Genomic DNA, 60,130 nt, shown 5'->3' with positions numbered 1-60,130 from the left:
GTGTGCAGAAATATGCTTTAAAAAAAGAGAGGCACATGAATGAAGAATGCATATGAAATGAAGAAGCATGCACATTTACAGCAGTCTGTTAACCATTATGGCACAGTAAGCATGAAATCTTTTACAGTTTTTTACAGACTCACGCTTTCACTCACTTATAAACTCTACCTCTCTTTTAACACTTTTGGATTGATAGTATTCTATGATAAACTTCATATAAACTTTTTTTTAGATTTAATTATTTATTCATTTTTTAGAAAAATTAATAAATTTTTGCTTGTTCCACGCAGCATGGAATATTTTCCATAGGATATTTGGTTAAATTGAACAATTCAAACAAACATTTTAATAAATAATTCATTTTTTTTTTATTTGACTTGCAACTGCTTGTTAAATCCATGTTTAAAATGTAGTTAAACATCACAATAAAATAAATTAATAAATTACTTTCTAAATTGACAAATGGACATATTTGCACATTTAATTAATGTTCCAAAATGCTGTAAAATATAACAATAAATAATAAATTAATAAATAGGCTAATTTAAATGTATTTTTGAAATTGCATTTCAAAAAAGCATTTCCCAATTGCTTTTCATAATCTTAACTTATTATTGTTTCATATTTAAAATAAGAGCACATTAGCAACATGTTCTCATGAAAGCAACTATAAACCACTTTCCTTGATGACACCAAGATAAAGGGTAATTGTCAAGAACAACAGATGACAGAGCAGTTTCATGGCTCATGGAAGGACGCTTATGGATCTGAAACATGCGTTCAACAGGTGACTTTTGAAGTTTCAATCCGGCAGAGCTCTGACTCAGACTCTCACCCAGAATGCACTCAGATGTATAAAAAGTTTGTTTCTCCAAATGAAAACTTTCCAGAATGAGTACAAGGGAACGGGGACTGTGTTTAAAATTTAATCATCATCTCCCAAAGATTTGAATCTTCTTGAGGATATCGTGAGAGTTCTTTTTTGTTTCATCAAGAAAGCACAGAAATAATGAACACTGCACACAAGATATAAAGAAAAAAACAACCTCCACATAAAGATCTACACTATCAACCTGATATGTAAAAAAATAAATAAAATTAAATTAATTGTAATAGAAAGCATAAGAGATCATACTTATAAATGTCAAGATAAAAGACAAAGCACAAATCTTGATCAAAGCCGATTCTGTCTGATCGCTCTCCTCTTTAAATAACTCACAGTAGTCTCAGTATTGTGTATAAGCCCCAGAGTGCTCATTAGAAGTGTGTGTGTGTGTGTAGAATGGAGTGGCCCCATCATTGGGAAGTCATTACTGTATGTTATGGCTCAGAGCAGATAGAGTTACTTTAACAGAGCAGTCATCCTGACAGAATCACCCTTTTCATTCCTTTGCCATTTCTTTTAATTGGTGTAAAAATTCTTACCAGAGTCTCTCCTCTCCTATGTTCTCTCTTTCCATGCTATTTAATCACTTTGTCTTCTTCTTCCACACACACACACACACACACACACACACACACACACACACACACACACACACACACACACACACACACACACACACACACACACACCTCCACTTACACATGGACTGTGAACAACATCTAAAAACAATGCAAACCTAAACTCTCTCTTTTCTCTCCTCCTAATTTGTACTGTGTTCCTCCATCTGTTTTTTTTTGGCCTGTAAATCTTTTTGTCTGTAAAGTAATGCCAACATGAGAACCAGAGCACTTCCACTCTCTCTTTCTCTTTCTCTTTCTCTTTCTCTTTCTCTTTCTCTTTCTCTCTCACACACACACAAACACACACACACACACACACACACACACACACACACACACACACACACACATACACACACACACATAAACAGATGAGATCTAGGGCACTGGGCCGGATGGCATAAGTCTAAAACTATGCTTTGAAATTCCAAAACAAAACATTTTTTCAAACTGTTGAGTATGTGATGTCATAATAATCCACAAATCTTCACACTCAAGCAAACTGAGTGACAGAAAACTTCATTTGCATGAGTGTGTTTGTGTTGTTTTTTTGTGAGTAAAGCTTTCGCAGGTGCCGATGTGTCTATTTTAAAGACTTTTGATTATAGTCACAGGCAAATACATAAATTTGTGTCCTCGTTGGTGTCCTGCAGCCTTAAGTATCTGACCTCTGTGCCCTTTGACCTCAACATGAATCATTTTGTCAGGACAGTTTGTTTGCCATTCTTCACTTATGCTTTTGTTTTTGTCACATTGGTGGGAGATCTCTCCCACATGTTGGTTCATATGTTATTAATTTAGCATAAAAAGGAGACAAATGCTCCCATTATGCATAAACAGAAACACACGCAAATGTGGAGTGATGGAGCCCTCAGCAGTGCTGCATTGGAGCCCCAGCACTAGAAACAGTTGTTTGCTGGCGCCATCTGGTGGTCACTGGATAAAGTCAGTGCATTTATACAATATGGATTTCAGATTCTGACTGTTTTAAATTAACTTCACAGCAATAAACATGAAAATAACAGTGTTGCAAAGTTCATCAATTATGAAACAACTTCAGTTTCAGTTGTAAAAAAGCTCTACAGAAGCAGAGGATAATAATGTCATTATTCAGCTCAAGTCAGTTCAATGTTAATTAAGTTTAGTTTTATCAGTGTTGATGTTGCCAAGTTCATCCATTATGAAACAATGTAATGTTCAGTTGTAAAGCAGACAATATTATTCACCTCAGTTCGAAAGTGAAGTGAAAGTGAAGTGACGTGGCCAAGTATGATGACCCATACTCGGAAATTGTGCTCTGCCTTTAACCCATCCAACTGCAGACGTACAGTAGTGAACACACACACACCCTGTGAACACACACACGGAGCAGTGGTCAGCCTCGGGGAGCAATTGGAGGTTTGGTGCCTTGCTCAAGGGTCTAACCTCAGTCGTGGTATTGAGGTTGGAAGAGAGCACTGGTCATTCACTCCCCCCACCTACATACAATCCCTGCCGGACCTGGGAAAACAATTTTTGAATGATTTTCTTTCCCTCAGAGAGATGAGTTTAATTTTATATTCTGGTAATATTTTTGTAAATATTGTTTTGAATCAGTTTATGCTGTGAATAGCAAGCTCCAGAAATTTCAAAAAGTCTATATAAAATGGAAAGGGACTGAAAGGGTTCATGACATATGTATTTACTCCAGCTAAAGGGGAGGTCTAATGCTATTTCATGCATTATGACTTATTTACTCTGTTAAAGAGTTGGATTCTCATGCTGAACATGGCTTAGTTTAAAAAAACGAATTGGATGTATGATGGAGTATTTCTTTGCCAAATACACTCCTTCAGGGATTGTATTAGTTTTGGAATGTTTTTTTCGAGTATGGGCCTGTTTGGCATCATAAAGGACGGAATTCCTTGTATGGGCACTTCTCCCGGTTATTATTACTATTTATTTATTTTAAGTTATTTGTCTTTTATTTAATTTCGTATGTTAAGCTTTACAAGGTGTGATGTTTGTTTTCTCCTTTGTTTTTCCTGTAGAGGTTCTATCTGTTCTGTCCTTTATGTATCTGTTTATTGTTTGATGCATAATAATAATAATAATATTTTTAAAAAAGGGCACACGTCAACCAGAGCGAGAACAAGAGCATACCATCAACGTGCTTCATTCGGGTTAGCAGCGCTGCACAGGACTTGCTCGAGAAGAATGTCTGCAAAGAAGTGTATTTTTGGTTGTGAGGGAAAGATAACCTTTTTCAGCTTCCCAAAGAACCCAGTGTTAAAGGGATAGTTCACCCAAAATTGAAAATTACACCATGATTTACTCACCCTCAAGCCATAAGTGTATATTACTTTCTTCTTTCAGACGAATACAATTGAAGTTATATTTAAATCCAAACACTCTTCCAAGTTTTATAATGGCAGTGAATAGGTTCAATAGTTGACTAGAAGTACAATAAACTGCGCCAATCCATCATAAAAAAAGTGCTCAACACGATTGGCCTTTTGGAAAGAAGAGCTGTATCTGTCTTTTATAAATCTGATAAAACCCACTGAATCTCCAGTAAATATTTTTGACAACATAGTGCTACATTTTTTTGCTAAACAAGTTGGCAGCATCTCTCTTTTATACTTTCACAATCGCAGTCTGTTTGAAATGTTGAAATCTCTAAGGTTTCTGAGCAGATTAAATTTTAACATCTGGAGCAGAGAGTTCTTCCCAGTCTATCAAGGAAGAAAAAACATGTACTGAACTGTGTGTGCAGTGGAGAGCAGGGTACATTATTGCAATATGCACAAATACAATGGAATTCTTAAACATGCTGATCCTTAGTGCCATTCACAAATCACAAGACACCACAGCCATACAACGTACAACTAGCCTATATGGCAGACAACACGAAGCAGCAGACAGCAGGTATAAATTATTAAAGTGGTGAGGTAACAGACCAACAGATCTTTTCTTTCAAATAGTGACGTGCATCCAAGTTAAACGGATTATCAAAAAAGAATAAAGTGTGAAGGACTTGGAGGCAGATTTGAATGTGAGTTTGCAATTGATTGTACTAAAGGGGCTCATTTTATACATCACCATTATAAAATAATTGTTAACTGAAATCAAATAAAGTATTAAAAATGTTAACTAATTTAACTAGTTGCCAAAGCAACATTACATTTATTTTAACTTGTTGCACTAAAACATGAAATAAATAGTAATAAAATCATATAGACATTTAAAAAAAAACATTTAAAAAATAAATTAAAAAATAAAAAAAAAAACAAAAAAAAAAAAACAAATCAAAAAAATCAAAAAAAAAACCAACAACAACATTATATAAAAAAACAGTACTAAAACAACAAAACCCTCAGTGAGTTAAAGAAACAGGATTCAGGCTGGGAAATTTCCACAATAACACAATAAAGGGACAGGGGACCCACCCTTATACATGTTGTCTCAGGCATTGAGAATTTTATCTATCTACTCTCTCCACAATAACACAATATAGGATCATTAAAATAACACAATATACAGTAGTGTTAGTTTTAGTCTTTTTTTGTAATTTGGGTTATTTGTCCTAATAAACTCAACAAAACATCATACAAAAAAAAATAAAATATTGCACATAAAACTGTACATATGGGCACACATATGGCAGTAAGTGCAAAATGTGTATTTTATAAACAAAAAGAGCCAACAGACTAAAGAAGACATACAACTTGACCACCGCATGTGTTCAATCCATTTTTTGGCCCACACAAGACATTTCTGTCAGATTGTCAGGGGAGCTTAATCTGAGAAAAGAAATATGACAAATAACAAATAAAAAATTAAACTTTAAATATCAGCATAATTTTTTAGAGTGTGTGTTGTGAACGCGTTGTGCAGCTGATGCAGATTCGACGTGTGTCGCATGGGTGAGAGACTGAACAAACGGTAAGATGAGGGCTTTACTTTAGGGTCAAGCAATAATTTTCTATACAGAATTCACACGCACCTATACATCGAATTCCACAGCTGTACATTTTCCACTGTACCAAACCCTATACTAATTACACTATACCATAGCCTACTCATCTGGTGAAGGAAGCAAACATCATGTAAGAGTAAAAAAAATGACATAACCATATCTATTTATACTACGGGGCCGTTGAATGCTTGAATCTGATTGGGGCTGACGAACGTATGAAACATTGTGGTGGCGAACCCGCATTAGGAGTTCAGATCATATCACTTCGCATAGAAAACTGTAATCAAAAACAACAACATGACGTTTTTAGAGACGCTGCTGCACCACACAGCTCTCTCTCTCTCTCTCTCCTCTCTCTGCTGTCTCTCTCGCTCTCTTTCTAATAACTTCATTAATAACTGCACTATCAACGCTCAATTACCAGCTTTAAAATGACATTGTGAAACCAGCAAAAGAACGCGTTGGATGACATATCATACCCACATAGCGATAAGTACAAAAAAACCGAACGAATCCCTTTAAATATATCATCTGATAGATGTCTTGATGTGTGGTAACCGTGGTATAGCGACAGTCCGTGACCGAATCAACCTCAGGTGTGCATAATAATTCAAACGGCCGCGTCGTCAATACTTGAATCACAGCTTAAATAGGTTTTGACATCGACAACCCAAGTGCATTTTACCTCAAACTTTGCGTCTAGTTAACTTTCTAAAGTAGCAATCGCTTCTCGGGTCGACATTAACACACTGACAAAATTTATTCCTAAAAGAATTAAAAATATTTTTTATACCACTTTTTAATATGTGATTGTAATGGTTTTCATTCACGAGATACCAAACTTGCTTCCAACCCTCGTTCTCATGGAGACGCGGTGTGCACAAAGACGAAAACGTGCGCGCGCGAGTAACGTTATGTGAGAGAGACGCGTGAGTGAGAGACGCAGGGAAATGAAATGCAGCTGAACGTTTGCTCTATGAAAGACATTGACAAAGACGAAAACTAAGGACATAATCTATAATTTTATTTTATTTTAGTTTAGTTTTGCCAGTACACAGAAACAGTTTTGGTTAGTTTATCGTTTTTTTTGTAATGCCTCGTTTTTATTTTTATTTCATTTACACAATTTTTTTTCCCAACTAGTTTTTCGTTTTTTTCGTTCGTTTTCGTTAACGATTATTACCTTACTATTACTTTTCCGACAACGTTGAGTCGTCTCACCCGACCAACCGCGACAATCCATTCTAGGGCCGCTCATGCAATACTCAGGTGCTCGCGTGCAGCGCTGCAGCCACGTAAAGAGAGTTTGCCCTTCCCCTACCGACTTTCACTTTCGGAGGGGTGCCCGAATATGGAAGTGAGTGAGGCTTTGCGATGTTTTTTTATATATTTATTTATTTTTTTTTTTTATCTAAGCCTACGTGAAAATCTGCATCCATTGTACGACGCTCCCGTCAACAGAGCCTGCCCGGAGCTCGTGCACTGTGAATAACATCCCACATAACAAGTAAACATAAACATGCCAATACCAAATCTCACCACCGCCAACAGAGCCCACACCAAACTCCAGCACCGCCAATCAACGAGAGCACGGTAGCAGCTCGCCTCGAGCTCGGTGGGGCTGAGAGGTGGTTTGTAGGCGCGGGCCAAACACTGAGCTCACGCGGTGGGGCTGAGAGGTGGTTTGTAGGCGCGGGCCAAACACTGAGCTCACGCTTTTCGAACACATCAGCTGAAGGCAGAGGAAGACAACCCGCCTGCTCTAGCGTTATGAGCTAACAAACTACCTGTTTTAGCGCTTTGATATCGTAGGCGTTTATGTAGAAGCTCAAGTGACTCGCTGTGAGCAAGGTGCGGATGAGGAGGATGCTGGAAAGTGACGAAACATCACAAACATCATGATGGAGTCTCACTTTAGTAACGTTATAGCATCACTGCTGTTTCGCAGCTTTAGCGCTGTAATACTCGCGAAAGGATATTTATAATGCTGGATATCGATTCGAAAATAGGAATATATGAGTATCTGTTTTCACACTGTTTACCAACATGTTCATTTCTGTTTTAGTCTATGCTCTGGAAAATTCGCGCTGATTAGGTGGAAGCTTTTTCTCATTTCTCTGGATTATTTTAGCAACATAGTTGCTTTCTAGCAGTTTAACTTCGCTGTTTCAGTGTGTAATATATGATGTAGTTCATAGAATGAGTCGGCTTAGTACTCAAGGCGTGAGCTGTTTTAAATAAGAGTTTAAAGTTGACCGTGAACTCTTGAGCTTTGAGTTTAACATTGACATCGACATCATGAATAGACGAGGCTGATTTTCATCGAACAGGTGAGTCAAATATATAACGCTTATCTAATATTTTTGTGTCCACGTACAGAGATGGTATTACCGTAAGAGAATCGTTTCTGATTCAGATTCATATTCTTTAACGGTTGATTCAACGATTCATTTAGGACTTTTGAGGAAGAAATATCTGGAAAAAAAATGCAGTTCTTGTAGTTCAGTTACAGTTCAACATATTAAGTAAGTATTAATTAAACATTGAACAAACAAAAGTTGTGGTGTTTGATTCATAATTTTAAAATGCCATTGATCAGTGAGTGAGTAAGTGATTCCTCTGAGCTCTGACTGATTCACAATTGTGAATAAAAAGTCGCTAAATGAACTTTATGAGGTATTTGATTCGCTTATGGTGTTTGTTCAGAAATCAGAGTATATTTATCACGTTTTGCTAAAAGAACTGGTTCATAAGCGTAATTACCCAAATTATAATACAAACCATACTATCAGTACACTTCATTATACTACAACAACAACAACAAAAAAAAAAAAAAACATAAAATGATCATTTAAATAAAAATATCGGCACAAAGTATTGCCAAAATGATTATCGGTCTGTTTTTATAGAAACATCAGCATAGTTTAGGATGGTGTTCTGTCTACATCTGCGAAAGAAAGAATGCTAATGGAACTGAAAGACATACTAATATATATATATATATATATATATATATATATATATATATATATATATATATATATATATATATATATATATATATATATATATAATATAAGAACCAGTTCTTGGTTCCCAGCTCTCACACAAAACTGTATTTATAGATAGATCTGACTCGTTGGAACATATTTGTTCAAATACTATGTTTAAATACTAAAGGGTCATATCTGCTGTTGTTGTGCTTATTTCATTGCATTCACATGGGGTGAATGAAATTGTACTATGCAAGTCTTTGTACATAATAGTGAAATGTTCTTAATGGTCCATAACATTTATGCGATTGAACATCCTAGCTCAGTTTGTATGGTTTACCAGATTCACTCCGCTCAGTTCAGATGTTGTTCATGCTAACGTTGAACTGCACTGCTATTTTGAGAGCAGAGATGACCTTTGCCCCCTAAACTACAACTGCTTTTTCTACTGGTGTCCATCCAAGCAGCAGACAGAACAGAGATAACATTTTTTACGCAACACAGCCTTTAGGATAGTGTGACTTAATGGATTTTTACATATAGCTATCCATTGGACCATATCAAATATGTGTATTCAAAGAATTCAAACACAAAGGGCATCAAGGGAGAGAGAACTGAGGGGTAGGCCTAGATAGACTTTGATGTCTGACATAATGACTTCCGCTATGGTCTTGTCTTTCAGTAACCAGCCCTGGAAATAACCAGAGATTATAGTAATGCATTTAGAAGTATCATCACCCTTTTTAATACATACCTCTTAGGTTAAGCCTTTATTAAAGTTTTTTACTGTATATTTCAATGCATGCTAGCACAAGGTCAGATTCTTAGACACTATGTCTGGAAAGAATACAATGATTATGGCTTAATGTGCACATTTGGATCAAGATTGAATCATGTCAGTAAAGAACATTTATCTGTCATCTTGTCATTTGGCACCGGGGTGGGGTCACACCACCCACTGACTACACTTCTCATTCTTTCTGTTTATGAAGATTGCATAGCTGTCAGTCAGTGCTGATGTTAATGGCCATGAACTGTCAGAGATGCAGACGAGACGGTGTTAAGCCAAAGCATCAACACACCCCCCTCCCCAAAATTAAAAGTCCTCACTTAGCACTTGTGTTGACGGACTGTGTGTGTCCTTGACAGGTGCAAGGATCTCTTGTTTATTGCTCTGGTTTGCATTGGTGTTGAATGTTCCAGCAGCTGTCAGGCATGTGTGTTTGTCTGTTCACCAGTTGAATGCTTCTATCAAACTATAACCTGATAAAAAAATGTCTTATAGCTTTGTCCTCATGACTGGTTTAGCGTCAAATATCTCTGAGGGGTGTTTATTAACAGCAGTGTATGTTTGGTGATCATCCTGAGGCCTGTCAGGGAGCTCCAGTCCATGAGCTAGATTCCCGTATTTCATTACAGTGAGTGTAATGTGGTATAATGTGAAGTATCCAGGCAGATAAATGTCTGTCCTCAGCGCCAGACAGCTGTTCGGTGGTAACTTTAGTTGTCTGCATTGTACACTTACATGATTGATATGGGATGCATGGATATTAAAACTCATACCTGCTAAGCTGATAATTATTTTCATGCTATGACTTATGACTCATAGATGGCCGATATTAAAATTCTGTCCTGTTTTGATTAAAAAATGAAACTTTAAATCAAAAAACAAATTTTTTTTTAATTGTTTTGAATGTCGAAATTTTGAAAGTGAATTTGGGCATCACTGCATTTCAGTGTACAGTATGAAAAATGGATCTTCATTTTGAGACTTTAATTTTGAAGATTACATGTAATAGTGTTATGAACCAAATTAGTATATTAAAATGACTTCTGAAGGATCATGTGACACTGAAAACAGGAGTAATGATGTTGAAAATTTCTTCAAATTTTTTGTAGTGGCTGTTATGACGGCAGTTTTGCCACCCAGAAACTCATTGCTCACATTGTATTGTAGACAATATCAGCTCTCTTCTGTTTATCGGTGTGTGGCCTTCCTGTGAGGCTGATTCATATTTTTCATAGACTTTTTGATTGTTTTGGGTGTCTAGAGTGTAAGATCATCCTAGTGTTCATGTTCTGTCTTTCTGATCCTCATATAGTGTGTATATTTGTATGTTTGTTTATGGCTTTTTATTTTTTTTTGTGTTCAGCTGTGTAAACACATGCATCTTTCTGCAGTACATCTGTAGCACACACCTCTCAGAATGAACAAGACTTCGTCTCTATATGTACAAACGTCATTCTAAAGGTCTTCTAAAAGCATGCTTATTGACATTAACTGGTGTTAGACTCATTACAGAGTTCCCATAAAAACAGAAATGAATCTGAGATGATTCAGCTTGTTTGAATTTACAGTCAGTATTTGCTATAATTGCTGGTGTGACATCATGGTTGGAGATTCATTAAAATTTAATTGATGAAGCCAAAGGCAACATAGACAGGAAGTCACAGTACCTCTGAACATCTTGTAGTTTTTGGTCATTGCTATCACAATCTAAAGTATTAGCAATGCTTATTTTGTTGAATATTAATGTTTTATTTTATTCAGATGCTTTAAAACAGATGTAAACCTGGATTTGTGTGTCGAGACTGTAAAAGTGACAGAAAGCTCTCTAAGTGTCAAAGTGAGTGTTAGCAGGATAGCGGCTAATCACAGCAGCTTTATGTGACTCTCTGTGTATGCGTGTTTAGTTTTTTAAAAATCTGTGTTTGTTGGGTTTTGTAGTTTGTGGATGTGTAGTAATGTTTATTTAGGCTCTCTGTGATACAATAGCTACATTAGTGTAGCATCTGTTCTTCTGTTTAGTCAAGGGTGATGTCAGTTTCACCTGACTGACATTCAAATGGACTGTTTGCATATTAGGTTTGGCCTGTCTGGAGTGCCCACATGAAACAAACTGGGAAAGAAGAGAAATTAATATTGTTTGAAAAAATATGGTTTACTCACTAATCCTAAAACACTGTCTGAAGTGATTTATTTGATCATAATCTCAGTAATACGGTTTAATTATTCTTAAAATATTGCCCTGTCACATTACAAAGCCACAGTTTTTTTTTCCCACAGCCACAAATTGTCACTAAAACTCATGAATTCATTGGAAATCACAAAATTAAAAGTCATTGTCATTATGGATGCCATATTTTGTGTGAATTATATAGCATAGTTGTTTTGTGAAGAGCTGAGTCATTGAAATTGGTGGCCTGAGTAATGCTTCACTCTTCTTTATCATTATGTGTGTCTTAATTAAAAAATCACCTTTTTCAAATAAACAAAAACCTGCCGAGTCATCTGACTAAAAACTCTTTATTTTGTTGCTCTCAACAGAAAGGACATTTTGCTTTAATGTAAGTGGGTTAGGTTTGTTAGGCTGAAAGATGAGGTTGAGAAACAGTAAAGGGTGGTCAGTTCAGATTTGTTCCATGAGAGGTTCTAGATCTATTTTCAGTCTCTTTTGTCTCTCTTATGCTCCTCTTAATCTTTTATGTGTGTTACAGTGCAGTATTTATGCTGTAGTTTCATGCTGACCAAGTGACTTTACTAAGCAGGATACGGTTTTGCTGAACGTTTTCTTTGCTGTAAAGCACACTTAATCACAACATTCTCATAATGGCCCATGCTACTGTGATTGCTTTCAATTGTTTTTGTTGTCTTTATTATGAAGGTTGAGATTGGGGTGTATTGTAGTTTTATCTGCTTATTTCTGATCTGATACATTGAGGTTAGATTTGGTGAGTAAATGCTTGTTGGATGATGGTTAATTGAGGTTGAAAGTTTTGAGCAGCTGTTCCTTTAGGCAAACTCAGATTTGTGTATCTACCTTTAAAATCCATCTTTCTTAAAGCAGTTCCTCAAGTTTAAAAAGTGGTTACCCTGGCCAGTATATTCACAATTAGCTTTAGTGTCATTTGATGTACCATGATGCTAATGGCTTATGATCACTTTCAATCTATTTTCTATATGTAGGAGTGTTAGCGTTAATAACCCCAGGCAACATCAAAAGTGGTCTGTTGGGTTGGATTCTCTCGTTAGCTGCGTGTGCAAAATTGATTTATTGCTGAACATGGCTGAGGGCTGCTGTAACTAGCATCACTACGTTCTCTTATTAAAAGAGTCTGGCTATAGAGTTGTTAGGGCACATTAGGCTAGCAGATGTGAGGTTTAAGTCCAAATAAAACGTGTAGATCGCTTGACGGAGAGTGAAACTCAGAAGCGTTCAGTCAGAGTGTTCGACGAGCGAAAATATATCTGTGCTAAACTTGTACTTAGCCTCCAGCTCACACACTGGTGAGGAAAACCCAAGAATTTTATTAGCCAGTGGCTAATGTTAGAAATCATTTAGTCGCTCAGAATAAAGATTTAGTTGTATGTGCGAGTGATTTACTCGTATTGTGGAGGGTTAGGAGCATTTTATTGGAAAAATATTTTTTTTTGAGTGCAGGATGTGTCATGTATATCTTTGATATTTTGTCTGAAAGAGAAAATTATTTAAATTGCATATATGTAAAATTGAATTTTGTTAACTTTTAGGAGTACATTAGCATATAGATGGGCTCAAAGCTAACATACATGAGCTTGAATTAAGCCACAAAACCCCAGTTTTAATTTATTGGGTCTTTAATGGCTGCAGATCGTGTTTGATGTCACTATTTTTATTTGTTTTTTTGTGGTAGAAATGTATTTTATATTCACATTTGTTTTGTAAACGGGAGATGGATGGTGGTTTTCTTAATTAGTTTAATTTCTAGTCAAACTAATGAAAAACATGCTTCGATTTTACTAGTGACAATTTTGAAATGAAACAGTCTTCTTTTGTAGACCGTTCTGGCTTGCAGAATAAATAAAGGCGTGCCAAAATTTGAGACATTCCCTTTGACATCAAAATACAAGACATGCAATTTGGCTTTGGATCTTTACTTTGGTCCTGTCTTCTCCCTTCATTTTGCACAAATCAAATATTAACAGTTCTCAGAGAGCCCATCGCTCTCCTCCAGACATATAACTGTGCATTTGTCTGGGTGTCTGGCCTGAATATGTCTGGGTCTGGAAAAAACACTCAGTGCATAGGAGAAAATTGGCTTTAGTGTGTTCTGCTGTTCCAGTCACCTGATAAAAATAATATTCAGAAATATTGTCAAATGGAGGGCACACTTGGCCACACCACAAAGACTGTTATTTGTGTTAAAGTGACTGTAATGCATTTAATCCAGCCCTCAAGCAGATCTGCCTTATCTCAATAAGCTGCTCTCTGTGACAAATCCCTACCTGTGCACACCTGAGGCCAGCTCAGCTCAAGACAGAAACGAACCAATGTCAAATACCAGCTTACATCATACCATGTGCATATCCTCTCTATCAGTAAGGGCAAGTGGATTCAGTACCGAGCAGAAGTCAGACAGAAAGTTGACCGTGTCTAATTGATTTTTGTGTCAGGCGGTCACATGCTGTGCACACATTGCTGTCTAGCCAACTGGAATATATCAGAAAAATAGTCAGCTTGGTAAAAAGCATTATTCCGTTCTTTCTTCTCCTAACTTTTTACCTTTGCTCCAGTAAACACACAGATAATTTAGTATGTAAGTTTGAAATGTGGTTGTCTCTCAGAGTCAGAAAGAAGTTTGCTGATGTGTGAGTATATATGTGTGGGTGGGTTTGTCTGTGTTTTGAGATGCAGGGATTCTCTCTGTCTTTTGCAAGGCATGTTTTGTTGACTTATTTGAGGTTTGTATAGGAAGGAGCCAGCTGACAGATGGTCTGAAGTGCTGCCATAGCAACCCCATCTATGACATCATCTGACCCTAGGCTTCAGTGATTACCCTCTTTTTCCCTCTAAAAGTATGTTGTATGTTTAGGCAGATTTATGCTGGGGTTTATTTAGTACAGTGGCTGAGACTTTTCCAAAGATTCTTCAGAGATCAAAGCCTTCAACCAAAATAACCAGCTCTGAAATGATTCGCATTGCAAAATTCATTGGGAATGATATTATCAAATAAGAAACAACTGAATGCTATTTACATTGTAATTAATTGAATTTAAGTGTAAAATAATCGTATTTTAAGGGTAATTTAGACATACTGTACCTATCAAAGGCTTGGGGCCAGCAAGATTTTAACGTTTTTGAAGTCTCTTTTCTTAAAATCTTATTTTGATTACAAAAATACAGTAAATGCAGTGATATTGTTAAATATTATTCCAAATCTTACATTATTATTACAAATATTATGTAATTTATTATTTTGATGGAAAAGCTGCTATTGCAGTCTCAAGAACCTACACCAATCATAAATTTAAAATGATCCGACATTAACCATTAACATAGACTAAAACAATATTTAAACCAATCAACATTTAAAACAATTATTATTATTCAAATTTAATTAAACATGATTATTTAAGAATAGAAAGTAAAAAAAAACAGCAAATATTTTTTTTCAACATGGATGTCTTTACTATCACTTGATCAAATTAAAACAACCTTGCTGATTGAAAGTATTATTATTCAAATTTAAGGAAACTAACTCACTTCAATCACAGCGCTTTATGCTGTTTACTGCAGTTCTCGTTTCCATGGTGACGGCGACACGAAGTGTAGTGTTTCACCGGGAACTGGGCAATTAAACAATTTTTTTAAGCATGAAGTTAAATTAAAACTATTTATAGCTTCCACAGAAGCATATACCACCACTTAATAATCACTGAGCTCATGCTAGCTCTGTCTTAAAAGGGTTTACATAGTATATTAGCGCAAAATTATTTCCTTTGAATAGAATGAATGGCATTTCACTAGATCAGAAAAAACAAGATCAGGTCATAGAATCTGTGTGTGTTTTGACAACTGAAAACGTGAAATGTAACTGCCTCACTAGTGGTGGTGTTGGGTAACAAGGCTTTGGCAGGGTGTGTTGTGGCTGACCTGATTTGGCAGAATGAAGAGGATTATAAAGCCTGGTAGTCTCTCCTTTCTCTGTCTTTCTCTCTCTCTCTCTTTCTGTTTCTCTCTCTCTGCCAGTCTATGTCGTGTGACTGCTAGTATAATCTCTCATCACAGAATGTGGGTCAGTGTGTGAATAAAGGTCACTGTATTCTCCCCTCTCTTCCTCCACTGGTTTTGCACACACCTCCCTTTTGTATCAAACTCATAAACAGAAATCTGGACCCTCACTTCCTCAAATCTGAACTGGTGCTCCGATGGATCAAAATATGATGTTGCATATGGATTACTGTTTGTCTTTTATGCTTAATACATTATCCTTTAGAACTAAGCTTGTGTAAAAGAATGAACAAGACTGATTTCTGTGCATACAACTGGATTAGGACAGAATGAAGTGGGACATTATAGAGGCACCATTCAGCTGGTCAGGATTTGGCTTTTAGCCCAGAAAATCTCTCTCGAATTCACTTGTTTTGGTTTCCTTTTAGCCTTTCCCATAATTCACCAAAGAAGAAATCAATACGGAAAAGAGTGAAATAAAAACTCTCCTCCTTTTTCTCCTGATCTGTCTACAAGTACTAGTATACTTCTTTATAGTTCCATATTTTTACCAGCCATTTAAACAGTAGCATATTTATAAAAAAAAAAAAAAAAAAATTAAATAAGCATTAAACAGTGCATGAGTGAATTTCATTTAAACACATTTGTGTTGCAGTTGCTTAAAGTCAGCAGTCAGCTGCAAATAACAGTATTGTTTAATAAGGGTTCATTTTGCTCCCAGCTTATAAGTCTGAAAAACATCCAACATGCTGATCACCAAACATACATGAAAACATCCTTTTTGGTGTTTCCAGTGACATCACATGCCATCTGTGGCAAACACATGCACCAGCACCATGTTGATCTTAAGGTTCATGAGCTTCAGTCCTGCTCATCTCTTTAAACACGTCCTGTTTCTTTCCTCAGCCTGATTTAGCTGTGCTGTCACGTGCTGTGAAACTTTCCAACCAGATCACATAATGATGGTTAAAAACAGAACTGTAGGCTAAGGGTATTCCATTCAAAAGATAAAAGACACAACCCTGCCACTTCTTTTCATGCCCTAACTATTGTAAAACAGGAAGTAGGTTTTGATGTACATTTGAAAGCTTTTTTTTTTCTAACATTGTTTTGTGTGTTTGGCTATTTTGTGTAAGAGGTTAAGGGGATGTTATACTACAGGAAATACAACGCAAGGAACACCGTAAGAAAAAAGTTTTGTAATTTTCTGCCAGGACATTATCTGTTAAGTTTATGGATCTTTCAGTAGTTTAAAGCAGAAAATTGCTTCATATGAATAGCAGACCCTACTTTTACAGACTTAAAGTGAAGGTGTAAGTCTCTCCCTAGTAAATCAGCTTTCCATCTTAAGTTTTTCTTTCTTTTTCTCTTAAACACAAAGTAAAACATCCAAATCTAATGTATTTTAATTCTTAATTATTATATTTTATAGGGACTTTACTTGAGGCAGTGTAATGTTTAATAGCAAATATTTGGATTTAGTTGTGGACATTGTTTGCCTTTTCTCTTCTTACTATCAAACACAGGATCATTAATACATAAACTAATTCACTTCAGTTGCTTTAGTTACTAAGTTACTAAGATGCCAGACTAGAAAACTAGGTGTCACAAGTCCATGTACTATAAATGTGATCATTTAGATGACATTTAGATGATCAGATGAGAAGCTGATCTTGTTCTGTCGATATACTGTATTTTTGTCTGTTGTTCTGTTCCCTACAAAATTTTTTTTAGATGTAGTATGTAATATATAGTCCAAGGGATTTTACATTTGAACCTCATTATTTGTGTTCTATTTCTTAAATGCTTTTCCACCCCAAATTGACTAGTTCATCCAAATCAATCCTGTGGTATGACAAATGTTAAAAATTAAATAAAACATGTGGTTTGTTAAGTAATCTGAGGACATAAAATCTTAATGTTAATTATTATGAAATAATTATTAAATGCTTTTTGAGAGAGTTTAAGATAAAACATAATTCCACAGGACAAATAAATTTCATGTCAACTACTCATTTTTAACTAATTATTTTGTTAATGAGTATTTTGTGTTGACTAAGGACAAGTTGGATTATTAATAATTTTCACTAAAAAGGTGCTCTTCTCTTTTTGTGCCTCTCTCTCCAGGTGTCTCTTTTGTGTTCATGCATGACTCTACTGTTTGCTGATGGAACAGAAGGTCCTCAGTAAGTCCTCCATGGTGTCCAGACTGCCAAAATTTGGTGCCCGTCCTGTCAGTGGTACCCCCTCATCCCTTCCCAATGGTACGACCCAGACTGCACTCACACAAGAGGGCAAGAATCCCCCAGCTAGGCCAAATGGATTGGTCAGAGCCTCCTCCTTCTCCATGAAATGGAGAAAGGATAGTGGTGGGTCAGTGGACCCTTCAAACCCAGATGAGGGCACGATACCAGAAGAGAGGAAAGAAGTTCGCTCCCAACATTCTCCAGGAAGTAGGGAGTTAAAAAGCCCGTCTACTCCCGCAACCAAAGTGTACAGGTCTGCCACCTCATTGTCCACTGGAAGCCCTAAACCTGCACCCAAAACCCCTAAATCCACCCCGAGTCCTAAACCAAAGCCCAAAATTTCTCAAATCACTATAGCCTCCAAAAGTCAGGACATATCCCAAAAAAGCTCAGGCTCCAAGCCAACTCAAAATGGGACTTCATCTCTGGGGTCTTCACCGGGCCAAGCAAGCTCTTCGGGGCTTCAGCAACCAAGGGCGAACTCTAGCTCTACTCGAAGCACCTTTAAAGACAGTTTGTCCCAGTCCAACGACAGCCTCTCGCGACAGTCACTCGTGCCTGACTACATGGTGCGTTCTCATAGCTTCACTCACTTCAAGCAACTGCCCTCGCCAACGTCCGCACCCATGACACGCTCCTTCTCTTTCAACAAGGCTGTGGAGCTAGCCAAACCACTAGCTAATGCACAGCTTCGTCCTCCGCGAACACTTGGACTCAAATCTCCTTTGAGTCTGAGCAAAGGCCGGCTAGTGCTCGGTTTGGGGGGCCTGGGATTTGAAAAGGGGATAACAGATAGATTACCTTCTGGGAATCCTTCTTCAGAGAGTTTAACACCTCCTAATTCCATAAAAAGGCCTCTTCTGCCTAACTCTGTGCTGACAAAACCCTCATTACAGGCCTACAGGCTAAATCGACCAATTCCTGCCAAACCGCAGTGCCCTCTAGTGGTTGGGAGGAGCCCAGTGGAGCGTGACGACATAACCCCGCCTCTCACTCCGGAGTTGCTCCACTGTGCCACAAAGAACGTAAGTGACCGACTCTATAATTTATAGTACCATGCATAATTTAATATTTTGCATTACTCTCTGATATTTTGTGCAGTGGTTCAAGAAATAGTTCCCAAATGATTTTCTTCCTCCTGTGGGACATGAGAGAAGTATGATTGTCAGATTTGTGAATCTCAGATTTGTCTTTTTAACGATATTCACAATTTTCTTATTTATTAATATAAAAATTTAATATGGAGACTTCATAGTGAATGCTTTTTATTGTTGTCTAATGATTTGTCTCAGATCATTATGCCATATATAAAACGTTTTATATTAAATCAGTGTTCTTGTTCTAAATTTAATAATATTTGCATAGCTATTAGTAGCTACAGTAGCAAAACTGTAGTTTTACTTAGTTTTATTTAAAATTAGTTTGCTCTACTGGAGCAAAGTGGGTATTTTGGTGCCACCACAGAGAAGTCAAACTATCGAAACATGACTGCATTGCAATTAAATAGTTTTATTTCCATTGTGTATGTGTGAAAAGCATCAGCTTCCACAGATTCCCCAAAGGAGCCTGTGATAGAGCCAGGGCTGGATGGGAACCTCCGCTACACTGGAGAGGGAATGGAGGACATGTCTCTATCCTCTGCATCTTCTCTGGAGAGGAATGACACAAGTGAGGAGTTCCTAGATGACTTTGATAATCTAGGGGACCAGTTGGAGAATGGCTTCCCTCTTAACAAAAATCCCGTGGCCACTCCCACCCAAATGTGCCTGCAGGGATTCTTAAATGAGACCATAGACTGGACTGGGATTGGTCTGACAGGTATAGCTATACGTTATACATTCAATTCTTGCATTTATGTGACAAACAGTGCAGTGTTGATAATATGTGGCAAGCATGCAGCGTTTATGCTATGTTATACCATATCTGTTCTCAGGTGGCAAGGCAGATTCAAGTGATTCGCTCCGTGGTCCGCCGCTCATGTCCCCTGACGTGGATCGTCAAGCGACCTCCTCTTTGGAGCTCTCCCCCTCTAACAGCTCTGGAGGAACATACATGTGGGATGAGGAGGGCATGGAGCCGCTGGGACACAACACACACATACACCGTTGCAGCAGTTATGAGTCAGACCTCAACAGCACCGTGAGTATACACATACCCTTCCAAAATAAGTTTGAACTACCCTTACTGTGGTGTAGTCATGTCAAAACCTGGGATTTACATTTATGCATTTAGCATACATTTTTCTACACGCATTATATATACATTTAATAAAATTATTAAAAAATATAAATAGAAGTTATTAATAATAATAATTACTAAAAAAAAAAAAAAAAAAAAATAATAAAAAAAAAATACAATATAATAAATAAAATAATTCCTTTTTTTTATAATTTTCTTGTTGCAGATAATAAGTTTTGTTTTTGCTTATAATAATAATAATAATAATAATAATAAAAATAATTATTGTTTGATATGATTGTTCTTGCTAATTTATTATTATTATTATTTAAATAATATTTTAATACCATGTTAACAGTAATGCCATGTTTTTGGCCGAATAATAATAATAACTTTACCTTCTGTTACCAGCCCGATTTTAACCACCACACCTAAACTATTCTCACATTATGAAACTGTGATACAACAGTGTGACTGAATGTGGCTCTGCAAGTCTTGTAGAAGGCTGTTCTGTTGAATACTATGTGGGTGTTCATAATCTTTTCTCTGCTGTGCATTTCGATAACCCATTGCTCCTGTACTACTTGCTGTTGGTATGTGCACTTGTGTGTGTGATGGGATCTCTCCGTCCCTATCCTGCTAATTGTCTCTTTGCTAATTTGGGATTAGTCTCTGTGACTCTGCAGGAGTCTGACTCTGGGTCCTGCTGTTCTTAACAGAGGTCCTGTTCTATCTCTGCTGTTTCCAAAGCCCTTGACTGGGTGGGAATGCGAATGGTGCCACTTAACATTCCAGCTTTTGATCCCAATGAAGCAGACTGTGATGTTGTTCCTAATTTTCCTTTTTTGTGTTTGTTTTTTCCTCCGATTCATGATGTCAGATTGGCTCAGTGGAATATAGAAAGAGTTAGGCTGAATTTGAAACAGTAATCAGATTTGAAATACCAGACTTCTCCTGTAGCAGATACACAAATGCACCCACACACACAGACATGCTCACTTGACTCTGGCTTCAGACATTATGTAATCGCAGCATATATACATTTAAGCACGGCTGAGTCATTGTTATCATACTTGAGTGGGTTGTGCCTCTGATGAAGTTGTAGCTTGGAGGAGGAGTTCAGTTTACATAATGGACTGCGTTTCAGTTTGAGCTGGGCTTTAGGTGACATCTTGTGGTGCACTGTAGGTACTGCAAAAATTCATTTGGCACGTGTTTTTTGTTTGTGATGCTTCTTAACACCAAACATGAAGTATTAAAGTTTTCCTAGATCTTTATGAAGTGTCTTTGCTAAACATGTGTTATACTGTTACGTGTAAATCAGTGGGAGTCACATGCACGGTAATTGAATGATTAATTTGATCTCCTGACAGCAGTGGATCTCCTTTAGATCCTTGCTCTGTGTCATGTATAAGCAGGAGGTCACACTTAAATTTAGGTCAAAACTAAAATTTAATCTTACCCTCAGTAGGTGATGTAATGGCAAACTTTATTTGCAGGTTGTAATGTATAAGCAGGAGGTCACACTTAAATTTAGGTCTAAACTAAAATTTAGGTAACTTTTTATTACAATTTTTATTTTTAGTTCAAATTCTAAAAATACTATTTAGAATATTCCATAAACCTTTCATAATAGTTTTATTATAATCTTTTTATTATAACCTAATATGTAATTCCTTCTTACACATTCTGATAATATGAATTAATTTATTCTTATACTTTTTATACTTATTTTCTGCTTCTGGGGTAAGATGCTTAATAAATTGTCTGTACAGTGTGTTTTTCTTTTTGCAGGCATTTAATTATCCTTTAGTAAAGTATGAATAATTAATATCAGAGCCTCTACTTTTAAACAAACAAAAAAATCTGTTTATTCTAGCTTAAAGTATTCTTTTTTTAGGGATCCATTATATGCTGTATCGTATCATCTTCATCAAATAATATTTTCCAGTTTTGTTTCAATATTTCTTTCTTAACTCTTTCCCCGCCATCATTTTTGAAAAAAGTTGCCAGCCACCGCTAGCGATTTTTTGATGATTTTCACTAAAATTTGATGGCCTTCAGTATATTTTGCTGTATGAATATTTGAATATGCAATTCACCAAAATAAAGATCAGAGCCTCTACTTTTAAACAAACAAAAAAATCTGTTTATTCTAGCTTAAAGTATTCTTTTTTTATCAACACTTGAATATAAGTAGGTTTCATAAAAATATATAGTTTTGAGCAAAAAGGTGAGAAAATCTAATTTTTATTAAAAACTACATCTGGATAATATTCAGTACGATTATCAAAGCATACGCTTCCATCAACACCTCCAAAGCTTGCACAGACATATACCACTTCCTGGATCAACATTTTACTCCCTTACATTATGCAGTTTTCATTTATATGCTATTGCTGATGATCGCATTATTTTTAATATGCATCTGTTTACATGAGAGATCGCTCGTTTCCCCATCCTGTTCACCTTTGTTTTTTGTTCGGGAGGTTTTGTACTCGTTCAGAAGATGTGTAATAGCGTCCTCGTGTGTATAACAGTGAAAACATGAAAAGCCGTAAAAACTTGTCTTTGGCGGGGGAAGCGTTGTCTTCTAAAAGACGAGATAACTCGTCAATGAAGGGGAAAGAGTTAAAAGCATTTGTTTTTTACTGTTCTTACTCTTTTATTTTTGAAATAACTAATATCCTTAGGTTTTCTATACTTACAGTGATAGACAGTAAAAATAGGTAAATGGTCAGTGATGACATTATAAATAATTTTATTAAATGGAAAAATGTTATTTGTGTAATGAATGCCATTTCGGTAGATGTACTGTATAATTTTAAACGAATGGATGCAGTTGCAAAAATCATGAGCTAGGGTGAGACATGGTTTAATTTTGATTTTTTTTTTTGTCATAAAATGTTACCTTTGTGAAATGCATTGATATCAAATCCTTACTTTTCTTGAGACCACAAGAGGGCAGTATGGATTCAAGAGACAAGATTCTTTCCACATTGTATACTTGTGTATGTTTTATCCCTATGTTGAAAGCGCATCCCATTTTGAGCTCTTTTAAGAGTTGCTTATTTGTTCTAAATATAGTTTGTCTTGCATGAGTCATTTACAGGCCAATTCATTAACTGCTAAATGATCTAGGTGCAGAAGCCTTTGTTTTTAACACAATAAGTGATTCTGAGACATGCTTTTTTTCTGCTGCTGTTTCAGCATTAATTAGCTGAGATTTATAGAGCATTGTTTAAGCTTTATCATTTGCTAACATTACTAATACTGTAAACAGGATTTGTATAATTTAACTTCTGTAATTAGCTCTTAATTTATTAGGCTAACTGGTTTGTTGACTCTTTCTTATTTTGCTTAATCTCTTTGAGACCTGCGATTCCAAATGGCTTTTGAGAGCCTTTTCATGCACACAACCACCACACGGTCTCAGAGCCTGTGTTTTGTGTGTGAGTGCTTGGCAGAGCTCTGTGTGGCACTACCAGTATGTGAAATCAAATCTAATGCACATATTCAGGGTGACAGGAACACAAACTCAAAGATGAAAAGCTGTTTACTCTCAGGCAGTGATGAAGCGTAGACTTTTTCCCCCAATTTTTTCCTATTCTGAGGTGCCGGCTGTGTTTTGAATACATGACAGTAAAATACTTGAAACACATCTGTTATGATTAAGTCTTTACTGATATAGAAACTTAGTTATGCTCCTGTAATACCTAAGCTAACTAATATGATTTCTGTTTTTACAATTGTGTTTAATGTTTTGTACATTGTCTTAAGAGGTAGATGAAAATGGACTGCATGCACTGTCCTGTATCAAAGTTCATAGGTCATTTGAAGCCAGTGTGTGCTGGGAAAAGAGATCTAAACTGTATTTAATTAATTATGAAACATGCATAACAGTTTATTATTATTTACAATAAAAAAATATTAATTAGGCATTAAAAACATAACATTTTTGATATGAGTATTTTTGGAAAAATACATGAATCTTTATCTTGAATCTTTAGAATTTTAGAATTACATGCATACTGACCTCTTTTTTTTAAAATTACCATTGAAAGCCTTGCTCTGTTCAGAGTATATCTGTAGGTGTCTGAGTAATTGTGTCATGTATGTAATATGATTCAGGAATTCAAACACATTCCTTTTGATCCCCCCTAATATGATGTTTCACTCCCGAGCGCACCTCTCAGATTGTGTGAAATGTGATCAGGATTCTGGGCTTGTCCGATAGGACCTTTCTTAAATGTTATCTGAGGTTCTGTCTGTATCGGTCCAGCTCTAAAGGGACCTTTAATCCGATCTTCCCGGCTGATTCGCGCAGGCCTGTGTGAAATGGGCTATGTTATTCCAGGTCTTTCAGCACTGGAGGAGGGTGCTGATGGAGCTTGGGCTGCGTATCTAAGCTGCCGTCCAGCGCTGTGAAATGTCATTTCCTCTGAAGCAACTGCCGTGACTAAGCCCCTTTATACATGGAGAGAGTCAGAGAGAGAGGGACCTGAGAGACTGTGTGTGTGTAGGCGAAGTGTATGAACTCTGGCTGCTTTGAATACACATTTCGTGTAAACTTGTAAGACTGTACATTGTGTGTGTATGTATTAATGTCCAGGAGAGGGGCCTGTCTCTTTTTAAGTACATATTTATATGATGGATGGGATTGGAGGACGTCTTGTCATCTTAGATGACTTGAAGAGATGTTTTTGTTCTGTGAATGTATCACAGTTGCATGATTGATAATGTTTTCTAAAGTATGCTGAGAGCATATTTATACTGTTTTTTTTTCCCCTGCTGTATATGAAATATGGGAAATTATGCAGAAATTTTCATAATGTACTTTTATTTTTGCAAAAAGTCCCCCATTTAGGAAAGCCAATGTATTTAACATAGCTTGAAGGGATAGTTCAGTCAGAAATAAAAATTCTGTCATCATTTACTCCACATATCGTTTCTTTCTTATGTGGAACACAGAAGATTTTTCTTAAAGAATATCCTGTCTGTTATTTTCAAAATTATGAAAATGAATGATGGCCAGGACTGTTGAGCACTAAAATGACCAAAAATGTGGTCCATATGATTCATGCTCTACAGTAAAGGTCTTCCAGCCATTTTGTGGGATAAAAAGGCAGAAGCAGTCATTATAAAGTCATTATACTATGAAAACCTTGACTCTTTCTTAGCTCTCTGTAAACCGTTAATGACATAAGTAGCAATGTCTGATTCATGAGTAAATCATTCCTTAGTGTAAAACCTTTTTAATGAATCTGCTGATCGAATGCTTAATTATTCTTTTACAAACCAGACGGATCTGCTTCTGGAGTTCTCACTGACGTGATCTGGCAGATTAACAGCCCACTTAAATGGAAGATTGTCAGTAAATAATGACTTAAGTTTCAGTTTGTTTTTCACATCAACATTGTTTGACAACAGAACACTTGGAATATAGATCATAAGTTGTATGGACTAATTTTAGGACCATTTTAATGCTGCTTTTACAAAATGTTTTAAACTGGACAGCTCCAGTCTGCATCCAATTCTTTAAAAATTCACTATTTGTGTTCCAATTAAAAAAAGTCATAAGGCAACAACATGAGGACAGAATTTTCATTTTTGAGTAAACTATTTCTGTAATAATAATTTTAATGTAATATTGAGTAAAGTCTCTCATGCTCACTCAGGCTGCATTTGTTTGATCTAAAATACAGTAAAATCAGTAATGCTGAATCTCCAGCAGCTATTATTCCAGTCTTTAGTGTCACATTATCCTTCAGAATTTTTCATTAACACAATTTAAAAAGCTGTATTTAACAACATAATTGTTAAATGACTGGGCTGGCAACACAAAGGGCACAGGTTTGAACCACAGTAGGGCATGAAACATTTAACTGAAGTAGTACCAAGATTCATTGCCAGCATTGCACCTCTGAACAAGACACTTAACCCCACATTGATCTATAGTAAATGACCCTGCAATTAGTGCAATGTTAAGCATTTGTTAAATGTGAAGTGACTAATTAAAAAAAAAAAAAAATTGTTTTGAAGACATCCTACTTCCAGAAGTGTAACTCCAATTTATGTAAATTTATCACCAAGAAGCAATTTTGTTCTCCATGCACATGAATGGTTAAATGACTGTAGATACATGACAGTGCTATGCAGTATTTTTTGTATGTTTTGGAAATGATGAATCGTGAAATAAATGAGCTAAATATCCTTTCAATTTGATTCCAGGCCTTTAACACTCACTCCTGCTCTCAAATTTTACTCCCAACCTTGAAATCAATTCAGAACGGTTCTTGAGAAACACACTTTTAAGATGAGCCACATGAGGCCTTGTTTTATGGTATTTCTTACCATATTTTAGCACATAGAAATGGGAGAACATTTTTATTCAAAGATCTTATTTTCTTTTGAACTCTCTATGCCAGACTTGATGTTCAGAATCGCTTTAAAATGCATTAAACTGCTCCGCAATAGCTGATAACTGCCCCTTGTGTGTATGCCACACGGCTTGAAATGTCCTCTTTCATTTTCTGACTGAGGACAAATTGAGGTTTTGTTGAGGCATATTGATTTTCACCTTGGTGTGCCTTTGAATTTTCAAATAATCAGATGGTCCGAGAAGTTGCCGTTTTTATATATATGCTCTTCATGTTAAGCAAAAAACATTTAGTTTGTATTCATGTAGCTTTTGGTGGCTGTATCTATTTATTCCCTTTCTTTTATGTCATTGTCCTTACATAAAGAGTGTGAGTGAATTACCACAAATGTCTTTTCTGGTAAATGTAATGCAGTTTTCCATCTCTATTGAACACACACTCTCTCTCATTGGTTGTTTCTCATACACAGGACATTCTGAACAACTTGGATAACACTGGCTCATGTGACCTGGAAGATGATGACCTCATGCTTGATGTGGATCTGTCAGAGGACGGGGCCTTACTAAATGGTTAGTACACACAAACATACAGTGTTATTGAGTAGTATAACCAGCAATCATTCACTAAGCCAAAGCTGCCTTCTATTTGACATCGAAAGTGCTTACAGATATGAAAAGTTTAATAAAATCACATCTGCATCAGTTTTCTCAAAACTTGTAAAGCTGGTTAATACATTACTTAAATAAATAAATAAATGTCTGTCTTATTCTTTTGAACACCAGTGCAGGAGTTTATCATATATTTACCTTTGTAACCACAATAGTCTACTTGAATTGAATTTCTAATATAATCATCCTTGCGTTTATCTTTGATCTATTAATTCATCTTCCGTTTGCATAGATAATGATAGTTGATCAGTTTTAATCATTATGTTGATTGAAGTGATAATCACTATACTGAATGTGAATGACTTTTGTACGGATGGCCATGTTAGAGTTTCCTTCAGCTCGGTGTGATTTGAATGAATTTAATGTGATGCAGTGATTGAATTCAGTATATCATTAGTTCAGCTGGATTTAGTATATCATTTTGTATTTGAATTCATGTTTTGTGGAATGTGAAGTGTTGTAGAGATCTGACATGACTGGCTAACCCAGGACTTATTTTCCAAAAGCTAGTGTATTATTTTTCAAGACGGTGTAGGAAGGGCTTCTTTTCTTGATTATTTATTATACGACTGCTGGCTGTTTGGAGCTTTGTTTTTTGATGTGTTTGAGGGATGAATCATGAGTTAAAGCTTATATGGGTACTTTTCCCCCCAGCAAAACATTATAGTAAATTAACCTAAAATATTAGTTCAAAATACCTATTGCATATGAATGTGCAAATATATATATATATTTTTTTTCCCATTTTTTTTTTACCTTTTGGCTTCTGTGCAGTTAATTTAATAATGCTGTAATGTGATATTTATTTTTAAATGTATAAATATATAATTATGTAAATATTAAATGTATATAAATGTATTTATTTAGTCTTTCAGTTCATTTGAGGACATTAAATGCATGCATAATAATTATCAGGAAACAAATGTGAAAAATACCTAAAATAGTGTTGACTAAGATTTGCAAGTTACACTGAAAGACACTGCTGTCACTGCTTGACTTTGCACGTCAATTGCCAAATACTTAAAAAAAAAAAAAAATTTATTAATAATAATAATTTATTAATCCAAAATTATACACTACAGTTCAACTTTTTTTTTTTTTTTAGCAAGAATGCATTAAATTAATCAAAAGTGACATTAAAGACAATTGTGATGTTACATAAAGGTTTTCTTCCACATAAATCTGTAAAATAGAAAACAGTTATTGCTGTTACACGATATTGCATTTTTTATTGTATTTTTGATCAAATAAATGCAGCCTTGGTGAACATAAGAGACTTCTTTCAAAACCATAAAATCTTACCGAACCCAAACATTTGAACGGAAGTGTATATTGCTGTCCTGTAATGGTAAGTTCTGTTAAACAAATTCAAGTATATAACAGTAAAGACATACAATAGTGCCTGTGTTACTTGCCTGTCATGAATGAGTTGCTATTTAAGACAGCCCCTGCCAGAAATACTGAATACTGAATGTGAACTGAGTCATCCGAGTGACTCTCAGATAAACACTCAGTTTTGGAAGAGAATGTCCTAATGTTACTTCCTGTTTTCTTCAATCTCAGAGTGTGATTTTTAGAGTGTGCGAGTGCGGTCACAGGGTGGTTACGGGTTCTGCAGATTCCAGAGTCTTGTGTACTTCACAGATGACATTTAAATGAAGGAGTACAGGAATGACGAGCACAATCCCTTACTGTTTGGGACCGTCCTTTCAGCTGTTTGTCGCATGTTAAAATTTTTTTTTATTTTGAGCATTGGTGTATTTTTGCTTGGTTTTTGTATTTTGTCATGTTTACATTCAGTATTTTGGCCTGAGCCATCAGTAAATCAGTCAGCTTTACAGTGCTCTCTGTGCGTGTGTGCGTGTGTGTGTGTATTTATAGCCCCGGGCATCATGCCCTGCAGTCATGTGAAGGGGGTTGCAGAGCCAGAAAGAGCCAGTGGAGGGAATAGATGACTTCAGAGCCCCCTCCCCCTTGTCTCTTCCCTCCCTGTCTGTCTGTCTCCTTCCCTCCTTCATTCCTTCCATGGTTGATCCGTCCTCTTGGCAGGCAGGAAGGCCTGCTGTTTTGACGCTAGTTCCTGTGACCAGAGGGGAGACCCTGCCCTAGGGCTGTGCCGACTTCGATCGAGAGCACTACCATCAGTTCCCCTTCTCTTCTGAAGGCCCCACGGCTCAGGGATTACAGCTGTATACGTGTCTGGTTCTGGTCAAATCTCCCAGGGAGTTCCCAGAACTTACAAAGTCATACACACACCCACGATTTAACAGGGCGGAAAAGTTACTGGATTTGCAGATGCTCGGCTGGCCAGCGAGAAAGTCGTAGGAAGTTTGGCAATTTTTGAAAGTTTTCTACGTACTTTTGTTTTGGAGTTATACACCACAAAACTTTGGAATTTATAACTTTGGGGGAATTTTTGTCCAGCTGCATTTCAAACTTTTCTTTTGGATGTGTCAGTCAAAACAGACCATCTCTGCTCTTAGTTCTAAGGTTATTTGTATTCGTGTGGGTGAGTTTTGGACTGTTTTTCGAGCATGTTTTTGAGGCTCTGGCAGTGAACCAGACTGCAAGGACAAGAGGAATGTAGCAGGTCTGTTTTGGAGCTTAGTTTTCTGTCTGTTCTTCTGTCTGGTCTTATTCTGTGCTAGAAGTGTGTAGAATGATTGAAAGAGAGCTTGTGTGTGTGTGAGACAGAGAGATTTCGTGTGCCTCATAGTGTGTTAGTGTAAGTTTGCCCTGATACTGTATCTCGCCTCGGGCAGTGTGAATGCTTTGTATCGAAACTCTAAGAGCTCGACCTTCCAGAGAAAGATGACCTTCTTTTTCTAAGGAGTGTGTCTGTTTCTGAGTGTTTCTTGGAGACTAACTGAATTGTGTGTTTAAAAGTGAATTGGATTGTGGGCGGTTGTTCAATGCGTTTGTTTATTTGTCATTGACTGCTGTTGACCCCTCTGTGCATGCAGATGGGATGGCCCACTTTGAGCGCTCTGACAGGGGAGGCCGGCCGACTCAATGGAGGAGGAGACAGCAGAGATGGAGTGGAATGGATCATGCTCATGACAACAGGTGCCAACATCCCTTGGAACACAAATTTCTGAATTAAACATGAAAAAATGTAGAACAGGAAATCATTGGATTATGAAAAGTGGCTGTTACATACCGGAATCAAGAGCAGTTTCACATAGGTTTTATAGGGTTTATATTTTTATATTTTTTTTATATTTTTATATTTTTAAAACACACAAACACACACACACATAAAAACACACACACAAAAAAAAAAAAACACACACACACACACACACACAAAATATATATATAATAGTATATTTTATAATTTTATATTTTTACCATAGAATGGACATAGTGTCCGTGTTTATATATATATATATATATATATATATATTATATATATATTATATATATATATATATAATTACATTTTTATTATAGTGCGTTATAATTTTGTGCCTAACCCTAACCGCAAAACTGTACCCAGCAGCCATTATTCTGATCTTCAGTGCCATTTTGCCAGAAATCATTGTTATATGCTGATTTGGTGCTTAAGAAACATGATTATTATCAATGCATTATCAGCTTTTGCAACATTATAAATGTATTTACTGTCACTTTTGGTTAATTTACTCCAAAACCCCAAACTTTTGAATGGTAGTGTAGATTGTGACAAGTTAACAAAGCAACTGCACCGAAATATGCCACACATGTTAGTCAGAGTGATGAAACAGAAGTCAGAATGATGATATGAGAGAAGTTGTTAACTTAAGCCACATTAATTAAGGAAACTTTAATTGCCAGATATATACAGGAATAAAAATATCTTCTGGTGATTCAAAAGTAATGCCAATTTCCTGAACATTGAAAAGGCGTTGTTGTTGTGTAAATAGTAATCTGACTGCTAAGTAGTCTGTGCATTCTGGTTGAAATCATGAAGTTTGGAAGAAGCTGATTTTTCAGTCTTTTTGAACTGGAGCGAAAGTTTTGAAGGTTGCAGTTTATATTCATCACTTCTGGTTTTAAAGATCAATAAAGTTTTTCTTTTATGCTTTAATGCTGATTTTTGTTTCTTTTTTGTATTTCTTTCTATAAATTATATTATCTGAACTCTCTCTTACTCTGTTTTAGGCTGGCTGGGTTTCATCGGCCCTTGTATCCTGCAGTTCAGCATGACAGTCACACGGTGGCGCTAGATGAACTCACTCTCAAGCACATGACTGAGGACTGCTCATCTGTCAAATCACAGCTGCTCAAACTTAAGAGTCTGTTGCAGGTACCACACACACACACAGCTGTAAGAGTCAAATTTGCACTTACATATGCAAACCCAGCTGTTACCCTCTGAGCAGCTTTTAGTATGTGCATGGGGTAAAACAAAAAGAGGGAAAGAATAAAAGAACCGGATAAGTTGTAAACATGAGCATTTTAACTCCTGAATAAATTGTAATTTTTTGTAGACTGATGATGGTGAGATTACTCCAGAGAGTTTGGATTCCAGAGAAGATGACAACAGAGCCCAGCAGGTCCGTAACATCCCATAAACACCCACCTGAATAGAGCTGTCCAGCTTGCTGTCCTAAACCCTGAGAAAGAACATTGGCATTTTCAAGCCATGGGCTCCCTCAGGAATTTCTAATGTGTATCTATAAATGTGGTTTTCAGTTGCTAAATAATGGAAGAGATTGTCCCGGTTTGTTCTGCAGAATAAATTACACACATTCATATCTTAAAACATAAACTTTGAAGCTGTTAAAAATGCATGTTGCGAGCAAATTGCTACATAAAGGCTAAAACTACAAGTGCATGAGATTGCTAGTGTACTAGCTTGTGTTTTTAAAGCACAGTTTCATAATTCACATTTGAGCTGTGTGTAATTTATGAGGTAGAATGAAGCGTTCTGAATCTCAAGTAATGTTTACCACAGACCTTATTATATTCATAAATTGCAAACTGCTATTCTAAAAAGCCAATAGTAATTCCAGAGGGAACCCATGGTGAATTTGTCTTCCGTTTTGGCCTATAAATTGACACCAACAGCTATGCACTCCTTTTTCCATTTTTTACTCTTGTTATTTATGTGTATACTATCTAATATTTTGTTAATGATTTTAGTATTTGTTTTGTGTGTGTGTGTGTCAGATGGAAGAACTGATGAAGGAGGTGGCACATCTCAGGGAAGAGCTGAAAAATAAAGATAAAATCATTACACGACTCACTCATCAACAGCATCAACAATCTGTGAGCCATCGCCATTCCTGACACATTCACACTTGCGCTCATTTTGACCATTTTTATTTATTGAAAATACATAAAACATGAGTGGCTAATCAGAGCCTGCAGTGTCTGCTTGAAGATTCTAAAGTCATGCTAACTCCATGTCTGCATGAATAAGATGAAATCAGGATGAGATGTTCTCAGAGCAAACCCACATCTCATACTGTTCATTAACTTCACCATTCCAAGCCATAAAAACAGCGAATTGTGCATCAACATGTGCACTTTAACCTTTAATCCCAATTACTGTCAGTGAGCAATTATATCATTAGTACTTATAAACTTGCTCACTTCTTTTGCATAATGCTGATTGCAAAGCAAAGATTAAAGCAATTGAGATTTCTTTACGTTAGAACAAGAGTATGCTATTAGTGGTGGTTAAGGCAAGGATCAGTATTACTTATACAATGGTTAGGCAATTTAAACTCTCCATCACTTCTTGTGCTACTGCCATGAATGATACCTCAAATTTGTGTGACAGGAGAGGTGCTGCTACTAACAACCTGATTTCAGAGTTTTCTGTTTAAATGGTTTTGAAAAATGTTTAATGGTTTAATCGTAAACTACTTTACATAAATATAAAAATTATGATTTATTAGGAATAATGTATCAAACCATTTATAATAATAATAATAATAAATGGCTTTATTATATATATATATATATATATATATATATATATATATATATATATATATATATATATATATAATTCATTATAATAATTCATAATGCATTGTTGTTTAATGATTTTTAGTTGTCGGGTCAAAAATAAAACACTGAAAAATGGTTCTAAGAAAATTTAATTACGAAACTACTTTATATAGATATGACAAAAATAATTTATTATGAATAATTTATTAAACTTTGTTATTATTATAAATTCATAATGCATTGTTTTTTGTAGTTATGTTATGTCAAAAATAAAATATTTAAAATATCAGTTCTTCAAAACTAGTTATCAGAACGCTATAAATTAGCTAACATAAAAATTTGGTATAGTTATTGGTCATAAAAGAAAACCAATAATGATCAAGTTCTCTCTACTAACGATGCCCTGTAAACTACTCACAGCACTCTAGCATTATGGGAGCAAGTTTTGAATGGATAAGACATTCAAACCACTCATATTTTCTTTAGAATGTGTGCAAATCAAATTATTATTGCTTTGATTTTTTTTCTTTCAGCCGGTGAGATGTCAATGTCATCAGCAGAAGTCAGGGGTCAAAGGTGAGAGAAGAACTCATCATGATAAATCCACTCAGACGATGTGGCGACCGTCCCATCATCACCCTACTGTGAGTCATTTCTCGCTATCTGACTAACAACGTGCATGTCAACTTGATCGAATCATCAAGGCACCCAAAACTCTCCCAAAATGTCAGTGTAGAGAGACGAGTGTATCTGTGTGTGTCCTTGGTGAGCTGTCTGCCTCGTTTTCATTTCCTGTTTCCCTCTAAACCTCTCTAGGCTTTATAGGTGGCTAGTTGTTTACAAAAGGGGGAAGCAAATGTGTTGTCAGTGCTGACAAATCAGACAACACATTCCTTATGTTTTTTCCCCTTTCCTCCATCCTTTCCTCCCTCGCATTCATTTTTCATGGTGAAATAGCCCGACAGTCTCGCAGGCTGCACTGAGCTGAGGCTAGTTTGCCAAGGTGCCGATTTGGCCAATTTGCAGCTGCTAGGGGAAACCGGGCATCTACTACAGAGTGCAGAATGATTGTCATCTCCTATTTAAGTGAAGCCGTACTGCACTTACTCTGGTGGTTTAGCTTTTAGAGCCCCAGCCTGGGAAGTTCACCAGTGGACGTGTTCTTATTGAGGACCGGCACACAATCAGTAAAGCCAACAGCACACGGCGGAAGCTGAAATCAGGAGAGATTATAGGGAGGAGAGAGAGAGTTGCGGAGGTAACAAGAGATGGATGAGAATTTGGAAGTGGAAATGAGAGCGAGAAATAAACAGTTATTGGGGATTGGAGATAACAGGGCAACTTGTGTTCAGTTTGCATACATGTTAGTGTTTGAAAAATGAAGAGTTCAAAGTTTCATTTTCTTTGCCTGTATGACTTTCACCACCTAGAGTATATGAATTTTCACCAACTTTCTTCTGTGGGACATAAATGAAGAAATTTAGAAGATTGCTGCTGCTCTTTTCCATATAATCAAATATATATTTTTATTATTAATATTTAAAAAATTTGAAATTGACAATGGATTAAAAAATAAATGTGTAAAATAAACATACGTATACTTTAGATGACAGTATTTTTCACAAATAAATATTTAATACAAATATAATTAAAAATGAAGTAAACACCGTAAGCAACAGGGCACTCAGTATTCTGGGAAGTTTGTGTGCATTGGGAATCATATTTTTCAAATAAAGCCAGAGATACACTCATTTTACATACAGCACACAGAGAAAATGACATGAATATGACAGTGGGCAAATGCATAAAGCGTAGCATTTGAAATCACAAGTTTAAAGTTTAAATTTCATTCAATTCACACGGACCGACTGTCACGCAGGGAACACGCGATCATGCTGGATAAAATTGCACACTTCACAAGATCTCACAGCTGGATTCGACTAAGTTTGTAAGGTTTGTGAAATTAAATGTTCATTAGTCATTCGAAGATTTGTTTAAATGATATAAATGCGTATTTGCTTAATGCTGACGGCAAACGAGAAAGTATTATAATGTTTTCCTTTCTATTACTAATAATTAGGGCTGTGCGATTTGGGGAAATTATCTAATTGCGTTTTTTTTTTGACATATTGCGATTTGATTTGCGATTTTAATTTTGCAAAGTCAAGCTTCAGCTTAATATTGTCAATAGTGTGCAGCACAGTAACTTATGGGTATCGTTACCCTGCTGAAAAAAACAAAACAATAGAAACCAACACAGAAATTCTTATGGTTTCCATTAAAACAATTCCAAAATTCCTTTTTGTAATGTGTTTTGGGCATTATTCCAATAGGAATTACTATTGTTCTATTGTTTCCCATCTGCTAGATTACATCCCACCAATAGAATCCATCAAATACCAGTAAACACCATTATAGTTTAGATTAAAGCCAATATAATTCCCATTATAACCCTTAAATCCATTACATTTTCTATTGTATTTTGAGAGGGGTTCTATTGTTTTTTTTTTTTTTTTTTTGCTTTTTTTTTTAGCAGTGAATATTATAATTGTATTACTACTTTTACAGAATTTACTTAATTATTGAATTTGACAGGAAAGATTAGTTTATTTTGTGTAAATAAAGAACTGTATTACTTTTTGCATGTGGGTCAATTATTAAAGTATTACATAGGGTACATAGGCTGATTTAATAATTTTTAAGTATTTGGGATTTTAAGAACAAGTGGAAAATGTGCTGAATGTTTCATTTCATCCAAGTGAAATTAGCAAAGCAGTTAGACTGAATTTACACTCGTTTAAAATGCGGAGCCAGGCGCGAGTTGACACAGGTTGCGCATGTGCGTCAAGCCTCGTCTATGTTGCCATATGCGTTTGTGGAGACATGCGGTGCGGAGCCATGTGAGAGTATAAATGAGCATAGCGAGACAGGCTGCGTGTGTGCGGCAAGTGTAACGCTAAACGGCTCCTCCGTGAGACGCGGCAGAGAGGAGCGAGTATGAGAAGCATTCAGAGACACAGGCAGTGTGTGCGGTCTTCTGAATAGGGAATAGCGAACATGCATTATAAACTTCTTTCAAATTATAATCTGTTGGAGAGATAAAATGTGCAAGATAATGTTCATGTACTAATAAAAACATCTAAGAATATATCTTTTATTCTCCAGTAGGCCTACTGAAAGCAGAACTGATAAGGGAGCTCTTGATACGTGTTTTCGATTTTGATTAATCGCACAGCCCTACTAATAATATAAAAGCAATCGTTATAATACTTTTTGTATACATTAATTCCTTTGTTATCCATTCTATCTGATTATTGGACAGACTTCTGTCTGTATTAGGCAGAACTGTTAAGGACAGCAAACAAGAGGGAGAATGTTAGCACTGGTTGTTCAGGTGCTGCCACTCTCAGCGCCGTAAGTATAAAAGTCCCGCCTCAACAGATCGGCCAAGCAGAAAAACTTATCGGCCGATGCCGATATTTGAAAAATGGCAAATATCGGCATTGGCGATATATCGGGCGACCACTGGATAGTTCACCCAAAAATAGAAAATGTATCGTAATTTACTCACCCTCATTTTGTTTGTGACTTCGAAACAAAAATGAAGATATTTTTGTTGTTAAATGTTAAAAGTTAAACTTTGAATGAGTTTATTATGAAATAAGTTATCAATGATCAGTTATTACTTATCACAAAACTGCAAACACTGTATAGAATGTTAACAATTTTTAATCAGTGGTTGCTGGCTTTATTATAACTCAAACACTCAAATATTTGTTCTGTTTACCACAAGCGTGACATGTTTCTGGATGGACTACATTTGTTGTCCTTGGAACAATGTTCCTTTCAGTCGATCATAGATTTCACTCTTTCCGTAATGCTAAATTAATGCCTAAATTTAGCAGACGATGACTGGTTGATTGGACTCATTCCTGTAAAGGATGTTGATTCAGGAAAATGTCCTACTTGTGTAAATGACATCTTGTACATTAATTATGTACCAGATATCATACCATATTTTGTTTACCCCAGTTGTGTCTTGTAAAACAGCTATTACATATCATTCTTGTCTACACACTGCCATTTTAAGAGAAATCTGCAAATTGCACAATGAGTGCATACTCAGTAATGTGCTGTATCTTGTTCATTTAAGCATCAAGTGAGTCCTGCTGATCCAGCATTTTGACTGGTCCACTTTACAGCTTTATTCTGGCCAGGAACAACCCACTTAGACAGGAAGAAACTTGTTCTTATGTGCTGTGTAGGGGTGGGTGAATCTGAAATCTGTCATACCATAATAAAAAAACAGCAGTCTCTGAGTACGTCAAAAAGTACAGATAGTTTTACAGACATGAGTTAATAGCAATCCAAATATACAGTTGTGCTGATGAATATCCCATTTACTTGTTGTTTAGCCAAAGCCAAATATCGTTCTATTTCAGTTTGATTGGAACAGTAATTGTCTTTTTTCATATGTCATATAAAAAATGTAAGTCCGACTTAAATCAGGTTTTTGGGGTCAGTAAGACTTGTTAATGTTTTTGAAAGATGTCTCTTATGTTCACAAAGACTGCATTTATTTGGTCAATAAAAAGGTAAAAACAGTAATTTTGTGAAATATTAAAATTTTATAATAACCATTTTCTATTTAAATATATTTTAAAATGTAATTTATTCCTGTGTTGGGAAAGCTGATTTTCAGCAGCCATTAGTCCAGTGTAACATGATCCTTCAGAAATCATTCTAATATGCTGATTTGGGGCTCAAGTAAAACATTTCTTATTTTATCAATGTTGAAAATAATTGTACTGCTAAATATTTTTGTGGAAACTGATAATTTTTTTGAGGGTTCTTCAATAAATTCAAAAACATATTTAGAATATTTAGAATATAAATAATTTGTAACTGTCACTTTACTGTCACTTTTGATAAATTTAATGCATCCTTGCATTAATTAAGTGTTATTTTATTAAAAAATTTAATAAATAATTGACCCCAGTGGTAATGTATACATTAATTGAACTACAATTGGCCATGGTCTTGTGAGTTTGCTTTAGAAAAAAAAAAACCTGCTGTAACTCGATTATAACTGGACTTGTAAACATACTATCAAAAAGTACAGATAGTTTTACAGACATGAGTTAAAAGCAAGCCCAAATATACAGTTGTGCTGATCAGTATCCCATTAACTTTTTAAGTCAAAGTCAATTATCGTTCTTTGCCATGCTGCGCTATTCCTCTGCAGCCTCTTTCTAGCCGAGGAGGAAAGTGCCACGAGCTTCTGATGTGGATCTGTCAGGTGACAGCTCGAGTGATTGACTGGGAAACATGGGAAATCTTGTGGTGCTAGACTGTCACCTGTGGCTTACTCGGAGTTAAAAGACAAACAAGATGGCCCTTTTGGATGCACCCATGAACCCCTCATGGCGGCGGTGTAGACTTTAACAGAGCGCTTTTTTTGAAGTGCAAAAACAGTCGAAAGCCATTAGCCACTTCTTGCCAAAGTGTATTGCGCAAACCCTCCTGCGTGTTCTCGCTTCTTATCAGCCAGCGCGGAGGAAGACCAAACATCCCTTCTGCTGCTGCTTGGTGCGAACATGAACTGGCGGTGAGGCCAAGACAGCCATGGTTGAATTATCGGCAGGGCTCGAAGACCCAGATGCCCCATCCTGACAGAGACAGCACGCAAACAAAGACGCATTCCTGACATTGTCCCTCGGGGGAGGAAAGCTGCACCCAGCACTGAAGAGGAGCCACTGAAGAAGTCTGCTTTCTCCGCTGTGTGTGTTCACCATGCCTACTGCCTGTTGTGGGTGGCAAGAACAATTTTCATGTTTGTGTTTTGACTGTTCCACTATCCAGTGCAATAAAGTCTTTAAAAAAAATAAATAAATACAAAACTCACCTCATTATCAGAGTGATTTTCCTCTTCTTACTCCCCTCACCCCATCACTCTCACTCATGTTTGAATGGTATCAAACTCCTCCCTCCCCAATGGCGAGTTAGCCCTCATGGTGTGCAGTCCACCTCGGACCACTGTCACAATTCACAAAATCAGCAAGTGTATCAGGGTGGGTTATGAAATGAATAAAGAACGGCTACATGCTTCAGTTCTTCCGCAGGATGGCCTGTTTCAGCAGTGTCTTAATGTCCACTGTACGGGAGCAGAATGGCTCAGTTCTGCGAGAGGCAATACACAACCTACTCACAAAACGTGCTGTAGAGACCGTGCCCCTTGCAGATCACGAGAGTGGCTTCTACAGTCATTATTTTCTGGTACCAAAGAAAGATGGCGGACTCTGCCCAGTTGTGGATCGGAGACCGCTGAATCGCACGCTATTGAAGCGCTTGTTCAGAGACCATGTACGTGCACTGCACATTGATATTTAGCACTCTAGACAGTTCAGGCTCTCAGAGCAGCTATTTGTATGCTTTGGAGGGCACACGAAAGGCTTGCCTATGTCCAAGCAAAGACTGCTGCACTGGATTGTTGATGCAATTACTTTGGCTTATGGCTCTAAAGGTGTGGAATATCTTATAGGGGTTCGAGGCCACTCCTCCTGAGGAATGGCATCATTGTGGGCATGGGCAAATAGCATATCTATTCAGGACATTTGCATGGTGGCAGGTTGGTCATCACCCAACACATTTGTGAGGTTTTATAGCTTAGATGTGTCATTCCACAGATGTACTGTCTGTTGCAATGATCTGAGCTACAGTACATGCCTCAGTGGTTTCAACCAGGTCGTATACACACCTGTATTAATGTACCACCAATTCAGTGCTGTCAATATCAACTTATCACTTTGTATTGATTTAGTTCATCACGTTTTTTATGATATCTGATCACTATCATACTTTACTCATTTTGCACTGGTTCGGCCATTGCATTATTACACATGATTTTGTTGAAATTAACAAACTTTAACTGATTTATAAGTGATGGCACCGGTGCCACAGCCATTTCACATCACCAGTGTTTCACCAGTGTCAAGTCCACCCCCTATGTGACGCAGCAGCGTTTTAGCTGACGCCCCCTGTCCATTTTGACATGGTTTTGACCATGTCCTGTAGACTGGACTGTCTGTTTAAAGAGCACCAATATCATTGCCACTCTCATTATGACTCCATATGTGAAACTTGACATACTTAGTTGAGCCAGGATCCGTCGTTGTAACATGGGGTGATTTTATACGTTTCCCATAAGCATTAGTAAATTCAAAGTCAAAGTTATGAATTGCAAGGGAATGTCTCCGGTTACTCATGTAACCTCAGTTCCCTGAGATGAGGGAACAAGACATTGCACTTACGGCCATGTCACCTAGGTCAGGATCTAACAATGTCAAGTTACTTCAGTTAAGATTCTGAATGAATGACGTCCAAGCATTGCCTTATATAAAGAGAGCAGCCCCTCATATTTTGCACACTTGAACGCCATTGGCCAGTGTTACTGGTGTGATTCAGTAAGGCTTCAGTAGTATTGGAGGAAGGGGTTCCCCATAAGCATTAGCAAATGCAATGTCTCATTCCCTCATCTCAGGGAACCGAGGTTACGTGATTAACCGGAGACATTTTATTTGCCTTTATCTCTCAGCATTTTCCCAAAGGTGCCCCTAAACCGTATGCAGTAAGTTTTGTAAAGTAAAATTTCATAAGGTTTCACAACATTATGGTTGAGCTTGACAAAATATTAGATGTAAAGATACATATACATGTTTAAGAACAGATCTGATATCAGAAATCTCCCCAGTGGATGTGCATTTTACACGCATATATAGGATATATCTATGAGATCTTTATGTGGTAAGCTAGGAATATTGCATGCACATATTGTGTGATTGCTCTCTAGCATGCTTTAGTTTCACTGATATTTCAGTCTAATCTTCAGATATTCATGGTAGTTTGTCTTCATAGAGGAAATGTGTGCCGTTTCTCTCTGCGATGGGAAAAGTTTTTCTTTCTAAACTGTGTGTTTTGTCTAGATTCACTGGGGTTTGTCTCTCTGCAGCTGTGCGGGTGTTGTGTGTGTGTGTCACAGTTTTTCTGTGTGTTGCAGGCTGTACCCACTCCTCTCCTCTCTCCCTGGCAGTGCCAGTACCAGACTGCACCTCGTGCCAGCATGCCTCAACGCCGGCAAAGTGAGTCATTAACCCCTGACATCTGACCCCATTCCCTTGGCAAAATGATCAGCTTTCTTTCCATCATCCTCTGTTTCTTTCTCTGCTGTTTCCTTCCCTTCTTTTCATATACTGTCTGTCTATAGGTTTATGGATAGATACACAATATAGTTACAACAGGCAGTGAGCCAGGGCTGTATAAATAGAATATTAGTGTAATGAGAGAGAGAGAGTAGGAGAAGATGTGGTGTGAGACAGATGAAAGTGTCAGGTCTAGGTGGGTTACTGCACCGGTTGGATCACACCATCCGTTCCACAGTGCGTTTGTGTGGATGGCTGTGCCCTGTCTTCAGGTGTGTTTGTGCAGGGATTTTGGATACACATTGCTGTGCACCAGTGCGGTCAGTCGAAGAGCCAACATTTGTTGTCTGAAACAGCATGAACACATGCAGGTTTAATAGATTGTGTGTTAGAGGGAGAGAGGGAGTAATAGGATTCACTATAGAAGAAGAGCATTTTATTTCTGCAGTTAAATTGTTTTACATTTACTTAAATGTTAAATGTTATGAATATTGTTCTGAATATAATTAATAATGGATAAACAGGTAGCACTGTCTCAAACTCATCCCATTGACTGAGCTAGAAGTTGGCATGTCATATCAAATAGAGCTGCAAAAACCATAGGGAATTCAACCTACAAATGGCTATAATTGGTTATAGTTGTCTGCATATTAAACAGGAATGGGTGTGGAAAACCGTTATTTTAAAATAATAAATCTGATACATTGTGATAATGAAAAAATAAAAATAAGATGTATATGCTACCGTTCAAAGGTATAGAGTTAGCATGAATCAAACGTATCACGGTTTCCACAAAAAACAATAAGCAGGACAAGTTTTTTTCCCTTTTTTTCCCCACAATTTTTTCCTGAGGATCAAATTAATATATAAGAATGATTTCTAAAGGATCATGTGACACTAAAGACTCAATGTTGCCATCACAGGAGTAAATTACTTTTTAAAATACTACATTTAAAATTTCATTACAGATTACTTCAAAAGGTGAATTATTTATATTTCGCAGTATAACTGTTTTTAGTGTATTTTTTGGTCACACAAATGCAGCTTTGGTGGGCATATGAGACATCTTTCAAAAACAATCTTATTGTGTATATAATAATAACATTGTAAAGATAAACTATTGTATTAAATAATTATTTTTATTTTAGTGGTGGAAATGAGCTTTCATAGATTAGAGAAAGTATATTACTTAGGGGAAAAAAAGCAATTACCGCTTTAAAGGAATCTCCTTTCCAGAATTTTAAATTCATATGAATGAACTTAAAACTTGTTGCTATACCAAGATTTTTAGCAACAATTTTTACAGTACTGTAAATTTCAGTAAGGTTCAATTTGCAATAAATTGAAGATAGTGTAACTGTGTGTGCACAATAATTTATTTAGTTGTATAGTCTTTACTATGCTGTATCACAACTTTTTTAAGCCCATGGCAGGATTCTGGCATATATCATGAAAAATAAGTGAGGACAGCAGTAATTTAGTTTTGTAGTAATTTCATTTTGCAAGAAGAAAGCTGTGATCATTTGAGAGAATGTCTTAGATTGTAAACATTGATGTAGTTCGGATAGAGCAGATGTCAGATTGTGTTTGGTGTCTTACTCAGATCTGACCCTCTTCCTTTCTCCTTTTACTCCACCGGTCTTTCTGGTCTGTCTTCTTCCCATGTTCTCCTCTCTGTCTTTTCCTTTTCTCTTTCCTCTTTCTATTTCCTGATTGGATGAACTTGTGCTCTGTGTTGTTTCTCCCCCTCTGCCTATCCCATAATACTCCGGGACAGGGGTGGAGCATCTTATACATTACTTCCGCGACACAGTGTGGTACAGTAACCTCTACTAAAAGCTTCAGCCTTTGCATGGTCACATGACGTGAATGACCGATGCATGCTTTTGTTCATGCTTTATTTTTGAAGCATGGATTCAGTTTTTTTTTCAAACATTCACATACAAAACAAAATACAGTTGGCATGAGACTTTTCCCCCTCTTTTTTTTTTCATGACTTTTTTTGCCCAAACCACCTATATGAAGTCCTAATGTTTCTGCTCCTCTCTTCTTCCGTGGGCTGTGATTGCTGTGGTTGTGTCAGATCTGTCTTTGCTTTGATGGAGCCACAGTGTTTATTTACTGGTGTGTTGTGGGAGACCCACCATCTCTCTCAGCCTGCTCCCAGAGACTTTATCCAAACAATCATCTGTCTGCACAGGTGAACCAGGGTTTAAATATCTCAAACATACACACAAGCAATGAATTAGCCCATAGTGGAATTGTCCTTGGTCCTGTGACTGCACAGGGAGACACTGAAATGTTTTTGAGGGCAATTAAAATAAAATTACCCGATAACTCCTTCAGGATTCACATTTTAACCTCCTCTTCTACAAACTCAGGATATTAAAAACTCTTCTATTATCAAAATGGCCACATTCCATCAGCCAAATCTTACAGTAAGACGAATGACTGAATTAAAGCCAGACTTTATTACAGCTCTCTCTGTTGTAATATCCAGCAATCGTGTTACGAAGTTATCTTGTGAAATATTTTGGAGGCAGTTGATTCTCCCTGCTCTTCTTTGAAATATAGATGCTCAAACAAACAACAAAAATAAAAAATAATTCTAATCAATAAAAAAAAACAAAAAACCTAAGAAATAAATATAAACAACAAAAAAAAAACCAACTAACAAACAAACAAAAAAACTATACAATTATTTTAAAATTATTATTTGCCCCACACAAAAAAAAAGACATTAAGATTTTCTTTACCAATAAATAAATAAATACAATTATAATTTGCAACACTAGCTGGAAATTATGCAACTATAACTGTGTGAAAGCTAAGAATTCATATTGTTTTTCTAAACAATTCTAAAACAATGGCATTAAGTGCAAAGCATTACTGATTTGTGATAGTCTTGAAAGCATTCTACAAGTCATTGTTGCAATTTGGCACATCCTCATCTCTAGTGGTGTTATAGTAACTTTTCCTTTCAGACATACTAATCAGTAAGATTAACATAAGTACAGTATAGTGACAACTCGGCATTGGTCTGCTCAGCCATGCCTAATATTGATCCCTGCTCTGTAAAGACTCAATCTATAACCTGGTCCTCATTCTATTGGAAATATATCGGATGCTTCAGGTACTTATACAGAAACCCCTTTAAAAAGTTTAGGTTTCACAAAGATTTTGAATCAGTCCACAAAGGCAGAGCAGCATGGAATCTGTTTGCCATTGTTGTTTTTCATTTTACTGTCTTGTTGCTGTTGTTTGTTTGGTGCTGCATGATTCCTTTGTTTTTATGATGTTAGTATTGTATTATGAAACAGAATTTTTCAACTCTAAATTCTAATTAGATGAGCATTGTTTGAAGACATAAAAACAGCTGTGATGAATTTTATATTAAAGTTGCTATGTTGCAAAACTGCCTAGAGTCAGTATAATGAACTATATTTCTTGGCACAAGAATTGTTTATCATGTGCAAATTGTTTATTGAACATTGGCGTCATTTATCATAATGCTGTTGCTGCCATTTTATAAAAACAATAAGGCTGTGGGCTGTTCATTACAGCAATTTTACCACAGTTAAGAGTATTTTGGGTACTCATCTTTGCATCATGCTTAAGAACATACCTTAACCATAGTAAAATTACTGTAAAAAGTGTCCTTGAGTGTGGCCTTGAGTGTAGAAACAGCATTATGACAATCTAAGATGATAACAGTACACCACTGTTCAATAAATATTTTACCCTCTAAAACAATTTATCTACCAAATAATAAAGTTAATTTTTTTTTTTTTTTTACGGTAATGTCATCCTCTGGAACGGGGGGTTTCAGCAATAAAGCAAGACATTAAAATTAATTGGATGGGCAACTTGACTGAAGCAAATCAATTATTGGTATAAACAGCTTATTAATATCTGTTTTAATCATTTAGTTCCTTTAATGATTCTGAAAGCATTGTTGAAAATAGTAAAGGAGTTATTCGTCAAAGTTGTGTCGTTTTCTCTCTGTTGTTTTCAGAGTTGGTAACAGAGGTGGAATTTTACCATTGAGAGGTTTCGCATTTATGCAAATGGGGAGTGATGCAACAAATACCGAAAGGAGTGAAGACAGTGAAGCTCACATGATGTCAGTCCACATCATTTAAGAAAAAAGGGCACGGAAAATAATGTCAGACTGTCAGCATTTTGAGGGATGATCTATGTAAATGGGGCTTTAAGTTCTTACAGAGTTTAAAAAGTTACAGTCCCTGAGACGCATCTGTTTTCACTAAGAGACAGAGACGGCCAGAGATGAATGCATTATGGACGAGTTCTCTGCAGGTGTCCGTACATGTGTCTGCACCCCTGAGTCTATGTGATGTCACATATAGGATGTGACTGTCTGTACCACACAATACTAAATTAGCTGACAAACCACCTGCACATAAACTCACACACACACACGCTTTTACCCCCTTGTACCTGCACTGTACTCTTGTTCAGTGTTCAAGTGAGGAACGACCATGTTGATGGCATGTGATAAAATAGTTTTGTGAGGGTATCTGGAGATAATACAAACCTCACAAATGGTCTCCGGCTGAATAGAAATGTGGCAGGCTGCATGAAATCACTGTTAGCCAGTAGGGGGTGCTGTGGTTTCAGTACAGCTGTGCTCTTTTGCAGCCCATGAGAAACAAAGAGAGTGAATGAGAAGGAAACAAGGACTTACACCACTGTCATGGTGCACAGTAGTCTTCATACGTGCTCATCCACCCAAAACGATTCTATTACAGTCACATTTGGTTCTCAACTCAACAGCCAACTGACCAATTCTCACTATTAATAAGTTGCTTATTAGCATGCATATTACTTTATATTGGCTGTTTATTAGTACTTACGAAGCACATTTTAATGCCTTATTCTGCATGACCGTGTTTTAGATGCCTTAAATCTTACCCCATACCTAAACATAACAACTACATTACCAAATATTAATAAGCAGCAAATTAGTAGTTTATTGATGCAGTAGTCTGTTAATTGTTAGTTAATAGTGAGAATTGGTCCCCAAAATAAAGTGTAATTAAAAATGTCAGTTTAATGAATTTATTTAGGTTCTTGTTCATTTGAATTCTACTTCTATGCAACCGAAATTCATCCTTTTTTCTCTCATTTTAAATTCAGGAATTGAATTGGAAGTTAAAAGGCCTTCTCAGTTAATTACTGTATTGTGCACAACCCTGGTTCAAGCACAATTTGGTTTTAAAGTAGATAACCACACTCTGTAACCTAAACGACTAGTTAATTTCTTAGACTTGCAGCCAAATTTTATAAGTGAATTTGACAAACCATTGCTGTGTGAACAGGACTAGCAACAGTTGCTGTCAGTTAAAATCCCTTTATAGAGTATTGCTATAATTGCTTCTGTAAGCTGTTCTATGAATGGGACAATAGGAGAGTCACACCTGTTAGTAAATACAGATATCAGTCCCATACACTGACTATGGGATTGTAGCCCCTGATCACAGATCTCCATCCTGGATTATTGTGATAAATAATGTTCTGTTTTGTCTTCTGCAGCCTCAAATACTTCAGCCCATCAGTCACATCCCCAACGAAACCCTCATCCAGGGAAAACTAGCAAGAATAGTCCCCACCGGGGGCCACAGTGATGCCTCCACCGAAGAGGAACGGGCTCTTATGTCCTGTCCTCCAGCCGCCTGCACCGTTCCAATTCTTCCTCCTGCTAAAGACCCTCACATGGAGTTGAAATCTCTGCCTGACCCAGAAGAGCTGAGCCGGTTGCTTAGCACCCACCTTCGCATACAGGACGACAATGAGAATGACTCACCAGGGGCTGGAGAACAGATTGTGAGACTGACCCCTGAAAGCCATCAAAACACACTCCTGCAGACACCTCACCCCTTGTCCTTCTTCAGCCCGTGTGTCCTGCAGTCTCCACGTCTACACAAATGGGTAACACTCCCTGCTCTGTCTATAGGGGGCGGTAGTGGGGCAAACCCAAAACCAGGACCCTCAGTGAACCACAAGGTCCACCAGCTTCTTCCTCCTCCTCTGTCCAGAGGTTTGCCATGCTTCAGTGCAGGGAACCACATCATTACTCGCGGCCGGCTATCCCAGCCTTGGCCAGCAGTGGTCAGGAGTGAGGCTGACCCACAACACAATGCTTCGGTACCGCTCGGCGTCTCCACAAGACTTACAAAGCCAAAGATCCACTGAGGGTCAGCTGCAGCCATAGACACTGATAAGGCTACCTCCCTGAACGCATGATCACACATGCGGCTTGCACTAGATGGTGGTGTTAGTGGCTAGATAATGTTTTAAGCTAAACAAAGCAGCTAAGCTATCGCATCTAACTATGCAAAAAAAAGTAGTGTCACAATCAGCGAATCTGTCTCACAAAACCGCTAAAAGTCACATCATAATTCCTTAACCACTAAGAAACATTTACCACTCACGATAATGTCATCCATACAAGATCATTCTAATCTAGCTGAGCTCCTGATGGATTGACAAATTGAAGGAAAGAATGACAGACAGAAATTCAGTCTAAAGGAGGAGGCAAAAGCAGAGAAATTGAGTACTAGAGAAGTCTTTTTACTAATACTCAATAAACGTCAAAGAAGACTTGAGTGCTGTGCCATGGACTGCCTGTGGAGATTCAAGACACCCTCAGTGTCTGGCTATTTCCCCATGCGGTGTGCCCTCAGGAGACCAACTCATTTAGTGGGTGAATATGACATTTACATCACCAACCTCCTGAGGTTTAACTGCGAAAACGCATATTTTCTACGCAGCCTCACAGATCTTGTCTTAAAGAGAGAGTCATTATTTCATGTGACCCAAGTCTCCTCTCCAGTTTCCAAAGGAAAACTTCTCAGTCTGCTGTGGTTTGATCTGTTTGTGTATTACTTTATGCCTCATTTCACATCCTTGTCTGAATTCACCACATAAACATGAAGAAAACAGTGCAAGCTACAAAATCATTTTTTTTTTATCGTTTTCATTCCTAAAGTATGTCTTGTTTTTCAGTGCAGCAGAGTCTCTTTGACCTATAGACACAGTGTTTTGGCAGGAGGGCACGCACGACACTGTCAGTGCTTCCTTTATTTTCACCTTGGCTGCAGTCATGATCAGCAGATTTTCAGTTTAATTAGGCTTATGTCTTATGTATTAACAAGGTTCTTTTTCTTTATGGATTATGGCATGCTCAAAGCATAAACTTGCTTTTTCACCCCCCACCCCCACACACACTTCAGTTGCATACAAAATTGTTATAATGCTTTTTAATTATTTATACATTATTAAGATGTTTACAGTTAAAATGCCTTTATTAAGCTGTTCAGTCTGTTCCAGTGCTGCAGGAATAACATTTTTGCCTTGTCTTTGGAGCAGAAATACTCTTGCGGTGAAACTTTAAATGTACATAAAAAGTACCCACTTGAGCAAGTTCTTAATTTTTGAAAAAAATTTTGTCTTGATGTTGCACTAACTTATTTTTGGCTCTGCAAGTAATGATACTTGAAACAGTATAATTTATGGAAAAATAGGACAATTTGTCCTTTGCCATAATGTTAGATTGATTTGATGAGGTTGCTTTTGTTACCAGAAAGTATTTTCTAATGAGGATGGTTTCTAGTTTGGTTTCCTTAGGGAAATTTTTCTCTTTTCTTAAGGTCAGATTACATAAATGGGTCTCAGAAGGTTGATAAGATTGTAAATAATTTGAGTTTTTGTGCTTTTGGCATGCCTTGATACATAATGCACACTGTAATACACAAATATACAACAAGATCCACTGCATGGAAGCACATGGATTTATCTGTACCATGATTTTAAATATGCAAGAACCCACCTCTGTGTGTTTTGCAGTATATGTATCAGAGCGTGTATGCGTATCAATATATATACCTTCAAAGTGGATGTTTGTTCTCAAGAAAAAGTGATTCAATTTACCCACCATACAAGGGCCAACTTGGGCCACATACTTCTAAACACACCCTAAGCAGAGATGGGCAGCCATGTCTAAAACCAGCTAAAGTAAATCAATAGAAGAAGGATATTTATTTGTGTGTGTTTCTCTCTCACCCAACTCTGTGGTTATACTAAGCATAAAATCAATGGAGGGCTTGTTTTATAATGCTCTGGAGGCACTTTGTTTGTATTTCTCTCTTTCTTTTTAAAAGGAGGAGAGGTCCCACGTAATACGCTGTCTTCTTGCTAATGCAAAGTCGCAGAAGTACATTGATTCTGTCTGCTGTGGTCAGAGGTGAATCGCTCTTGTCAAGGAGATGTCAGTTTACAGATCGGAGCATCTTCTCTTTCATTTGCATGTTAACAAATGAGGCGATACACAAAAAAATAGTATATAATTAAAGGGATAGTTCACTCAAAAATTACTTATGTCATTCCAAAGTATGATGACTTCTGTGGGAGACAAAAGTAGATATTTATATAATGAAATTCAATGGGCAAAGTTGAAATGGCACAAAAATGATCCTGTCTGCATGCGTGATCAAATGGGCAGTAACAGTTAACAAGTAGTTAAATATACCTTTGTGTTCTACAGAAAAAAAGACATGCAGGTTTGGAATGACATTTTCAGTTTTGGATAAACTGTCTTTAGATGGAGATGCAACAAACTGCAACGTTTCAAGAATATCTGCAAAGACGCCGGTTCCTTTTAACAAATCACCATTGAGGAGCCGCAGTGTGGAAAAAACATGAACAGTTAACTGCACCAATAAAATACCAGGTATTATATTTCCAAATTGCAAAAATAAATGCACTCATACAAAGACCTGGTACTGTTGTGTAAAATACATTTATGACTTGCAGCCCATGTGTGTTGGCCACCTCCTCGGTTCTTATCACCTGAACGATTCTTTGATAGCATGCAAACACTTGCCATGAACTCCTTTTTTTATTTATTTTTTTAAATTAAATTTTTCCTTTCATATAGTTCATGTCTTGCTGTTTTTTTCACCAGAGAGTATGCAGCAATGTCAGAATGGTATCCTTGCTCCATTGTAGCTTCATAAATCCAACAGCTGCCAACCTGTTTGTATGGACAGAAGAGATGTTTAATAAAAGAGGAATGAATTCAAGCACTTTAAATGACCCATTTCAACCTCGACACTGGAAAGACTGTGGTCTTTTTGACTTGTTTGATTTGCTGTCGTCTTATTGTGTGCAACTACTTTTATTTGGCTGTTTGTGTCTTGATGTTCTGTCCCTGTGTGCCCTGGTCCAGTGGAAGTTGTGAGACTTTAATAAAGTGAAGGAATAAGATTCACACTCTTTGTTGCATTATTTTTTGTGTCAGACATTCATTTGTGTGGATTGCTACAGCTCTTTCTTTTCAGGGCTGCTTTATGCCACCCTGTTCATTATACAGTGAATCCACACATTAGGAAAGAATCATCTAATATCCTCAAAGTCTGCCCCAAACACTGTTTGTATAAAAGCCTTGACAATATAAAGAACAAATAAGAGCTGAACTTAAGCATTTTCTGAAGAAAGGTTTCAGCATTGTTTTTCCAACGTTAATTAGGTATACAGAGAAATTAAATTATATTCCTTCATTTTCACGGTGCAGTTACACTGAAAACAGTCTGGAGTTAATGCTTTAACCAATTATTTTAGCTGTGAAAAGACAAGAAAAGTTTGATATGAAAAAGCTTTGAAATTGTCTTGACGATGTGTCAATATTTTGGGTGGCTGCTGCATTGCCAAACTGTTGCTTGGGTGTTTTTTAGGCAGTTCCAGGAGATAGATAGATGGATCCTGTAGTATAGATGGGTTTGATAGAAATAGATAGATACAATGGGTATTGTAGATTGATAGATGCTGTAGTAACTGTAGATTGATGGATACAATAGATACAGATAGATGGATGGATAAATAGATAGACTACAGATAATTGGTGTTTGTCTTTCTGAAATGTCTTGTTGCTGACAGTCTGTATTCCCTCTCAGGGCGTTGATGATTGTGTGAAGATTTGTTGAAGGGCAGAGATCCAGGGACGCTATGCTGCTGCCAACGAGTCATTCTCGTTTCTCAGTGCACTGAACTGAAGATGCTGCGTCCTCCAATTCTCTGCAGCAGTGCTAAATGCAAGTGGTGTTGATGTACAGCCTGAATCTCTGCATTCCCTGCTTGGAAAGTTAGAGGCTTTTATTTTTATATTTTATATTATTTTTGCCTTTTTTTACTAACTTTTATAGTAAGTGAAGTTTTTTTCTTTTGATCTACTAGGAAGTGTCAAAGAGGCCTGCTCAGGTGAGATTGGGCTGGTCAGTCAGCCAGTAGAAGCATGTATATGTGTTTGAAGTGTATTTGGCTTTGAAGTTGAGTGTAGGAGGGTTAACTCCAACCAGGACAACTTATCTGGAGTCTTGCTATCCAAAGTGTTGACCTTCTGACCCATATGCCCCACCAATCATGTTTTCGAACTATAATCTAGAGGTCAAGATAGTAGATGGGTATCTTTGCAGTCAATGCTGAGTGTCTAATGGTCTCTTGACTGGATAAATGGGGTATGTGTTTGTGTTTGAGAGAAAGAGACAGACAAAGAAAGAGGGAAGAGAGATTGGAGAATGCAGTGTGAAAGAAATTAATTACATAATTGTTGTCTGTGATTATCCAGACCTTCAGAGTGGGTTCGTTTTTCTGTTGTTCATTTGTTTATTTCAATCCAAAACAAAGGCACTGACAGTCTTTAAATTTCCTTGTTATAAAACTCTACAGAAAGAAAGGTTTGGATAATGGAGAAGAGAAAAAAAAATCAACACTGTCTACTTTTTCTCTCACTTCTTTCTTTTTTTCTCTACAATATTCTTTTCCAAGCAAGATTGGGTCAGAGGACCATTGAGGTCTGTGCCACAAGCTTTACAATGCAGTCCATAAATGCTTATTAAGGTTAATATTTAATAATATACTAATATAAAAACTATTATGGAAAAAAAGATGAAGTTTTAAAGATAAAGCAAGTTAATCTTTAGCAGAATGAGAGTTTTTTTTTTCCTGCAGTGTTTAAAGCAGAAAAATGTGTATCCGTTTGCTTGAATAGGTTGTCCTGTCTTAGAGAAGAGGAACGCTAGAGTAGTATCAAGCACTCGAGACATGCCCCACTTGAACTTCTGCCCTTAATCACCACGCAATCACTGGAGTGAGCACTTACACTCATCTTACAGGCTGCCTAGAGGTCAGACAGCACTAACAGCTCTGCATTCAGTGCCCATTGAAGAAGGTTTTGCTGTCCTGCAAACACACAAGGAGGTCATCATGAACACAGTTGTTTGAAGCATTCTAAAAGGTTCATAACGCTCATGTGAGCAGTGCATGCTATGAGTTTCGGCAGAGCTTTTTCTCCCCATGCATCAGATGCTGAAAACCTGTTGAAAAATAAGCTATTTACACAATCTTTTGGTGTATATGGTTTTATGAGGACACAATAATAGAGTGAGCTGGTCTCCCATTGCTTGAAAACACATCTGTTGGGCTTGAAGTTCCTCATGCAGTGACTGACAAGCAACACTTTCTATGCATATGATGATAGCAGTTTAGTTACAATTTGGGCTTTGGGTTCTGTTCTGTATGAATTAATTACCATTTGGATGTTAAAGTTATCCCCGCTTCTCACGTAGAATGCATTTCAACAGTCACGTTTGTAATAATTCTCAGTGGCACACTCTTGATAGCCATTTTATAATTCATGGCTGTTATTAAATGAAATGCCTAGCGTAGTAACCCAGTAATCACTTTACTTTCTGTTCAGAGATGCAGCTATAATGCTGTCAGCGTGAAAACGCAATACGAGCCTGCAGTAGACGGAGAACTGGACACTACCATGGTACATATAAGCCACTCTATCAGTTATTTTCTAGGATCTTTGATAGTTTCATCTCTGAGACTATGAGTAATCCTATTTATAACATTTTTGATTATCCAAGTACAGTATACAGTTGAACTATGAGGAGATTCCCTGTTGGGATCAGACCTGCAATCTTCTGTTTACCAGCCCTGAGCTTTAACCAATAGTTTGTTCCAGATCTGTCTCTGTGGTCCCACCTCTAAACCGGCTGCATGTATTCAGTGCACAAGTGAACTGCCATCTTGTTAGAAATACACACAGGCATTCAGTCTGTGTCTATGTTTTTTTTTTTTTTACAGCAGTGGTTCTCAATTCCAGTCCTCACGACCTCTTACTCTGCACATTTAGTATTTATCTGCAAAGCTATCTCATGGCCAATTCGTACATATTTTACGAGGTGGCTAATTTTGTATGATTTCTGTGATGGTTTAGTTTAGGGGCAAATTTGCCACCTAGTAAAATACGTACAATTTTTCACAAATCATATGAATTTGTACAAGTAAGGTCATACAAATTAGCCACCTTGTCAAATATGTATTGCCGTGAGATTGGGTTGGTATCTCTTATCACTTCTGATGTTTGTTCTATTCAATCATAAGTGGACGTCACCGGATATTCTGCCACTATTCCAGTTTGAAGGGAGTGTATATGTCCCATTCAAGGGCATTAAAGTATGTGAGACGGGAATTTATATTGTATTTATTTACAGAGTTATATTATGTCACACTTCACACTTCTCTAGTAAGATTCATCTGTGTGTGAAGAAGCTGCAGGCCCTGAATGAACACTGTGTAGGGATCTGTCAATTGGAACAAAGTTAAACATCAATGGATTTCCTGTACTCAGGGAGTAGGGAACAATGAACACTGTGTAGGGATCTGTCAATTGGAACAAAGTTCATGCACGGAGCTCTTTTCTAACGACCTGATGATCTGAGTCAGGTGTGTTAAATAAGAGAGACATGCAAAATATGCACAGCGGTGGTACATGAGGACTGGAATTGAGAACCACTGTCTTACAGGATGGCAATTTGCCAGATGCCTGTTTTGTGGATTAGTAACCTGTGCAATTCTAGACAGATCAGTGCACTTGATGTCTGAAGTATGTCGTACATGCAGCTGAGTGCTTTTGTTCATTATGATTTCAGTGTCTTTAGGAGTTCATGACTGATGAATTTTAGAAGAATAGTTCTCAATGGGTGGGTTGCTTTCAAAAAATGGGACACATGGAAAAACACAAATATGCAAATGCAAATAATAATATGCCAATTATTTTGAACCAAGTAATCATGCATAGTTAGGGAGGGAAAATAAATAGGCTTACTTAAGTGTAAAAATTAGATTAAAAATAAGACATGAAAAATAAATTAAATTTATTTGGATCTTTTTTTCAAGTGAAAAAAAAAAATGACCCAGAGTACATGAAATACTGAATTGCAAGGAGGGGCAACCACAAATTGATTTGCGCATTGTATTTTTGGCTGCCAAGATTATGAAACCAACAAAATTCAAGAGACATTTAGAAACCAAATTTAGGCAAAACAAAACCAGTTAATAAATACTGATCTAGTACAACAAACAGTCAGAAATCTGCTAGAATCAGCGAAAGACCTCCAAAGTAAACCATCCAACTTCACTTGTGATTGAAAAATACATATTTGAATGATTTAAATATTTAAACTGCAAATGAATGTTTGACAAAGTCACAAACATCCTCCCCTGCTATGTTTCATACTTTATTGATAATGGGTTATTAATGTTTTTTTTTTTTTTTTTTTTTTTTTTTTTTCTGTCGCATTATCTATTTTTAATGGCTGTTTTGTCAGAATAATCCTTGATGAATCAACCATCATTAAAGCCTATGTTTGATTAAACATTAATGTGCTTTTATCCATCAGTAACCGCTGAATGAATATTTTAGTGGGTTTAAGCTCAAATCAAAATTTTGGATGAATAACAATAATTGATGACTGTCTGCTACACACTTCTTTCCTGTACAGTAGACTTGTTTGGGAGTGGTTTATTCATATTATTAGCTTTTAAAACAGGTGGAATGTGTAATATCCACTAGGAATACCGAAATTAACAATTAAGTCTGATGAGGTTAATTTTTTTTTTTCACAATACAATAGCACTCATGCACAGCTTGTCCAGTCAGATAAGCTTTCAATCTCTCTGCTCAAGAAACAGGTTTTCCTTTCAAAAAGAATATGGTGTAATATTTATACTGCTCTAGGCAATGGTTGGATTTAAAATGACCTGCAGAAACCTAGTGAGGGTTGAAATAGTACAAGCACAACTGCACATCCATAACAAATGAATTTGAGAATAGATATATCTGAATCAGTGACACTATAATACCATACACAAAGGTTATGTGAGACATAATTTACCATTAATCACTGAAACTCATGGTTATTAAGAAGAAACAGGGTAATCAGGGTAAACAGGGTAATCAGTCTCCCTCCGACAGTTTGCTAAGGGACGGACTCTACTGTAGGCAAAACGAATTAAAGGAAAAATGAAATCAGAAAGCCACCAAGCACAGGTATAATCTACTACCTCGACAGACCTGAATTGGTTTCATTCAGTAACCAAGCAAGTGGAGAAAATTTAGAAGCGTGAAAGAGTCATTTGAATCAAATCTGACACCCATGTTTCTTAACAACCCCCTGGAAACAGTTTCTGATATTCAGTCAGGTCCTCCATGGTAAATATAAGAACAAAATGTGAATGGTGAAAACAATTCAGTAAATTGGACACAAAAAACAAACCGAACTGCTCAGTCCAGAGTTTATGTGAAGTGCACTTGAAATGAATCCTTTAGTCTTATGCTTGACAGTCAGTCAGTGAGTCACAGATCATTTGAGGTGTGACCTGGTATAAAAATCTGAAATGAAGCACAGAGAGGGACATGTGTCAAATCAACCATATTCAATCAAAATTTCTACAGTTAAATTTATAGTATTTAACCATATAGGAGCAGGGTAACTCATTTTACTCTGAATAAAAAATGGGTTGGTTTAGTCTGCAGAAAACCTCCTTACATTAGTTTCAGCTGAAGAGATCTTATTAAACTGGTGGCTGCATGGCATGTAAATATGTGTGGGAGTAGGTTATTTATTTAAAATCAGTGTTGCCGGAAGCCTCTGGGGATTTGCAGTGGTGTAAATATTTGAAGAGGTCTTTATATACTGTCCAAAAACTGTGCAGCACTTTGCAAGTTTAAAAATGCAAAACTTTGTCATTTCCTTACTAAATATTTAAACACTATATATGCAGAATTTATTTATCACCAGAATGGTGTGTTTGATGATGTTAGGAACATCGATGCTGTACCAGAGAGTATGACAGAGGTAAGCAAGATAACTGTTTAACAGGTTAGTTCACCCAAAAGTGAAAACTGTGTCATCATTTATTCACCCTTATGTCATTCCAAACCTTTATGACTTTCTCTGTTTTTTTCTTCTTCTGCAGAACAAAAAGAGGATGAAGACAATGAATGGGGACTGGGAATTTCAAGCTTCAAAAAAGTTACCAGAACATTACATTTACATTTACATTTAATCATTTAGCAGACGCTTTTATCCAAAGCCACTTACAAATGAGACAGAGCACTATTAAAGTATCATGAAAAAGGTCCTTTTGATGCATTGCGAGTCTTATGATACTTGTGTGAGAAACAGACCAAAATGTAAGTCATTATTGATTAAAAACTTCTTGACATCCATCCTAGTTCTCCTTGACATATTCATGGGAGATGTAGCAGGGTCTGATTCATGAATGAATCCTTTTTTTGAGTCAATTAATTAATTGGTCCACAGAAAGGTCTGAATGATTGATTCAAAAAACAGACTGTTCCCGTTCTTGAGTTTAACTAAATGCTTGGCTAAATGCTTGCTGCAGTCATATTGAACCTTTTTTTATGCTTTTGGTTCCTATTTTAATGTTTGAAAGCCTCAGTCTCCATTCAAGAAGAGGAGTTACCAGCACAGTATTCCGAATTTCTCATTTGGTGCCCTGTAGAAAAAAAAGCAAGACATGACATGAAGCAGGTACGTAAAACAATAACTGCATTGTAATTTTTTTTTTTGTGAGATTTTTTCCCTCAAGTCTCCTGTTTCAGGATTACATAACATTTTGTAGATGTGTAAATTTGTGAATACAATCCACTTTCATACCTTGTTAGATCAGTTTATCTGAGTCAAACATCCTCTTAAATGTTTGTTCTGTCCTCAGGAGCTCTTTCCCATTGTTTACCAATGCTATTCTTTATTTATAATTAGTTTCCACTCTCTATAGTTCTTTGTCTTTCTGTTTCAGAAGTGCACAGTGAGCTTCTGTTTAATCACAGCTCCCCTGCACTTGCCAAAGGCAGATTACAAAGCCTGTGGAAAAAGCCCCTGCAGACAAAACTTTTGCCTGTTTATGTTTCCATTTTTCCTTAGCCACTAAATTCTTTTTCTTCCACATAATTCATTTGTTTTCTTTAAAATACATATATTTTTAAACGAGAGCTGCAGGCTTCTATGATGGTTTAAGGTCTGTAATACCTGGAGAGAGTCATCAATTAGCATTCAAAGCTAAAATAAGTGGCTTAAAGTAGAAAATTACTTTAAAGTAGAAAATTACTACTTTTTTTTAAATCCATCAATTGTGTTTATATATCAGGTCGATCTTTAATGGATTGTAGATTTGCTTGCTAGTTATATCACATTATAGGATTTTGGATAATTAATGTCAATAAACCAGTAACTAGGTTCCTCTTGAGCACACTTGGCTTCACTTGGTCAGTCTCTGTATATACACGGTTGCATGTCTATAATCCAATAACTGCAAATTTTACGTTTTTGTGGATCGTGAGAGATGCTGATTCAGTGCAGATGATTTTAGTTTGTTTGCTCCACAGGTACTGTTCTTTCTCTTTATGGTGACAGTATGTTCATATATATGGGCAATGAACAACATAAACACAAGCTATCTGTGCATTCAAAGAGTTCTCTGTCTTCTAATGCAGGTGTATCAAAGTTCAGCATCGCAGTATACATGTAACTTCTAATCTGCCCCTAAGGTAATAAATACGCATAATAAATACTGATTCTGAATAAAAATACTTGGCCTGAACTGTGGAGAACCTTCATAGAGCTAGAGATGATCTTATTTTTTATTTAATTCTTTAGCAGGGTTTTTTTTTTTTTAAATCCACAGCCAGTGCTAGTGCATAAAATAGACTATGGTGCTTTCTTATTAATTTAGGAATAAATTATTGCGACTTTTTTTTTTTTTTTTTTGTGCAGTGGATAGGGGTAGGCTTAGGTTTTGGTGATGAAAAATATCCACATTAATGTGTAATATAATTAAACAACTATATTTATAATAAAATAAATGTATTATAGTGTGGTTGAATCCACTTCTGTGTATTGTGTTATTCAACCAAATATTGCTGAGGCTTTAACAGAATCTAATTTACAGAGAATATTTTCTCTTGCTTTTCATTTGCCCATCATCTAAACACATAAACCACTGTGGATTGTTTGTGGGTGTGGAATAATTTTCATCAATATGCATCAAATACAAGGAACTGAAAATCAGCTTTATTTTTGTTTAAATATTACTACTACTATTTATTTGTTTGTTTGTTTATAAATTTATTTGTATTTATTTTCTTTTTTTTAAAGATTGATTTACTCATTTATTTTCCTTTTTATTGATTTTCTATTATTATTATTTTGATGTGTTTCTAATCACAAAAGTGAAATTATATTACATCTAAAATGTGTTGAGAGAGTTAACAGCTGAAAGAAATGTATGGCTGTATGGCTTTGATGAATTGCTAGTGTTTGGCTCTATTAAAGACATACAGTAGACTTCCTTCCACTCACAGAGGCTGTGATAAATGCATTTTTTTTTATTTTTTTTTTACCATTTCAAAGGCTTTAGTCTGGAGAATTTATAGCTTTTATTGACCTGAAGAACTGGATACATCTTAAGGGCATCTTCAGGGGAAATCTTCAAACAGCATGTTAGTGCCTTCAGTGAACTGAGAAAGCCAGACAGTCACCATCACCCAGGAAACAACTGCCAAGTTCTCCATAAGAATAAGACCTCCATTATTTTTATAAACAGCTCAACTCCCAACCCACCAATAAAGTGAACAGAAGTTACAGAGATACCTTCCAAGCACACAGTTCTCTTCAGAGTCCTCTATAATCAAACGCTTGGCCCCCAATTAGCAGCTTCAGCTGGAGGATTCATACAGCAGATCAGATGGCAGGCAGGGCATTCTGAAGTGCGACAGAAATGGGACTCAGCTGCTGAAAAAGTCTGTGTCCCTGAGTGTTTCTGAAAAGATAAGTAAGAGTTTATAAAAGATTCTACACACATACAGGGTGTGTGATACTGAAAGTTGTTTGTTTTTTGTTTTAGTTTTTTTTTTTTTTTGCTCTGTACAAGTGTGCAGTAAGTCTAATTCACATCACATATTTGGAAGTAAAGTTTATTCATTTCTGTTGATTCAGTTAAAGTCATTTTAATCAGTCCATTTTATGCTATGTCTGTCTGTCTGTCTGTCTGTCTGAAATAACAAATAACCACAACTGCTGGAAACTCTCTTGTTCTGCTGACAGAGAGCCTGGGGAATTCAACAGCTAGCCTCAGAATATGACATTTAGTGCTTCCAGCTTTTTCCATGCATGTATCTATCTCTCAGAGGGTGTTCAGAGTTATATGAGCCAGCGAGAGACAGACAGACAGTACAGCTGCTCTCAGGCTCCCTGTAAAGTGATTCAGACTTCTGATAAACACCAAAAAGTTACAAATTACTGAGTTCCTCTCCTTTCTGATCATTTAACACACTTCAAACCCGTGACAGCCTGAGAAGTCGCCGGAGAGGCCAAACCACGTCACCTACTGTATTTATATGTCAGAGCCCCTAAGCCCTGTTCTGTGACAGAGAATCATCCACTTCCTCCAGCCTCCAGGAACCAGAAAGGACCAGGTGTTGACTGAACCCCCTATGACAGAATATCATTTTGGGCATTGCTGAGCAAAAGCAGACAGCCACAGAAATGCTTCCGTATACCCCATGCTAAGACATGACTTATCTATATCTCACTCTGCATGTGGCTCCTCCTGCCTGCTGTAATGGTGTCTATAGGAGATGTCACTAAATCCAGATGGCCCCTGGAGCAGACTGGCTGA

The 60,130-nt window shown here is 36.7% G+C and overlaps 1 protein-coding gene across 4 annotated transcripts; it reads left to right on the top strand.

Annotated features, from left to right (window-relative positions):
* The first annotated feature begins 17,601 nt into the window (after nt 1–17,601).
* On the top strand, nt 17,602–50,351 carry LOC109081171 (serine-rich coiled-coil domain-containing protein 2-like). 4 transcript variants are annotated; one of them, XM_042774104.1, is made up of 12 exons: nt 17,602–18,720; nt 19,231–19,513; nt 19,629–19,834; nt 26,723–26,822; nt 29,885–29,987; nt 31,065–31,209; nt 31,394–31,459; nt 32,076–32,174; nt 33,398–33,508; nt 40,921–41,002; nt 42,840–42,879; nt 46,616–46,814. In XM_042774104.1, exons 1-12 carry the CDS (start codon nt 17,617–17,619, stop codon nt 46,674–46,676), a joined length of 2,400 nt encoding a protein of 799 aa, XP_042630038.1. In that variant the 5' UTR covers nt 17,602–17,616; the 3' UTR covers nt 46,677–46,814. The 4 variants fall into 4 exon arrangements, with proteins under 4 accessions (XP_042630038.1, XP_042630039.1, XP_042630037.1 ...); XM_042774105.1 differs by lacking the exon at nt 42,840–42,879 and having other exon boundaries at nt 46,616–46,854; XM_042774103.1 differs by lacking the exons at nt 40,921–41,002; nt 42,840–42,879 and having other exon boundaries at nt 46,616–50,351.
* Nucleotides 50,352–60,130: the final 9,779 nt, after the last annotated feature.

Source organism: Cyprinus carpio, chromosome A17, assembly GCF_018340385.1.
Source record: "Cyprinus carpio isolate SPL01 chromosome A17, ASM1834038v1, whole genome shotgun sequence".
Classification (NCBI taxonomy): domain Eukaryota; kingdom Metazoa; phylum Chordata; class Actinopteri; order Cypriniformes; family Cyprinidae; genus Cyprinus; species Cyprinus carpio.
The sequence above is the reverse complement of the archived record's forward strand: the minus strand, read 5'-3'. Positions and strand labels throughout refer to the sequence as shown.

What these genes read in the sequence shown, in the direction of transcription:
- LOC109081171 (XM_042774103.1), top strand. Translation starts at nt 17,617, where the DNA reads ATGGAACAGAAGGTCCTCAGTAAGTCCTCCATGGTGTCCAGACTGCCA. An exon ending in AGTCAGACCTCAACAGCACC is followed by an intron (nt 19,835 to 26,722) that starts GTGAGTATACAC and finishes TCTCATACACAG; the next exon opens with GACATTCTGAACAACTTGGA. An exon ending in ATCAACAGCATCAACAATCT is followed by an intron (nt 32,175 to 33,397) that starts GTGAGCCATCGC and finishes TTTTTCTTTCAG; the next exon opens with CCGGTGAGATGTCAATGTCA.